The 72,089-nt window shown below is 41.3% G+C and overlaps 1 protein-coding gene across 5 annotated transcripts; it reads right to left on the bottom strand.

Moving 5' to 3' along the window:
* Positions 1-43,325: 43,325 nt before the first annotated feature.
* LOC148098087 (uncharacterized) lies at positions 43,326-49,541 on the bottom strand. Of its 5 annotated transcripts, XM_087829643.1 has the most exons (6): positions 49,433-49,541; positions 47,580-47,689; positions 46,208-46,429; positions 44,792-45,883; positions 44,372-44,540; positions 43,326-44,265 (listed from the first exon to the last, which is right to left on the bottom strand). In XM_087829643.1, exons 3-6 carry the CDS (start codon positions 46,425-46,427, stop codon positions 44,142-44,144), a joined length of 1,605 nt encoding a protein of 534 aa, XP_087685769.1. In that variant the 5' UTR covers positions 46,428-46,429; positions 47,580-47,689; positions 49,433-49,541; the 3' UTR covers positions 43,326-44,141. The 5 variants fall into 5 exon arrangements, with proteins under 5 accessions (XP_087685769.1, XP_087685771.1, XP_087685770.1 ...); XM_087829645.1 differs by lacking the exon at positions 47,580-47,689; XM_087829644.1 differs by lacking the exon at positions 49,433-49,541 and having other exon boundaries at positions 47,580-47,746.
* Positions 49,542-72,089: the final 22,548 nt, after the last annotated feature.

Below are 72,089 nucleotides of genomic sequence, written 5' to 3'. Positions count from 1 at the left end.
ACATGCAGACTGAAACAGATGAATAGAGCAGAGGACCTTTAATGTTTAACTGAGCATATGGACCATATGACTGTTCAGTCTAAAGTCTAGATTGTGGAGACCTGGCTGAGTAGTCATTCCTGTTATACTTCTTTGACAACCACTTGAAGTCTGTGCTTTAGCACATACGTAATTGGTGTATTGTAATAATAATTCTGGTCATCAAAAACAGGCAGACACTCGGACACTATCTGTCTGATGATGAAATTTATGTCACTGATACCTTAAAAGACACCTTAAAGGACTCCCTATTGACATTACTGAGCTCTGTGGACTGCAGAGATTTATAGCATCCAGGAAGCACCAGTAATCCAAAAGAAAATGAACTTTTATTTTGCAAAGCAAGCCCAAAATAAAAAAATCGAAATGAGAGAAGAAACAGTGTCTAATACCATGACACAGGAATAACACAGGACTGCATGTAGGGATGGGTATCGAAAACCGGTTCTTGTTGAGAACCAGTTCCCACTGTTTCAATTCCTTGGAATTGTTTGCCATTTTTGCAAACGATTCCCTTATCGAGTCCAGTCGCCCCGAATGACGTCATTTACCTGGCAGGAAACACGGCAGCTCAAACACTAAAAAGTTTGATTATACTTTACGAGAACGGAAGACAACAGGGCAACCTGCAATACTTGCAAAGTAGATATTTCATTTAAGGGAGGAAACACTACAAATATGCAAAAGCATTTGCTCACAAAACACGCGATAATCTTAAATGAATGTCGTGTTTTTAATTCCGCACCGGACTCGTGAATCTCAACCCAGCAGCAGCGGTAACGTTTGCACGTCCTCTCCCGTTAATGCGGCAGGTAAATAATCAACTAACAGTGCATATTATGTTAGCGCGATCTGCCTTATTACAAAACCTGCCATTACTGTGCATTTAGGTGACCATGATGAGACAGACAGAGTCTGGCTCAGATGCTGGCAGTTCTCGCTGCAGTCTACCGGTAGCGTCTCCTTTCAGGCCAGGATAGACAAATGTCACCTAGCAGTGACTAAGTTTGTGGTAAAAGGCTTGCAGCCGTTTGCCACAGCAGATGATTTTCAGTAAGTGAATGTGTTTAATTGTAGGCAGGGACATTACTGGATATTCTTGTGTAATTGCTACAGAATAATTGATGTTATACTTTGTTATTGCTACAGAAGAATATTTATTTTATTATTTTACATTTACAATTTATTTCCCCGGGGACCCTGTGACACCCCATTGAAGAGCCGTAGGCTGTGGATCTCTTAAGATCACACTGCTGGGTTTGTAAGGCCACATTACTCCTAAATTTCTATCTTGTTCAAAGAGAAGATAAAAAACAAAGTTCTAAGCTAATCGACCTTAGTGTTCTCCTTTAAAAAAAAAAAAAAAAAAAAAAAGAATTGATAAGAGAATCGATAAAGAATCGAATTGTTAAACAGAATCGAAAATGGAATCGGAATCGTGAAAATCTTATCAATACCCATCCCTAACTGCATGTAAGGACCACACACTAGAACCAGAAATACCAACAACAAAAAAGGAGACACACTGGCTGTGTCCCAATTCAGGGTCTGCACGCTTGAAGTACGCGCACTACGCGTACTACGTACGGTGCGTACTATAAGTTCGAGAAGTGAGGAAGTGAGAGGCTTGTGAAATGGGACGGTCTAGCCCTTCGTCGCGCTGCTCAGGTTGCCTAGCAACCATGATACTAACCGTGAGAAACGTTACATACAGCTTTGTGTGACAGAAATAAAGGAGAAAAATGTTTTGTTGGTCATTCATTTTTGTTCTGACATCACTTTGATTAGTTGAGTATCTGAGGCTGAGACCACAGGACTGTAAAACATGATTCAAGGGCTTCATTTCTGTACTGAACAGTTATTTCAAGATTAGTTAGTAAATAACAATTAGCTCATGTTGTTCATGAGACTAAAGTCATCTCACTGTGGTAATGTAAATATAATATGGCCAATATTATAGTTATTGTCAGATTATTATGATATATATATATATTAGGGGTGCAACGATACACAAAATTCACGGTTCGGTTCGGTTCGATACTTTGGTGTCACGGTTCGATATTTTTTCGATACAAAAAAAGATGTTCATGCCTTTTTAATTTGTCATTTATTAAATTTTCACGGCACATTCTGCACCACATCTCTGTGCGTTCATCATTTGTTTGAAGCCAGCTCACCTCCTGGGTACCTTTTCCGAGAATACAGCTTCTTTTGTGGTTTGGACTCCTGACATTTCTTTGGAGGTGGAGGAACACCAAAGTAATTGCTTAAAGAAGCTTCTTCGACATCTTTAAGAGTTCTAAACAAATGTCTGTCCTCCTCCAGAAAATCTTATGTACGCAAACACGCGTTGCAACTTCTTATCTTGTGCACGTTTTTTATTTTGACAGCGAATGCGCACCTGCGGACCACTTATGTGCAGCCCTGGTTATTTAGCTCATCATATTGCAGCCACAGAAATTCTTTTGTCCATGAAACCATAAAGCTGCACTTTCTTTTTGCCTTATAGTCTGATTTGTCATAACTTTTCCGTTTTGTGGTAAGCTTTTCTTTGGCTGTCACTTCTTCACCCTGACCTGTCTTATTTGGCTCAGCAGAACTAAAATATATATCCTGCTGCTTTTACACACGCACTCACATAAGCTCAGCGATTCTCTGCGCGATCAACCTCTCACATGTTTAAGCTGCGGGAGATTTCACTTGTCATGTTTGCATAGTAAGCTAACGATTGATAAGATGATGTCAGAGGAATTGGTGCGCAAATTATCATCACTCACCAATCAGTGCTGTCGCTCTCTATACACAGTTTGGCGATTGCAAAGTGAAAGCAAAAAACAAGCGCAAATTCAAACGCGATTTCAGTATGTCACATATTGACAGTGGCCGATGCCAATGACATAATTACCCAGCTACATTTCCGAAAGAATGCAAAAGCATTGACATATATTTTTCCTTCCTACGATAGGCCGACGGGCAGGGCAGAGATAGATTTTGGTAGCCCGAAAAATCGCTAGCCCCGGACATCGGGCTAGCGATTTTGTGAGCCCTGTATCTGATTGAGGAATCACTCATCTTTGGAAAAGAGAATTTATTACAGAGAAATGTCTCTTTCCAAAATAAAAGCTATACTATACGCTTCTTCTGGGCTATACTCTCAGCAGCATATTAAGCATATCAGGTCCCCATAAGGAGAATCATGTGCTAACGGCTGTCTAAATGACTCGGGTAACGTTTGTAGCATGTATGCTTGTTGTTTTTGTCTGCTTCCACTTGTCTTTGCACTAGAATGATGTCAGAGTAAATGTGCAGTCATATTCGTTGTGTTCCCACTAGTGCTGTCAGCGTTAATCTGAAATGACGTTAACGCCACAACACGGCAAATCTCCGTTAACAAGCTACCGCGGATCGTGCAGGGCTGGACGGCCAACACGTTAACGAGCTAACTGTGCTAACACACTAGTTCCCACCCATGTAATTGAGCATTGCTGGCACATCCGACACACTGTTTTACTTTAGTCCATGACGCGCTTACCTTCAGGGTCATACGTCACATGAAAACCAAAATAGTTCCAAACGCCAGATCTGAATGAGGGTGGGGGAGGTTCAATTTGCCATGTTGCAAGGAGAGCTTAGCTTCTGTCTCGCTAGCTTGCCCTGTGCTCAGTGAATCTGCGTTCGACTACTCCGCCTAGGCTGCACTGTCGAGCGCAGATCCACTGAGCGCTCAACACAGACAGCACCGTCAGAAGGAAAGTTGATAAAATAAATTAAAAATGTTGTATTGTTCATACATATGCGTACCGAACCGAAAGCACTGTATCGAACGGTTCAATATCGATATGAGTATCGTTGCACCCCTAATATATATATATATATATATATATATATATATATATATATATATATATATATATATATATATATATGGCTTTACAACTAAGTTAACGCTGAAAGTAGAAACATCACTAATGTCACATAACTTTGCCACATGTGGCCAACAGCAATGTTTTAATGTTCTTCGTTATTTAACATTCGCACATAAATAAGTGACGTCATATTCAGTACTTACTTTTGACAGTTCACTCTTCAGCCGCTCCCTTCTGCCGTATTTTGCGGCAAAATTATCCACACCCACCGCCGCGCTATGAATTGTGGGATATATGGGACCACGAAGCGTGCACCGGACCACGCTTGATATTTGGGGAAATCGACGGCGCATTCGGAGTATGCACTTGAAGTACACTTCAAATTGGGACAGCCGTCGTCGCGTGGCGGTGACGTAATCGCACTTAAAGTGCGTACTTCAAGCGTGCAGACCCTGAATTGGGACACAGCAATAGACAAGCTGACCAAGAGGAAAACAGGAAGTAAAACCCAAAATGAGACACTGAAAAAACTTCCAAAGTAAAACTCAAAAGCACAGTAATAAAGATAGAGGCAGAGAGAAGGGAAGACAAGCAAAGAAATGAGACAGGAATGCAGTGATCGAAATGGGACCTGAAGCTGATTAAAATGCACCATGCAATGCATGAACCAATGCAAAATTAGCCGAGTGATAATAAAACCAAAACAGGAATCACCTTAAAAATACACCCTCCAAAATAAGAGCAAAAGCAGAGCAGTGAACGCAGATCAAGATTCAGTAATAACGACACACAAGACTGGAAAAACACGCAACTCCGAGACAGAGAAAGGTCGATGTTACAACTTTATAGCTAAAAATATATTCATGCTGTTTCCTGTGAGTGGTCAGTGAAGAGACTTTGTGTTTGCAGACATGGATGGCGTGCACATACAGGGCATCATCACAAGCAATCATAGCAGGAAACGTAGCTTCCTGAAGCCGTTTCTTGGTGTTTCTGTGCAGCTTTTGGCAAACAGATTGATGTGTGTGCATTAATACTGCCGTGTGGAAAATTACTACAAAAATGTCCTCAGGTGGACTCTTTAATGGCATTCAGACAAAGTCATTCTTGCAGGTAAAGACGTGAAGGTGCAAACAGCACTTTCCCCCACCCTCAGGTTAAAGCTAATAACCTCTGGGAGACACTCCCACCAGAATGTCAGAGACCCCTAAAGAAGACCCACAGAGACAAAGAGAAACAAACAAGCGTGATAATTACAGCAAAAAAAAAAAATGAGGTGGGGGGTGGCAGACAGGGTGGGAATCAGATGGATTGAAAGAGGGTTACGAGAGGGTGGAGACAGACGGAGACAGGGTGGAGGGGTGAGGGTGGGGGAGAGTGGGGCACGGAGGGATGGATGGGAAGATGAAAGATTAAGTAGCATGGAGGAATTTTAAGTGTAGCTTAAGCGTGTGTACAGAAGTGGGGATTTATGGGTAGCGCACGCTCACGGCAAAATAGCTCCAGAATTATTAAACGACTTCAATTAAAGTAATATAAGGGCAGAGAGGGAGCGCGGGAGGGTGAGGGCGAGGGGGGACTCCTCATAGACCCCCATCAAGTTAGATTTATGAATACCCTCCATTCTTCTTCTCTTCCTCCTGCAGTGCATTCGTCACGCTCACCCTCCTCCTCCTCCTCCTGCCTGCAGTTTACATCCTCACTCTATTTTTTTTTGTTTTTCTTCCTCTCTCAGATTTTATTTTAATTCAGTGTGACGGGAACTAATTTTTCTGTGTTATATTGTTGCTTTACAGGAGTGAAATATGGATGCACTTAAACAGCGTCTTCACGGAGGCTGATAAGTGTCATGGGAGGAGAAAGTGTGCGTGCAGAGTTCATTAGTTACTGCTTTTTCACTTAATCGTTTCTGCATTCAAATTACCAGAGAGCGTGATGTCGGGACGGCTTTAATATTTCAGCACAACACTTTCACTCAACGGAAAATACAGAAAAGTTATATCAATCTTTACTGCTTCAGCTGCTTGTTTGCAGGGGTGGAGTGTTTTTAATGCAGTTATATGGACACTAATACGTGTGGAGTCGGTGTCTGCATGTGGGTGATGCACCAATACACTTATGTCCAACTACTTTTTTCTGTGGTTTGGTTCCTTTCAAACTACAAACTAATGAGTTCAGATTTTTGTTTTTGTTTTGTATTCAGTTTAGCTTCACAGACTTTCCAGGGTTGATTTTCTTGTTTCAGTTTAGTTGTTTTACCCCCTCAGAGGTAAAAAAGCTGATGGCCAGGCAGCGACGTGGACACCTAAGTTTGTAAATGAGGTCAAGGTCAACTCGAGAATGGGCCTGTGTAGGATTTTCATTTTTTATTGTGTTAAATGTTTAGTTTTAGATTCGTTTTTATTAGTTTAAGTGTTAGTTTTAGTCATTTTAATGATTATTGTAGAGAGGGTGCATGTCAGAGACCAGATTTGGGCTGTTACAATAAAAACACAAAACCTTTTGACAGCAGCTGACTTGCAGTCTTGTAGACAGAGTCTCGATAAGCATAAAAAACCCCTAAAACTGAGGATCTTTCCTCTATTTTTATTTTATTTCACGAAAGTTCACAAAATAACTTCTATTGGTTTTAATTGTTTCAAAAGTTTAGTCTTTAATTTATTTTACTAAAATGTTTTTTCACATCTAGTTTTAGTTTTCAGTTTAGTTTTGGTAACTAAAATAACTTCGGACAGCTTATTGGTCAGACGCATCTGTGGCGGGAGCAACAAAAGTAAACAGAGGAGGAAGGTGTTGTGTTCCAGCCTGGCGGACACTTGCTGACCATCTGTGCAGATCAGTGGTGAATGTAAAGCACACCTGGCTACAGGAGGGTGTTTAGCTCAGACTTGCAGCTCACACGTGGCAGTTGGATCAGGTCATGTTCACATTATTAACGAGGGTTTTGAATATTGGAATATGATTGGTGGGCTTGTCACCACTGAAGACCAACACTGTGGAAAAAAGGTGTGTCCAGTCCAATTGTATTGTTTCAGTAATAAATAAATAAAACTTAAAACCTGGCACTCTTTGCTGACTCCACTTTGGCAGTTCCTGTTCTCAACATTGTTCTCTACTCGCCCGACTGCCAAAATCCACCGTCGGTTATTACACCGCACTCAGAGCAACGAGTTGAGCAAGCAGCGACAAGCGATGTGGCGAGTGATGTGCAGACTTTGTGCCCTGGGTTATGTCTCTCAGGCTGGATACACCCCTTCTTAAAGATGTTCAAAATTCCCTCTAGGCATCATGATACAATTCAAAAGCACTCTGATCTTTTCTGATCTTTTTGACACAAATGATCTCTCAGATTAATTATCTGGTGAGTAATTCTTTAGGAAAACAAAACTGCAGCTCCTTCCTGAGAGAGAAAAAAAACTCGGCTGTATGAAGAAGCATTTACGTTTTAGCCAAATGGAAGATTTATCAGTGATAGTGACAGGTTTGTACAACGCGGGAGTTAAAAAAAATACCTGCAGAATAAGGGCACGACTGCTTCATTTTAGGCTAATTAGTCAACATAATTTGCTTTGACTGCTTGCTCTGTAATAAAACATTAAATGCTGCTTTTCTGGGACACTTTTGGAGCCAGCGGCTCATGATTGGAGGTCATTAAAAGACATCCATCCCAATTTGTGTGCAGGATTTATTCACTCAGGAGCACAGTTTGGTCATTTGTTAATTGGTCAGGAGTACAAAGTGAGTCTAATTAAGTAACTGTAGATTTTGCAAAGATGAAAGAAGCCTGAAATCTCAGAATCTTATAAAAAACACTAACCCCAACGCTTTCAATAAAACTGGCTGGATTCCTTGCAACAAGTCAAGGGTGAAGAGTCTGGTTCGAAGGCTGCTCCCCGCAGACCGCCCTCCCCTTGTTCTTCTTTTTTCCAGCCAGACATCTGTATCCTTAACGCTGTAAAAGTGTCATGAAAGGCGATATGATCATGAATACTCCCAGCGGGACTCTAAAGAGCCGCGTTTTTAGACTATGGGATTTGTACCGTGTCACCGGCTCTCCGAGCGCCTGACACAGGCCATCCTGGTCGAGTCCGTGTAATTGCAAGTTAGATCTGGATAAAGCTTTCATTTATGCACTCCCCCCCCAAGCCTCAACAACCACTGAGCAGTTTTCTTTTTATGTATGCATGTGTAATTTGTTTGCCTTTGCCAGGGTTATACCAACAGGCGACACTGCTGTGTTTATGGGCCAGTTTAAGGGCCGTCATTTGGAGGTTATGGGCAAAGGTTACGAGCGCGGGCCTCCAGCCAGCTGGGCCGAGCGTGTTTGACTGTAATCGCTGCGGACTCGTCGTAAATCCAAATGCATTTGGGAAGAATTGAGGCAGGCCCGGAGTGGACAGGAGGTAGTGACAGACAGCAGGCCAGAAATATGTAGCTGAAGGCAAAAAATAGATTGATTTTGCTCTTAGTTGGCATATTTTTTGCATGTTCGCTGGAATGTTGACAGCTATGAAAAATATGGACATTGCAGTTTCTGTGTGTTCAGCTTAATGTATTTGCATGATTAATTAATTGTTCTAATCCTCGATTCGAGCCTGTCTATATGTGAGCACGTCGCGCTCTCACTTTGTACCAACTGGCATGTGATGGACTCAGATCCTCCCAGACTTCCTGTTAGCCTGTTACTAGCCAATCGAGGCATCTGCCAATTGCTTGTCCAATCCGACCGACAGTAGCGCGGGCCAGCGCAGGAACAATGCTGGCCAGCGGATCAAAGTCCTCTTGGGGAAATGCCACCGAGGCTAATTGGTATCGTCAGAGTCGAGGTCCCAGCTGGGATCAAACGGGGCAGACGGCAGAGGCCCGATAACCGAGATAAAGCAGCCAAGTGTGGGGCAGGCGTGTGAAACATAATGATATGGCATTTAGAGATTCAATTTCTCTATATTGGCATGAATAACAGCCGTGAAAAAGTGGTATGGGCTAATCTATTGCTGATAATTTCCGATTTATATCTGCTGGGATATTACTGTCACGGCTGATTACCGCTGAATAAAGTGACTGACAAGAACACGCAGAGCAAAGGATTTGTTCGACTGGTGCTTAAGGTTCAACCCCAACTCCAAGATCTACGATCTCATGTTGTGGAATTTATTATGTGCTCATTTCTTTTCTTTTTTATTGAACATTTAAGTGGATTTTTGTTTTTCACTCCTGATATCTGGATGACCCGATTGACTGTGAAGCTAAAGAGTTCATGTTGATGGTTCCTGATGGGCAGAGACAAACGGCATTATATGACAAGAAGAAGACGCTAAACATGGATTAAACTTCATCCAAGAGAAATTGTGAGAGGTTTGAAAGTCCACGCTGAAGTCAGCACAGAGTGATTCTTCCCCGAAATGCTCAGGGCTCACGCACTGTGAATCTGGCCGTGTTACAAGAAATTCAGAAAAGCTCGAGGTAAAAAGCACTGAAGACCATTTAGAAGATATGAGCCAGGACCCAGAAACAGGTTTAAGGCTTCACTTTTCTGACCCTAAAGATAAATCCATCTTTTCTACTGTCTACACCCAGAACACGCAGGTCTTTTTTTCTGTGCCACTGAAATGGATGAACTCCTGTAACTTCAATGTCTAAAATACAAGAAAAGCTAAAAAAATCAACCCTAAATTTCCCTAAAAAGTAACACCAAAATCACATGACCAGATGGGAAAAAAGTGCATTAACCCTTTAAGACCTACCATAGAACCAAGTCCGCCAGAGCTTATATTATATGTTTACATGCTGTGGAGCCATTTTTGGGAGCATTTCAAGTTGCTATACATCAATACAACCATTATAGCCCAGATTTTAATAATATGTATGAATTAAGTGCATAGTAATTACATAAAATGCAAAAAAGTGCAATAAACTACAAAGAAAGTCGTTTTTGTTTTTTTTAACATATATTTCTAGTTATATTATGTTTTTGTTGCTGCAAGTGCTTTTTATGCAGTTTTTGCAAAGCTATATGTGGAAGGAAACTGTGACCGAGGACAAGCTGATGGCATAAGATGGAAGTACAACTCCTCCGGTTTCATATGCAAAAAAAATTATTGCGCTAGCTCACGTGGTTGCAGAGCTACAAGGATTTAAAAGTAGTTGCGCAAAACAGAGCGTGCTGCTCTGACCGGCTTTAAAGGGTTAAAGAAATAGATTTCATCTTTGAACGTCACTTTCTTATAACATTTTTTCACACATGCGACATCGCTGCTGCACAAACACAGAGCGACAGGCCGACGTTGAAGTCCTCCATGGTTCTCACCACACAAAGTCTGCTGGATTTCTGGAGGCCTCTGGATTACCACACAAACTGACGGCACTTTTAAGATTTCATAGTCCTCCTGAGGACACTAATGTGAAAACTACATTGTGATTATTTGGTTTCAAATAAACTGTGGTGGTGTCCCCGTCCAGAATGTACGGATCTAACTGTAAACTGTGAGTGTGAGCCGAGTCCTTCTGCCTCGCCTCGCTCACACTGAAGCTGCATGTTTGACTTTGTCAGCCTGCTGTTTTGTCTGTGATTAATGTTTGTTTTCTGGCTCCTAAAAAAAATCACAGTACTTCTTTTGTCTTTTGACTAAACCCTTATTTGTGCTTCTTTATGTGATGTTATAAATTATAATTCAGCCGCTGTCAGTTCAGGTTGACTTAAGATTTAAAGGTCACATGTGCAAGTTACCAATAGATTTATTAGATCCTACTAGCCCAGGGTTTTAATGCTCAGCATGTTTTATGAATGGAACATAAGCACCACAGACTGAAATATGAATGAATGTTCTGCAGTTTAAAGGCACTGACTGTGTAAGTCAGTTAGCATGTTTGCACTCCCGGATCCGAACAGATTTTTGGTTAAATTCCTGAAATCCAGTTTTGAGCTTTCGACACGTTTTCTTCTACATCACAAAATACGTCAGTGCATTTATTCTTATCTTCTTATTTAACCAGGAAGTTCCTTAAGATTAAAACCTCTTTTTCATGGGAGGCTTGGCCAAGAAGGTGCACCCTTTGTGAAAAAGTGAGATAACACAAATAAATGTAAATAACCTTCTGTTAGCAAGCTTCACGTGGGCTTGCTAACAGAAGGTCGGGGCCTAGAGACCAGTCAGCGATCCCCGGCTGAAGGTCACCGTGTGAAACTGGTAGCTGAGAGGCTGCTGCACTAAAAATGCCCAACTTGGCGTCTTTTGTGCAAACTGCAGGTGCTGCAATCTGATAGCAACCAAAACAATCATGAGGAGACACCTTACAGCTCTTTATCACCAATTTTACTTTGCATCGGCCAGCAGCCACGCACCAACAAGTTGGAAAACACACATTTTTCCTGGAAGTTGTTGAACAGTCTCTAGGTCTGTGTGAAAGACGTATCACTCATTCCTGTTCCTGTTTCTTCCGACTGTTTGTTTCAAGAATATGAGAACGTGTGAGTGTGTTTTGCTGATGCCACACCCCACGCTGCTTTCTTTCTTTGCCTTTGGCCCACATACTAATTCCCCAGGATTCCTCTACTGCCGACTGTACACACGAAGGTCTTTCCATAAATCCATCATTTGGAGAGGAGACTTTTCTTTTGTGCCACGTCTCCCCTGAGGATGTGACATCACTAGATCCCTTTGTTTCCCTGACCTGTGGCGTAAAGAGCCAAGTGAGAATTTATACGTTTACATAAAAAAGCTCATTTTTTTAAGCTGGCCTCGCCCTCCCACTGTCACGGGGCAATATATAATCATCACCTCCACATTTGAACTTCTACTTCAGAGGGAAGGACCGGCGCCAGCGAGGCCTGCTTTGTTTTATTAGTGTGTCAAAACTTGTATTGATTGAGAGTATGATTGAAAGCGCTGCATATAGCCTGAGAAAGTAAAAGACATATCTAAGCTGAATGAGTGTGTGCGTGTGTGTAGAAGTTAAAGTGCATGAGGAAGTTCTTTCCGATGCAAATAAGGAGCTCATGAACGACCGCAGAGCTCAAAAATGTGAACATCAGCGGGGAAAAAAGAAGCTAAAAATGCAGCAAAACAAACCCAAGTGAAAAATGGCCCAGCGAGTGTAAGCCATACTTCTTTATTTATAGCCCACAGAGTGACATTTTCACAACGCCGCCACCAACCATGAAATTTTCCTTCTATATTTTGCCAAGAGACGCTCGCAGCTGTGGGGACCGGAGAGGCTGATGGATTACTGAAAGTACAGGACAACAGAGATCTGCGTGTGTTTTTTTAAAAAAGATGGGCTTCTCTGGATGATTGTCGGTGGTAAGGAGGACACGAAAACATGTAGACAAAGGACACGCTACAGGTACAAGGAGACTGCAAAGAGAAGATGCCTCGGGCTGGAATAATTGAACATACTGACGTCCGGTGCACAAAGTAGGAAGGAAAACCAGCAGAATGTGTCAGAACTTTCAGTCAGAGTTATCTAGGAATAAAACAGTAATAGTACCGCAGAGAGCAGAGTGCGATGACTCTGCTTTGATACAAATATTTATAGTATCGATGTTGGTATTGGTTGTATATCAATACCAGCATGACAGGATAAATACTTTCTGTTCTCTAAGTTCAGTATGAAACCCACTGAATAAATTAAATAAATAATTTCCTTTTTGGGAAACAAAAACAAAAAACATGCACTACAAAAAATGTCTGAACCGTTCTGTGTTGACTGTCTATTTTAATTTATAGTAAGTAAAAATCACAGCGATTTAATGTCATTAAGAATTTGCAAACTGATGATGATTCATCTCATAAATCATGACAATGCTCTCCCTGCAGAAGCTGCCTTAATAGATTAAAAGCATTACCATTCCCTCTCTTCTCCCCAGCCGGCGTGCATGTGGTGTGTTTAGGTTTGGTTGTGGGTTTACTTTTCTTTCTTTGAAAGATTTAGTCTGTATGTTTCTCTTCAGTTTTATGTAATTGAATCCTTTTTGCTTGTGGTAAACACCATTATCTGTGTGGTCTGCTGGGTCAGTCTTAACTCTGAGCCGGTTCGTGAGAAGAGGACGCACGAGTCTACATTAAGACGCACAATGAAAATAAACACATTTGAAAATGCAGAAAATTAAAAGTGTAAATTATATGTTACAACAATATTTCTCTGCCTTTGAAGCTTCTGTGTTTATTAAAAGAGAAACATGAAATGTAAATGTAACCAGTTTTGCTCTGTTATTGTTTCATCTTACTATCTTTTACTTTAAAAAAAAACAACTTTTTTATTATCTGTGTAATTTTTTCTTTATTTCTGTTTTTAGGCTGAATAAATAAAAGTTGGGAGAAAAAATTAAAGCATGCGTGGATGTAAAACAGCAAAATCTTTTCTCTAAACAAACGCACATTCGTCAGATGGGAATTTGCCATTTATGAGACTGCAGCAGTGCTAGTTTAGCTCACTCGGTCACTTGTGGTTTTACCCAAAGCCAGAAACAGTTTCATCTCAGACCATCATCATAAAACAGACTTAATTAATGGCCTGAAGGACACTTCCTGTTGTAAGCATTGCAGGTTTTTAACTATTCATACTTGTAGAGCTCTTTGGTGACTAGAAAAGCCTGATTTATGTTCAACACATTATTACAGCAAATAATTTAACATCACAGGGAACTCTTTCACAACTGGATACAAGTGCCAAAGTTGGCAACAAACTCTTTAATCATTACGCCTGATAAAGACCATTTGTCATTTGTAAATAAATTCAAATGACTAATCACAGTTTCTAGATGTGAGCTGACTCTCGCAAGATGCTCTTTAGAAAATATGTTTCTGAAAATCATACGTTTGATCACGCAGAAATGGGCTTCAAACGGCTGAAATTCCTCAGAAGTGTCTTCGTATAAACTGTTTTTCCCCAAACTGATTTGACAGCAGGGGCGGCGGCTGCTTTTGTTAAGCCACACCTCCTCTGTGAAGCTGACCAACTGTCTGTTTCTGTAAGTGACAAAATTAATGTAGATAAAATAAATTATTATTATTAATTTTTTTTTTACCAATTTTATGTGTGAAATAATTTGGAAATAACTTTATTTTGTTCATTATTATATTACAGGTTTAACTGTATTAAACTCATTTATATTTATACTTATTCTTAATGTGAAAAAAATGTAAATGTACTTTCTTATAGTCAAAAACATCAAAATGAAGAGTAAAACCTGCGAAACTGATCCACTCGTTGAAAGTCTGAGGTAGTAATTTTGAAAATTGTCCACTTGAAAATTCAAGACACTGCTGTGATTTTTCAAAGAATGTCTCCACAGGGATAAACACACAAAAGTTTGTGTAAGACCAGGTGTGTCAAACATAAGGCCCGGGGGCCAGAATTGGCCCAACAAAGCCTTCTCTGGACGTTGTAAAGGAGGGCATAAATTCTGAGCTTTTAATTGTATTTAGAATAACTTTTACAGCTTTTCCCATTAATAAAGACTTCTCCCATGGGGATTCATACTACACCAAAGTAAATTAATAAGAGATAAACAATTGAATTTTCTTTTAGTTTTTAAAAAATTACTGGCTAATGTTTTAACAGTAACTCTAAACACTCCCCTCAATTTGTTGTTAGTTAATAAAAAACTTTTAGTTTTATAATTAGAGGAAAGTCTGGACCTGAGCTTCCAGCACTTTTTTCTGTAATTTGACATATGTATATGTTACAAAGGATTTCAGTGACCCAGCATAACCTCAAAGTAGGCTGCAGGTAAGGAAAAAAGTAAAAATAACTCTAGTTGAAGACAAAGAAGAGGCAGACCGGACCGATGGAGCAGATGCATTCATTCAGAAATCCCGGCCTCTTGTTCTTTTTGCTTTGTAATCTCAGCTTTAAGCCAAACTTGGAGCAGAAGACGCTGCTCCACAGAGAGCCACCACCTCCTGAAAAAGATTTTCCCTCACTGACCTCATGACAGACAACAATAATTAGAGCCAATTAAACGCTGTGAGTGGCATTTTAATCGCACCCCACACATTTGTTACACTCCTCCAGCCGCTTGAGGTGGAAAATATTGCTCTTGTCTCCCATCCCCACTGCAACTAATGCAGTTTTAATTAAAGTTTTTCTTTCCACAGAAGCTCTCTCTGCTTTGTCCTTGGAAGGTAACAAGTCCAGGCCTGTTCTGTAGGTATCGCATGAAGCTGCCAACAGCGTAACAAATAACTCTGTGGTGATTGTGACTCAATGTGCAGTTATCTCTGGTATCCACTTAACTGCAACGGCAAACAAGTAGCAAACCACAAACTATGTGCAATCTAAAAGTCGGCGTTTAGATTGCACGACACACCCAGAGCTGCTTTTAATGTAACAGGGGAGGGGAGGCGGTCTAGTGCCATCGCACAGTCTATAGAAAGTTAATTTAGTGGAAGGTTGCATGTGAAATGAGTCAGGAATGTGTTTCTATAAGCTCATAGCTGCTTCGACACGCCGATCACATCCCCGAGTGAACACAGGACGGGCTTATCTCAGCCCATCTAAGGTGTCAGGGAACAGATGTCATTCACTGCGCTTACAGTAAATCTCAGTGATTCACTTCACATGTGTCACAGCAGACAGCACTGCGGGGGGACGGCTGAATAACCCTGACACAAAGCACATTTTTAACCTGTTTGGTCTTTATGTTAAAGCTTCGGCCTGCAGTCCCCTCCTGATCCGTCGAGCTGTTACTTCATATGAGGGCCAGATAAAGTTTAAAAGGCATCTTAAAGAAGTGTTTCTTTAGATAGGACAGAGAGTGACACTACCTCCAAAGAGCAAGGCCTATATTAAAACACAATGATTTTGTTTTGCTCTATAATAACATTAGCCTGTCATGGTGCCAATGTGATGTAGTTGGGCGTTGTATTGAAAAAAGAAAGAGTGCGTTGCACACCTCTCATGGTACCCTCATTACTCAATGCGGTTTGTTTACATTATTTTTCAAGGTGAACTTTGAACTTGGGTACTAGCGATGAAGTTCAAGGTTAAATGCTTAGCCAACCTAACTACTTATGTCCTCTAGTGCCTAGTATATTGTTGTTAAGCTTAAAGATGATAACACTGTGGGCAATATGAATTTTTTTTAACATTTGTGACCTTGACCTTATTTCCCCCTAAATTAAATAAGCTCAAGCTCTTATTTGTATCTCCCATCACACATATATCTTGAAAACTGTTATTCTCCCTCCCTTCAGAGGGAGTTTGTCTTTCTCTGTTTCTCTCTGTCTCTGTCGTCTTAGCCTCACCTGCACAGACCCTCCCACCTGCTTAAGTGAGGGAAGGGGTAAGCAAAACACAAAGTTTAGCCTGGTTTTTGCCAACATGCAGCTGAAATATGTGCACATACTGTGCATCCTTATAACAAACTGAATGCCTGCAGAAAACCCCTCTCCTACTCCCTCACAGCTGAAGACTCACCAATGCAAACCTGTTTTCACTGTCCCTGATTAGCAGCCGATTAGCTTCTAAACCAAGAGGAGCATCACTGTGGGAAAGTGTTTCTGGGTTCAAACCGTACAGCAGATGCTAAAAATACAAAGACAAGGCTGTTGGCCAAGTTTCTAAAAGCAGTGGTCTTAACTACTTTTTCCATTGATTCCAAACTGACAGCAAGCACTCGATATGAGCCCTGAATTCTGGCTGCACATTCTCAAAATGCCAGTACAGCTTTGCTTGAGAGCAGCTTGTGTTTAGCTGCAAATGAAGCACGAAGGGTTACATCCACTGAAAAGAAAACGTCTGCTCATTTGTTTTGATTTGCTCACATATTTTTAGAATTTTTTTTTCAAGAAAATTACATAAATGACCATAAATAAGGATATTTTTCATAAAATAATATTTACACCCAGGTCCTACCGAACAACTCTTCAGCTAGCAGACAGCTAATTTGAGCTCTTTATGGCTCAGTTATGACAAATATATTGTGGGGCAGGTGAGGCTGAAAAGCCCCGAGCTGGACTTGACGATGAGGATTATGTTTGCTGGATGTGTTCCAGGTGTCACAACGCACTAGATGTCTGGCCCTTCTGAGGTTGAGATGACTCCCAGTTAAGGCCAAACTGTAGATGTGGGTCAAACACTTCAAATAGTTCTGCTTCCAGAGCATATACAGCAAAATGTTACCCTCATCCACAAAGATGCTCACTGCCTGCTGTCATGCTCTCTGAATGCCTCAAGTAACCAACTTTAGGTGTGCTTCTGAGAAACACATTTATTTTGCAATTTCCTTTAGTCCTCTGTCCCCTGTAGTGGACATCAGGGCTTATCAGATCACTGAATGACATTATATAGTTATTGATTTTGGCAGGATGTCCACGAAAGCATTGTTGCTTTCTGTTTAGACTTCAAAACAAAGTTTTTGATTAACTATAAATAAATAAATAAATAAATTTAAGACCAATTGACAGAGTCAGGGTTGACCTTATGTTTGTATCGTGTGCTGCAGTGTTGTGCTTGCATTCTTTAAGTGTTATTTAGACTTCATCCAACAATGCCAGGCCTCGCACGATTTATGCCTGCTTCAACAGAAAGGTCAGTGAATAATGAGATGGAAGTTTCTGCAGGATCTGTACAAACTCAAACACCAAGGTGCCCTTCAGCATAACTGCTCAAGCGTCGCTGTGCTGAGAGGAGAGGTAAAAAAAGGAACGGTTATTGGCCGTGGAAGTCCTGTTAGTTTGAGTAATGTCATATTAATAATTTATCTGCACAGTCTCTGTACCAGAGCTGGTACTCATAAACTGCTTTGCTCTTTAAGAACTGATCAAGGATCAGTTACATAACCACACAGGACGAACTTCACGGTGAGATGAATTGTCTCAGAGGAGCAGGAAATAATAGCTCGGGTTATATTAAGTAATTCAACCTTTATTTGTGCGGGGAAGTGTTTGCGGAGCGAGCGTGCTCTTTTGGAACGAGGCAGTGCTTCACATTTACACTCGGGAGCTACCAGGTACAGATACAGGAGTCTGGGCTTTGACCGAGATAGGTGCTTTTTGAAGGTTGTTACTTCTACTGTAATAAATGTTCTGGAACATCCTCCTGATGGTTTTACCACCACTTAAAAACACAATGTCTTTGTGAGATATGAATACACTCTGGCTACAAGTAGTTTGGTAGCTTCAGGTGCTAATCTACATAACCTCTTTCTTTGTTCTCACTTCTCTTTTATACTTTTATACTTCAATGATTGTCAAGGGCTGTTATAAAAGATTTAAAATAAGCAAATGTATAAATATCTGCTGCTTGAGACGGTATGCACTTGGACCACTTATAGCTGGTATTTGAATAGAACAAATGGGAAAAGTTCTCTTTACCACCAGCTTGATATATCTAGTTGGATTATAAGCCAAAGGAATGATAAGTTTTCAGTTTCCTCCTTATTTGAGAATCCACAGACATTAAAGCTTTCTCGAGACTAGCAGGCTTTATCCTGTAGGTCCATATGACTAGCCAAATTAAATCATTTTGGGTTATTGTGTTCTTAACAGTCAAATCCATGTCTTAGTTTTTAATTATGCTGTTGGTTCCTGAAAATATATAACCCACAGTTATATTAGAAGTCTCTTAGCCTTACAATGTTTAACTCAACGTTATCTTTAAGATGGCACTAGTCGTTCTCAGTAACAAAAGATGGATGTAGCTTCAGGGTCTGAAAAGCCTGTGGTTTCAAGAAGACTTCGAGTGCTAAAGCAGGGGGAAAACAATACTCTACCCTGAGCTCTGTAAACTAAAGTTTATGGGCTAAGTCACTCATTAATCAGGCTTTAAAAGAGGATTTCACAAATCAGTGGTTGATGCAACAGTGGCTACATCAATCTTTCAAACTGCCTATGGCCTAAGCCCTCCCTATATCTTGTTAGTATATATTGCTGGAGGGGTCAGTCAACTTGACAACAGTGACAGCCTTTCAGGTGTTATACAACTGGGCCAGAATTCTACTTCTGTATTTGCCAACTAAACTTGATGGATTGTATAACTGGAAGGTGCGTCCCTATAGGTGAGAAGGCACACAACAAGCTACTGCCAGACTTCATCAACTCGCACATGATCAATCTTCCTGTAGAAGGTCTTTTTGTCAAGTCGTTATGGTTCACAAACGAACCGATGGTCCTAACTAACTATGGCCTATGCGAAATCCTTTTGTTGAAGGTTCTGACCAGTTTTCACTAAATTCAAGGATGAACATCATCTTAGCATTGAAACTGCACTTAACTATCCACTAACAAAGGTCTGTTGGATTAAGAAAGGAGCTGTCATGAACCAGAGCATTATTTTCAATGTCTTAGGCACTTCTGAAAAGTTGGCAGAGGAAGCTTTGGTAAGATTTTAGCTCTCTGGTGGAGGAATTTCCTTTGACTCGGGCTTTCTGAGATACTGAGTATGTAAAAGATTAGGGATGAAAGTATAGAAATCGTTTGTTGGGTCAAGAGAAGCAAGGTTTTTACATGGTTAAATAAGTAAGGATAAAAAATGAAACAACATAAATCCATAAATGTTTGTCAAATGAAAGTTTACATTACTTCCACACTCTTCTGCTCTTGCTCTTGACGAAGGCGGTCGCACTTTTCTCCTCTCCTCCTCCTCCTCTCCCTTAGCTTCCCTGCTTAGCCTCTTAAGTCCTTGTCTAGTCTCATGTTTTTTATTACTTTTCCCTGGAACACTCTCTCACAGTTTGTTCTCTAAAACCTAAAAGAGGAATTATGGATTGGATCAACTGGTCCCTAAATGCAATTGACACCCCTTTCTCAATGAGAGGTTTGGGCTTGGGTGAGCCTGAGTGCTGAAGATATCTACCTATTCGGAACCATGGTAACAGGGTTCTGGCTGATCGGAGCTGGCTTGGCCCTGACTTATCGAAGAATTAAGGAAGCGGAACCGGCGGTTCAAACCTCCACAAGGCTGCCCGCTGGGATTGGAACGATCAGAGAGGCGTGAGTTTCTCCAAATGGGCTCATTGAGTCAATTCAATTCAATTCAATTTTATTTATATAGTGCCAAATCACAACAAAAGTCGCTTCAAGGCGCTTCATAGATACAGAGAAAAACCCAACAATCATATGACCCCCTATGATCAAGCACTTTGGCGACAGTGGGAAGGAAAAACTCTCTTTTAACAGGAAGAAACCTCCGGCAGAACCAGGCTCAGGGAGGGGCGGGGCCATCTGCTGTGATTGGTTGGGGTGAGAGAAGGAAGACAGGATAAAGACATGCTGTGGAAGAGAGACAGAGGTTAATAACAGATATGATTCAATGCAGAGAGGTCTGTTAACACATAGTGAGTGAGAAAGGTGACTGGAAAGGAAAAACTCAATGCATCATGGGAATCCCCCGGCAGCCTACATCTATTGCAGCATAACTAAGGGAGGATTCAGGGTCACCTGGTCCAGCCCTAACTATATGCTTTAGCAAAAAGGAAAGTTTGAAGCCTAAAAAAGATGTTTGCTAAAAAGTAACTTAACAGCATTAAATATGCGAAGGCTAACAAAATGTGCACACAATACATAGAAGTCGTGCATTTTCAGCAATGCTAAATAAGCCTGACCGTGGAGGAGATACAAATCTCTTTAGGGCTGTAATATATCGCTCTAATAGGATATTATGGTCAACAGTATCGAATGCTGCACTAAGGTCAAGAAGGACAAGCACAGAGATGAGTCCACTGTCAGAGGCCATAAGAAGATCATTTGTAACCTTCACTAAAGCTGTTTCTGTGCTGTGATGAACTCTGAAACCTGACTGAAACTCTTCAAATAAACCATTCCTCTGCAGATGATCTGTTAGCTGTTTGACAACTACTCTTTCAAGGATGTTTGATATAAAGGAAGGTTGGAGATTGGCCTATAATTAGCTAAGACTGCTGGGTCTAGAGATGCTTTTTGAGTAAAGGTTTAACTGCAGCCACCTTGAAGGCCTGTGGTACATAGCCGATTATTAGAGATAGGTTGATCATATATAAGATCGAAGAATTAATCAATGGCAGGACTTCTTTGAGCAGTTTTGTAGGAATGGGGTCTAAAAGACACGTTGATGGTTTGGAGGAAGTAATTATTGAAGTTAACTCAGAAAGATCGATTGGAGAAAAAGAGTCTAACTTAACATCAATGGAACTAAGAGTAGCTGTAGATAATATTACATCTGTGGGACGATTATTGGTAATTTTTTCTCTAATGATAAAAATTTTATTTGTGAAGAAGTTCATGAAGTCATCACTAGTTAACGTTAAAGGGATGGTTGGCTCAAAAGAGCTCTGACTTTTTGTCAGCCTGGCTACAGTGCTGAAGAGAAACCTGGGGTTGTTCTTATTTTCTTCAATCAGTGATGAGTAGTAAGCTGTTCTGGCTTTGCGGAGGGCTTTCTTATAAAGCAACAAACTATTTCTCCAGGCTAAATGATGATCCTCTAAATTTGTGACACGCCATTTCCTCTCCAGATTACGAGTCATCTGCTTTAGGGTACGTGTTTGAGAATTATACCACGGGGTCAGGTACTTCTGATTAGAGACCTTAGTTTTCACCGGAGCTACAGTATCCAGAGTGGTACGTAGTGAGGAGGTGAAATTATTAACAAGATAATCGACCTCTGTTGGGGTAGCGTTCAGATAGCTGCTCTGCTCTGTGTTGGTACAGGGCATTGACGATGATAACAGTGGCTGGATTATATTCTTAAACTTAATTACAGCGCTTTCAGAAAGACATCTACTTTGATAAAGTCCACTCTCCACTGCTGCGTAATCAATTATTGTAAATGTAAATGTTATCAAGAAATGATCAGACAAACTGATCTCCCTGTTGGAGCTCCGTCTGGGGGGAGTTATTTTTTTCTCCTAATCTTTCCTCATGTGGTGCATTTTCCATTGTTATACCTCTCTGACCTGTCTTCCCCATGTGATGTTTTGTGTAATGCATGTATGGTCAGAAGGGTAGGATGGCGCTGGCACGGCTGGCAGCCTTAACACAATTTCCCTCGGGATGAATAAAGTATTATCAATCAATCAATCAATTAACTAAAAATGGATAAAAAAGATAAAAATGAATGAATACTCCCCCCCCCCCCCCCCCAAATAAATAAATAAATAAATGAATAAAAATCAACAGTCCAAATAAAAACCGAAGCCATCAGCTTATAAAACCATAAGACAAGAAACAATCCTTATAGTGTAGCAGCAGGAATATGCTTTACCGAGCGGTGGACCAGGAAGCCGTGTAAGGGGTATAACTACTGATTCTAAATGTTTGTGGGCACATCGGCCTCTTCTCTGATCTCCACGACACCACCGTCCTGCACAGGTGAGAGACAGCCAATAGTAACTCAAGTTACAGTCGATCCCCGCCTATTCAAACTCCAAATTACTGTGGGAAATTTGTGGGGGTTTTTGTAGAGCATATCTGAAATATTTGCTAAATATTTTCATTAGGATGATAGATTAAGGTATATTTGGTGTTTGAACAGGCCGTTGTGGTTCCTGACCCCCGTGAATACTGGGGGTCGACTGTACTCATACTCCCAAAGATTAAAGAAAACCACAACCAGGGCTCCTGTGTCTTTCCTACCTTTGTTCCAACCTTATGTCTCCCACCAGGCCTCCTATTGGTCTTTGCCTGTTAGAAGGCTGTCGTTAATTGGCTGGAACAAGCATCCTTCCAGGAAAGTGTGATGTACATAAACGGAAGGCATAAAACAAAATACTTCCACCAGATGACAAGCTAATCACATGACTGTACTGTGGTGCCAGGGTAATGGCACATGGCTAATTAGCCTGAGCTATGACTCATCTGATATTCATAGTGCTCTTTGAAAGCCTGGTCTATAAACTCATGCTCACATCCACCTTCTGTGTTTTTATAAAGTATTTCTCCTCAGCATCCATCTGTAGGCTTGTGGTTTCTGTTCTGAGTTTTCACTGTGGGGAGTGATGACATCAGAGTCTGAAAACCAGGCATCATTTCTCTACACATTTCTACCTTCACATAATCTATTCCACATGAGCTGAGAGCCTGAACCACCTCTTCCACAGTGAGATAAGATGGATTATGGCTTTCCTGCTGTATTAAAGGACACACAACCATACAATTAAAACTGAACACAGGCTCATACACGCACACCCGCTGAGCTCCTAATGGTCGTAGGCTGGAGCTGCATCGTGCACGTTCAGGCATTTGATTTCTGATAAGGAGTTTCAAAGAGGAAGACGAGAGCTGAGAAAGGCTGTCTACGCGCAGGAAATCAAAGGCAGGTAATCTGACTTGCAGAGGAACAGCTGAGGTGAAACGAGCTACGGTGACGTTCTCTGATCTTATAAAGTGACGAATATCTGGCCACCCACAGAGTTCACGGATTTAACGTGACAGTCCGATTGCAAAAAGGATATCCCTCCTGGTGAAATGCACCACTTAAGGATTCCATACCAGGTCTTTCCTATCTGGATTTTAATAACACACATTTGTGCTCATTTGAAGATCATAACACACACTTTACACAAGCCACCTAAGACTGTTTCAGTAGCAAAGTCTGTTACCAAAGCCAGCTGACCTAATAGAGATGGACTGGTATTTATGTTGCACTCTTCTAATCTCACTGACCACTCAAACTATTTAAGACCATAACCTACATTTAACCTTTCATACAGTGTTTATTTTCTGCACACTTTTAGGACTTTATCTGCCACACAAACATGGCTAATTTAGACTCACTAGCAGTGTGGGGGTCATTACTCAACATATTTACTCATTACTTTTGTACATTACTTAATTACTCCTCAGAGAAAGGAATTTGTTACACCACTTGTTATATTTATTTCTCATTACTCAATAAAAGGACCTGAAACACACGGTCACATAATTACAAGGTAACAATATAAACCTCTTGGCCACAGCTCCACACAACACAAATCCCTATCCTGATGAGCACACGCATACCATCTTTCTTACTGTTTGAACACAAAGCAAAGATGAAAACCAGCCCAAAGAGACATCAAAGCGATCGCCACGGCGATTCTACTTCGGAAACATGAACAGAAAGCCTGACTGCCCATCACTGCTTTTGGTACCTGCTGAAGTACGGCCAGCTGGGCTGGAGTCGGCGAACACTCAGCTTTATAATCATTCTAGATTCTTGGCTAGCTTTGTGTTAGCATGCTAGCTGTGCAGAAGCTTGCAAAGAGCTGAAGTTCTGTTAGCCGCATAATGTAGTTGTTTCTGTGCTGAACACAGTGGAACCAGCAAACGCACAGAGGCCTCAGCTAGCTAGTGGATTCAAACCAGGAACCAGCTAATTTGAGTCCCTGAGCTTGACCTCTGGACTGTGTTTGTGCTAAATTTACATGTTGCTTAGTGCTGTTTAGCAGGAATCTGTTTGCATGTTGCTTGTATGGATGCAGCTTGCTAATTAAGCTAGCTAGCTTTAGCTGGTAACTCAGCACTCTGTCTGCAGCCAAAAGATTAAGGCTAAAGCTTGAAAAAGCAGATTCCAAACACTAACCTATTCGTAGGTCTTTTGAACCACATCAAATGAAAATGTAGAACTAAAAAAATAGTTTTTTTCTCAAAGTTAGCATACAACTACCTCATCTATTAAATTACCTCTGTGCACTATTGCTTAGCTTAAGTTATTAACAGGAAACCTGTGTCATCATGCTACTAATTTCCATGATTTTTAGATCCAAAACTACAGATTTTTCTTCGTTGGTCTTGTAGCTTCTGAAAAACTTTACCTTAAATTAAAGCTTTTCCCAGATTTGGAACTTATAACTTGTATAATATATTTTGTTATGGATGGAGAATCTTGCTGGACTGGCTCAGCTCCCAAACTTCATTTTGCTATGCATGAGAGCATCCTGAGTACTTCTGTAGGGGATCTACTTCAATCTGCGATAATTGGTTATATTTGTCCACTTGTGGACAGGAGAAACGCGACAGGACAGCTTCAGACTTATATGTTTTTATTTACACATCTAGCAGTTATGGACTAAATTAGCATTCATTTGGAGTCGTGTCTCTTTCTCTCTTTCAGGCTGTTTGGTGGATCTAAGTTCAATATTCACTCTCTTTTATCTCTGCTATTAGTTTCCACCTACTCCTGAGGGAAATATCTGACTCTAGCTGCTCCAATATTTTCACCAGCTAATAGCTAACTATCTGTGTCTGCTGTGCAGTGCTGGGTAGGTAATGTGCAGTGGCGTTTTAGACTTTCAGAGATCTGTAATGGCACAAAACTAAGTAGTGCAGGTGTGTTTAAACTGCAGATCTGAATGTTTGACAGGTAAACAATGAGCTGAAAACCACCATAAACATGGCTAATAGCTGTATGTATATATAGCTGTTGTGAGCTTTTGAAAGTCTCTTTTTACAAATATATTTACATCTTCTTTGAGTTTGGACTCAGCTACAGCTTTATTAATTAGACAAACACTATGATTGTGAGAGAGCCTCTGCCTGTTGCTTTAGTCCTCGATCATGGGTATGGCTGATGTTTTTAGGATGTCTTTGTTGGATCAGTCTCCAAAGAACAACCAAAAACTGAGCATATAGCATGCAGTTACATGAACTTTGTTCATGTAGAACAGGGTGATTATTCACCACAATGAATAACTTCTTCATTTGTTTGCAACCGCCTAGCCTTGTTTTTGGCCCCCTCTTACTGTAAGACAATGTCTAACTGCCAGGTTAGATGAATAACCATGTTTAGATTGGCTGGTGGCTAAAGCTTAAGTCTCTCTGATAACTAAGTGCGAGCAAAGCAAAGAAACAGAATGACAGTTTAGTCCAGCAACATGACGCCATGAAACCTGAAACACATACATGCACAAGTAGCCTTAAGCTTACATTATACTCGGCTGTGGACATGGACACAGACAGCTGTAGTCTTGAAAATAAGAGGCGACTTCTTCTTTAAGTTTGTGAAGATTTTTCATTTCTTATCCAAGAGACTTCTTTAGTTCTAAAAACAAAAGGTAGGAAGACCTTGTTTTAGAACCGAAGCCTCTTGGATGAAAGAGGAAACCATTGAAACCATGAAGGGTGAATAAAATTGATTGAAGCAACTACCAGTTGGGTCAAAGGATAGTGCTGACTAATGATGGAGGGTTAACTGCAACTACGGAGCCTCCGGCCTCTGTGCCTGCGGCTCGGTTCACTCTGGCACAGCTGGCTGCCGGCGGAGCCGGCGGGCACGCCGGTGCAGCCCCCTCTAGTTTCTGCCCGGTGGCTACTGGGTGACCCCTCGTCTGGGGATCCTCAGCCCTTCCCATGAAGGTGGCACGGATGCCCCTCCGGTGGTCCTCCTTGGGCTCTTGCACTCTGGGGCCTCTGGATGTCTGGGGCCTGGATCTCCTCCATGCCTGCTTCATGCCCTGGGGGACAGGGCTATGGCTCTCTACATCCTCTAGCAGACCATTACATGGGGAAACCATTTGAATACAAGCGCGCCGATCCACACAGGTGTGCACACAGGTGTTCACTGTTTGTAGACTTAAATCACACCTTTCTTGGCTGCTACTTCAAAGCACATTGTGCGCTGTCTGTCCTGCGTGCTGCACAACAACATTCAATATTTAGTATTTACTGCTGTTTACACTTAGCTAGATTAATGCGATGGTGTTGTGTTTAGTATGTTGCTTTGTTTTGGGTTTTTTTTGCTTGTTTTCTATTCTTTTTCTCTCAACAGGTGATCCAGGAGATATTTTTTTTCCCCCCTTTCTCACTGTCCCTCTCCCCTTCTGTTTTTCTTTTCCTTCCTCTTTCTTTCTCCCTTTCCTATCCCTCACTCATGTCTGTCCCGTCTGTAACAACTGAAAATAAAATAAAATAAATAATAAAAACAAAGGTCGATCAAATGGACCAATACGGCAATGCCATGATGATCCATTTGGCAAAATAAATCCATTGGGTCTCCTTGTTGGTCTTCAGACAACAATTCTGACGGCTAAAGAACCAAATGGGACAGGCAAAAAAAAACAAAAAAAAAAAAAAACTACGGAGCAAAATAAAATTGGATTTTAGTTACAGCATCATAAGAAAATTACACTATATAAGGAAGCTTCTGCAAAAGGTCTGCTGAACATCTAGAGAACAAAAACTACACCTACATGGTTTACACCTGAATAACCTTCATCCATACCTCTGTTATCTGCTCTCGACGTAACAGGATCAATGCCTGCTTACAGGACACTTTGGTATCAGATGGTCTCTGCAGAGGTGAGCGTTACATGTTTTCTTTCTCTAACCGAGATGTTTCCCAGCTCCCCTCAGGATTTAAAACCGCCTAACCCTCTGGTCATAACTCATTTTCCCCAAGGCTGAAGCTACCCTTTGCAAACTAAAGCTAAAGCCATTCCCCTTCAGTCTATCATCTTCTTTAAGTTTGTCCCAAACATTTAGCTGAAGTCATCGTCTGCAGGCTGCCTTGGCAGTCTGCCCGGCACTCTCCTTTTATATTTTACAGTGGAGACACGTATACACACCCCAGTGGCAATGTGAATAATGAGAACATGTACTTGGGATGAGAAGAACAAATGGAGAACCAGCAGAGATAGAAAACAGGATAAAATAAAGATGACCTCCTGATGGTTTAAAGCTATCCTCTTAGAAATAAAAAATTCAGTTTCTGTCCCTGCATGTGCAGTCTACACAGATGAACCTGCTAATACTAATTACTGGACCTCATGTAGCTTTTTGAGGGCCAAGCAGTAAAAGGTTCATATTTGCAAAGTTTCTTCTAGATTTTATGCTGTAATATCTGGAGACACATCTGTGTTTGGTCAATTATAAAAAGAAATTAGGTGAAATATAATTTCTGCTCTTAGATATTAAGTTGGTAAAGTTTCTGTCTTGCTTGTCCTTCCAATTTTTTTTTTTTACCACCATCAGGTTAGGGGTAAAATGTGGGTATGGTTAGTGTTGAATGCTTCTTATAGATTTTTCGAAAAAGCTTTTCAGGGTAAAGCTTTAATGCCAAATAAATGTTGCCATTCATCCTGGTACTTGACTTCTTCCACTTCGCCTCTACGGGTGTCTGAAGCCAATCCCAGCCATCATAGAGTGAGAGGTGGGCAGCCCCGGGGCAGGTCTCCAGTCTGAACTCTATCAGAAAACATATATTACACTTAATTTGAAATGAACATCCTCTACGTCCTGTTTATTTACCTGTGGCTAATAGAATGTGGCTAAAACAAAGTTTTCACCTACAAAATAACCAACAAAAAACAAAATAGAAAGTCCAGTTTAGAAATAACAGTTGTGAGCTTTCCAGAAATTCAATTCAGTTTTAATCATATAGCACCAAATCACAACAACAGTCGCCTCAAGGTGCTTTATATTTTAAGGTAAAGACACTACAACAATGCAGAGAGAACCCCAGCAGTCGACCTTGAATGAGCAAGCACTCGGTGAACAGCCCGTTCTCACTCCCGAGGCGTAACATGCCGACGTTTTGTCACGTCCCGCGGCGTTCCTGAGGAACGCGAAAGGAGACCTTCTGCGTTCTTATGGTACGCGGCGGGTTATGGGCGAAATCCAGTGCAATGACGCTCCCGCGGTAATCGACGTTCCAGCCCTGTATTCCAGCCCTAAACCTAACCTTATCCCTAGCCACGTTTATCCTACCATAAAACAATAAAACAATGTATGACCTCTTCCCATGCTCCCAGGATGTAGGTGTGGATTCCAGAACACTCTGGAATCCACACCAAGCCTTTGCAGCCTGCTAAAGATCACACATCCTATCACTACACAATTGATTATACACCTCTAAGCATATATGGTTAAATATTTCCTAATACAAATGACAATAATAAAATCTAAACCCATCAAAACATGTTGTTTTTTTTTTAAACAGAGAGCCAACAAATAGAAGTCAGTATGGGAGGAATATGCTCTCTCTTTGTGTTTCCTGTCAGTACTAAATGCCTTCTCAGGGAATTTGTTGATGTAATTATAGTAAAAATAATAGTTGTCTGTCTCTCCCTGTTAGATTGATGACCTGTCCAGAGTGTACCCCGCCTCTCACCCTATGGTACCTAGGATAGGCTACAGCCCCCTGGCATACCTGATAAAGATACGCAGATGGATGGATAATAATAGTGCAGACTCCAGTAACTATATTTGCTTCAAAGGCTAAAAGTCACCATCCCTGTAACTAGGATGTTGGCGACCTGGTGCATGTTAGGAATTTAGAAGTCCACCTTTTGTACCTTTACGTTAGTATACAAAACTACTACAACAGACTGGTCTCTATAAGGTACAAACCACAAAGGTACTAATAAATGCCCCCTGTGAAGTGTACAACGGCAGTACCTCAGATGGTATCACCCTGCTGACAAACCGCTGACGCCTGACAGCGTAGATACTGTGTGCTCTCACAGACGACGGAGGGTTTATATTTAGATGTTCGGCTGAACCACTTCATCCACTCTCTGAGCCATTCATCTGAGGCTCTGATGGCCCGCCGACCATGAGGGAAATTACAATCACTGTTAGAAGTGGTGTAATGAGTGTTTGTGTAGGTGGGCGGGTATTGTATCTGCTTCCATTTGTGTTCTTTTCTCCATTTTCACCATCACTCGCTGAGTAAGCACAAGGTCCTTCCAGAACCTTCAGCAGAGGCATTCCTCGGGCTGAATGACAGGCCCGCACTGCCTCACTACCATCGGACGCAGAGATAAGAACCGATTACAAACAACATGAAAAAGGCTGTTTCAGGAGTAATTAATCAGACCGCACTAGCCCACTCTCAAACGCAGAGTAACCCTAACGGAAAGACAAACCCTGTCCAAACAAGCCTTTTATGTGTACTCTTAATTGGTCAGCACTATTGGTAATATGAGCCACCCTTTGGCCACACGCTTTGTTAGCGTACCAGCGTGGACGCAGGGCTCGCAGTGACCATAATCAGCAGGCTCTTTGAGGCTCTCACTGAGCTGCAATCAGCGGTTCGGTATATGTTTATTTTTTGCAAAGACGGGACAGAACATAATACTTTGTCCCGTTTGGCGTCTCTGCTTCGAGGCCTGATTGGGAGACCCCAACCCCCCGAAGGAATTGAGCTATGAAATTGATATCCTTTGTTTAATTGGCTGGGTCGCTCGAGATGCAGAATGCCCCCCAGGACTCATCCTCAAACACCGGAATTCACTGATTCCTCAGTTTTTCCTGGAGCACCACAGCCGCCGCACGCTTTGTGCTGAGTAAACAGTAGCGGTTCCACCGTGGCCACAGGAGCGAGGCAATCCACCATTTTGTTTGTCCTCTAGGTTTGTGCTATTATGAGGAAGCGGGTGACAAACAGCACAGCTCAGCAGCTCTACTAACACCAAAGGATTCACCAGTGAGGGTTTTCTTTGTCCTACAACATGCCTCGGTATAATTCTTTTGGTTGATTTCATGTGTTTCGAATTATCGTGCAGCCCTTGTGGACATCGCCATCTGCCCAACCCCGGTCCTTTTAAACAAACCCTTGGCTGTTGTTGGCTGCAGGGGTGGAAGCTTGCAATATTCTGCCCAGTTGTTGTGTTTACACGGGGGAGGCATGGGAATTGTGTCTCTCTCTTGTGTACTTAAGGCAATGCCACCCAAACCCAGCGAAAATCATAATATCCATGGTCAGAGAAGGGCAAATACACAGAGGAAATCTGTTTGGAGTGATCGGGGCAAAGATAACAATGAAGGAGAAAACATGCAGCATGCATAAACAGTCTGATAATGATTCAAACGGTTTGTTTGATACATGTGGAGCGTGCTGTAAAAATAAAATGGAGGGAAATGTTAGGAATAGATGAAATTGTCCATGACTGTCACTCAACATGCTGCTGGAGCTGCGACGTCTTTCTTTCCCCCTCTAATCCATTACATTAACAGGCTTTTTCCATCCTCGTTTCCTTTGTGTACCTTTAATCTTCACTCCAACACCTCCACTCTCCCAACTTGTGTGTTTGCACACACTCTATCCCAGCGTTCTCCCTCTCTGACAGCAAAAGTGTTTTCGCAGTTCATGTTTTCTCGCTTTTGCCCACTCTTACTCCTTTTTTTTATGCATCCACCTCCATCCAGCTTCTCTTTCATTATACACTTTTCAGAAGGTTTTATTTCCCTCCAGCTGAGAATAGGCTCATTTGCATATTTGTGATCTTTAAATGCAGGTTTTTGTTGTGTTGAATGATGTGGCTTCTGTCTAAATGTGAATACTTCCCTAGAGTCAAAGCTCAGACAGTGCATACATTTCTGTGATGATAGCAGGTCCAATGGCAATCGGATATAAGCTTTAAACTTTATGTCTAGCTTTAAGACATCATCTATATCTGCATAACTCGTCTGGATAAAAGCAGTTGCTCTTTAATGTGGGGTGTAAATGGGATCAGGGTGTTATAGGATCAAGCAGAACGTGCAATGTTCCCTCAGACTCAAACTCTAGTGTTTTTGTCATGTATCTCCTGTTCCAGTCATCGATGTTCAACGTGGCCAGAGTTTCAAATAATGAGATCACTGTATGAAAAGTAATCCCTGTGAGCTCAAAGCTCAGGCACTCAGTTTTAGGGAGTTTTTTTTTTTTTTCTACTCTTGGATCTGTATGATGTCATGCAGAGTGGATAAGCCTACAAGCGGCCAATCAGAAGACAGCTGGCCTGAGGCAGGGCGAGTTTGTTTCAGACAGGATAATCTGAAAGTGTCAAGTTTGGGTGTGTTGGTAATTTTGTGAGGGTGAACATAGAGCGAGACTTTAATGTCAAAAAACAAAAAATTACAGTCCACAAAGCCCGAGAATAAACCAAACAAGTCAAGACAAGACAAACCAAGTCCAGTACCAAGAGACACCACGCCTTAAGGCAGGACTCAACAAAGGAAAGACTGAGACAGTATATACAAAAAAATACTGAGGCAACACAATGAATAAAACAATTACAACTTTAAATTTGTAGAAAAAATGTCCTTTAACACCTACAATCAACCTGAAGTGCCGAATACTAAAACATCCAATGCCATGAGCCCTAATAAAAAAAATAAAGGATGTAATAACTGAGTATAATCTAAGCCTAAGGAGAAACAGTGTTTTGGCATTTATTATTTCTAACTGCACAAACGCGGGCACACTTACTAAACGTGCAGCAAAATGAGATGTTAAATCATTGCTGCTTTTTAAAAGTTAACATGTAAAAGTGCGATCTATTAAAAAAATAATCTATATTCAGCCTGACATGCCTCGTCTCTTTCTGAAGTCCCCCTTTTCTAACCTTCTGCCCTTTTTCTCTCCGTATTACCCTTCTCTTCAGACCATTTTTAGCCACACTGACAGCGTAGCTCGAGGCAGTGTCGGCCCTCCACTTTGGCCCACACTGAAATATCTCAGCGACTAATAAACTGCCATCGAGTTTCATTCAGACTTCCACTGTTAAATGGTAAATGGTAAATGGCCTGTATTTGTATAGCGCTTTTACTAGCCCCCCCTAGGGACCCCAAAGCGCTTTACACACCCAGTCATCCACCCATTCACACACTGGTGGAGGCAGCTACAGTTGTTGCCACAGCTGCCCTGGGGCAGGCTGACAGAAGCGAGGCTGCCATATCGCGCCATCGGCCCTTCTGGCCATCACCAGTAGGCGGTAGGTGAAGTGTCTTGCCCAAGGACACAACGACCGAGACTGTCCGAGCCGGGGCTCGAACCGGCAACCTTCCGATTACAAGGCGAACTCCCAACTCTTGAGCCACGATCGCACCTGTTCCCAGAACACGAAATCTGCTGGCAGTTTTGTAATCTCCTGACTTTTCATTTAGCACCAACCAAAATTCAAACCACATTTATAGCCTTAAACCTTTGCACACATTTCCACTTCTACTCGACAGAATAACACCAGATGTAACAAACTGACTTTTCTTTATTTTATCTACTGCAGCAGCTTGAGGGTGAAACTTGTACTTTCAGGTCAAATGTCTCGACAGCTCAAGATAGACTGTGGGATGGAGTGAGAAGTTGTCAGCTAATACTAGTGAGCTTGTTTAGTAAACTACATCAATAGTACTTATTAGGAGATATCTGGTTGGGGTGGATGGGAGAAAGACAGGACAAAGACACGCTGTGGAAGAGCGCGAGAGATCAATAACCTGATCCAGTCACCTGATACAGCCCTTACTAGATACATATATGTTAATCAAAAAGGTGAAAGCTTAATCTTAAAAGTACAGAGGGTGGTCTACCTCCAGAATCCAAACTGCAAGCTGGGGGCCTGAAAGCTGAAGGCTTACAAGTGAGACCTCATCTGGCCATTAACCAGTTCACCACGACGCTCGGGATGGCAACTGGTCTGTAAATCTATAAGAAGGCAGGTGCTTTGACACAACGTTAGGCTCTCCTATTCAAGGAATTCAAGTTCTTACTTTTGATTCATTCCGTCAGATTAAAATTAAATTCCTAATATGATGTATAAAGTCGAAACATTCAACGAATTCAAACGACAGCCGGGGACGTGACATGATCAGGATGGAGTTGGATGTGAGTGACTGAATCAACTACCAATGAGAATGGATATTGTTGACTGACATATGACAGGATGCTTAATAGAATAGAGGGTTACCTAGGCAACCAGAGCATCGAATATCTACTAATGACCAATCTAAGATTCAAAGCAACATGATAACAGACTTTAGATGCTAAAGTCAAACCGTGCATGTTAGCATTAGGCTGAATATGCTGTGATGGTGGCTTTAGGATTCATCAGGATTCATCTAAAGTAATTACTGTGCTTCAGTATGTGCTCGCAGAGTCGCTCTCATGGCCGCGGCCTTGTTCTCTTTCTGCCCGCTTGCTTTTCTGAAGCTGGAACTTCACACTGATCATCTTTCATTTCTGTCCGGCACTCTTTCACATCTCAAACTTCTGTCCCTTTTTCATCCCTTTCAGCCTCCTCTCCTATGCAGTTTCTAGTGAAAGATTCCCTCCTGGACACACTCTCTGTACAGTTGGAGATACCGAGGCCCGTCCTCTGCAGAATACTAATGTCCATTGATCTGCTGCAGACATAACATTTCAATCACAGGGATAGCATCCTCCAAGCCTCCAAATTTATGACGATCAATGTGCAATAACCATAAAAGCTATCGAGCTGAGGGTTGGGCGGGGGGCGGGATTAACAATAATGTACATTTAAATCAAAGGTTACCACTCAGCAGCGCCATCCGTTCACAGAGCCGTCCGGCCGAACTCGCCGCGCTCAGTTCAGAGAGTCTTAGAGGAAACATATTGTGTTCATCAGTGGGAGACAAAGGCAGCAAAACATATTTCTCGCCGTCTCTGAGAGGAGAGCGGGAGTTAATTAAAGCGTGAGACACCTCTCTGAATATCTTTAGCACTGTTTCCAAGCAGGCTTTCCAACACCCAAGAGTAAAAGAAGGGATGGAGAGACCGAAACATAGAGAGAAATGAGTTGGGGGGCGGCAGACGCAGCACTATTTCAGCACGCAGATCTGACTAGACAGGCTGAAGCTGCAAATTGCTTTTAGCACTCAATTTCTCACCTTAATTAAAAGAGGAGAGAGCTCCAGTTACAGGCTACCTCACTTTAAGCATCTGCTTTTCATGACAAAAGTGGGACAATGGTGGGTGTTTTTTTTCCTCGCTTGCTTTCTTCCTGCCTGCAGTCTTCTGCTGATAAACCCCTGAGTGGTGTTGAGTCGGGTCAAACTGTGATGCTTAACCTGCGGTGTCAGAGGCTCGGATGCCAATTAATTGTGCTTTTACCGGCTCGTCCTGTGAATAACACCACGCTGCACTTCTCTCTCCCCTTCCTTTGTTTATTCAGACATACGGCGGTCCTAAAGCTGCAGCAGCCATTGGTGGCCCGGTTAATTAAACTGGCAAATCATCCATGCGTTTTTTTTCCTTTGATGTACGACTTAGTCCTTTTGTCCACACTGATTGCAGCTGGATAATGATGGCTTATAATGAATACAGCGGGAGGTACTCCTACAATACCGATTAAATAAATATATCATGTCACTCCACGGCTTTTATCTACTGCTCGATGTGACTTTAACGATGTTACACAAATGACTGTGCGCATATTTCAGGCTGTCGCTGAATCTGTGATTTATTATCTTACAAGGTTTAAAAGTAATGCCTTCACAGCAGAGGTAGAAGACGGCGTGACAGAGTCTCACAAATTTTGATGAGGCCTCAAAAATGTAGTAAAGCAGCAGAAGTTGAGCAGGTAGTCAGTGCAAACTCACATTCCTGGTATATTTGATAAGTTAAAACCGATTTCCGCCATCTGCTTGGTGACTATTAGACCCCGGACCATTTAAGAGTTCAAAAGTCCAGACTGTTTCCATCCCTAAGGAGTCAAATACTGTTGCATTTGTACACTGCTCAAAAATAGTTAAAAGAATAGTTTTTAATTAGAGTATAGCAGCAAGTCAGTTGAACTTCTGGTATATTGATCTTGTCACTTAAGTCGCAGAGGAGGTCGATAACTGGTTTCAGCTCTTTTAGTGTTTATTAAACTAACAACAGGTACCCAGGAATAGTTTTACAGGTGGAGGGCACTGACATCTTTTCCCTCCTCATCTTGTCTGACTGGTTTTTTCCCTAGTTTTGCATTTGGCTAGGGTCAGTGTCGCTGCTGATAGCATGAGGTGATACCTGGACCCCACAGAGGTTGCAAAGGTATTCCCCACTCCTCCAGGAGGGGACATCAATACGTGCCATTGCCAGAAACAGGATGATCACTGCCAGAGCCCTACAGAATGACCTCCAGCAGGCTACGGTTGTGAATGTGTCTGATCAAACTATCAAACTGAGTTCATGAGGGGGGCCTGAGGGCCTGATGTCCTCTAGTGGGGCCTGTGCTCATTCACCGGCAGCATTTCCCATATATACCAGAATTGGCAGGTCCACTGGCACTCTGTGCTTTTCACAGATGAGAGCAGATTCATCCTGAATATGCTGTGGCACATGTAAAGTGGTCTGGATAAGCAGGAAGAACATTATGCGGCCTGTGACAGCATTCAGCATGATGGTTTTTGGAAGCATATCCATGGAGGGCCACACAGACCTCCAGCTAGGCATCGGCACCCTGACTACCATTAGGTATCAGGATGAAGTCCTTGGACCCACTGTCAGATTGTACACTGTTGCAGTCGGTCCTAAGTTCATCTAGGTGCAATGCCTGCCTCATGTAGAGAGAGTATACAAGCAGTTCCTGGAGGACAGAGGAATTGATACCCTTGACTGGATCCCACTCTCAACCTCTGCTGCTCTCTTCACTGCTCCTCATTTCAGACTTAAAGTGTCCTTCCATATCATCTCCTCAAACACTGGAAAGTCTTTCAGTGATGAGAAGTAACACCAACATTTTCTGTTAAATTCAGCTACAGTTAGAGAGCTGATGTGGGGCTTAAAGCCTCAGTTTCAGATGCACACACGGACAGGAGTCTTGGACATGCAGTTGCTTATTTTATGCTTTTTTTCAAGTCCACCTGAAGAGGATACACTGCAGCGGAGTGTCTCCCAGATGAGACAACAAATTGCTCAGTGCTCAGACCCAAGTTGACCCTAAAACACTCACAGATGTGGAAACTATAAAGAGATGTAAAGAATTCCTTGGCATCACATTTACGCACAGTGGGTCAGCACATTTTTTTCCACATGCACAGTTCATGCAGTGACTGGGCGTAGCATAACTTTAGTTAATGAAGCCATCCAAAGTACACTATGAATATTTCATTGACTATATGAGTTACAGGCCCTTGAAGTACAAAGGGATGGGTCCAGATTCCACCACATCTTTTCCAGCATTTTTGAGCCTTCATAACTTCATAAATCCAGAAGAATTTCACAAAAACATATTTAAGCTGTGCAACTTCTACTCCAAGTGTTATAGGCGATATTCAACGTAGAGCATAATTATCATATTTTGAAAACTCATATAACTGTGTGGAATAGGTGGTATATAAAAAATCTCCTTTTTACCCAAGTTTTGGACTCATCCCTCTGAAATTTAAGGGCCTACAAAAGAAAATATTTAGAGCAGGAAGGTCAAATTTAGCATTTATTGAACCTCAAAGTCGGATGTTTCCTGTATAGCGGTGAGCTGTGCACCTCTGCACTCATTGGGATCTCTGCTTTCAGGCGTCGCTTCCAGTTAAAAGCCCCAGAGGAAATGTCAGAATCACCATTATTGATAGAATCATTAAGACAATCTCATAATTCCCACACAGATCAGGAGGTAATTTGACCGTACCCATAATCAGCTCTCTTAATCAATTCGTGTCTGTGCCTGACAGCCGAGTATGATGGTAGAAAAGGAAGTTTCCTTGTTGGCAGCTGAGAAACGACATGGATGAATGTCAAAGAAAAGCAGTCAATTATCCTAAGCGGGTTTACATAAGTGATTGGTCCGATGATGGGGCGGGAGCAGGGGCGGAGGGAAGCGTTGGGCTGGAGGTCCGTTTGATTTTGGATTCGTTTTGATGGGCCCAGTTGACTTTTTCCTCTTTGTGGTGATGGTTAAGGAGGGCGCAACAAATTACTCCTTGTTGGCCGAGGCCAGCATGGAAATCTGATGAGGGGAAATTACACATCACATCTGCCCTCGTTTGGGGCAAAACGTGCCTAAAACGGTAATTGTCCGGCTTAACGGCCACCCCAAAAAAAGCTGAATAAGTGCCTTTGTGAAGAAGTTAGCGTACATACTGTACGGTCTCCAGCCAGCTGTCCTGCGGCCATCACTGATCAGCCCCACTGGATTATGGGAAGAGGGGAAGCATTCCAGTCGTGCTCTCGGCTAATTAGGCTGTTTGTTCTTGCCCCATTTTCAGGATCCAAGTAAATTGGGCGATCAAACTGTTTAAACCCCTGACCTTGGGCTGATTATTTCTGGGCAGGGGGAAGACATGGGTTTAGAGGCTGACATTTGAAGGCTGTGGTTCAGCAGAAGGAGGTGAAGGAGAAAGAGGAGGCCAGAAGGCAGTTGAGCTTTTGGCAGAAAGTCACTGACATCTCAGTTTTATAGTGAGGGTCCGTGTCTTCAGGCTCACTCCAGAGCTTAAACTTAACCAAAAAAAAAAGGCTTGCTGAGCCTGACCTCCTAAGATTTGCAGCTTGATCTTGTTCCACCTCTAGAAACATGTGAAACACTGAGGTGCTCCTTTGACAGCTGCACACTGCATGCTGTACATGCTGTAAAGTGTATAGTGCTGGCTCCAAGAGCCACCGACCTTTAGCTCGATTACCATTTGAAAGGAAGGTTACACAGCTGCTTGGCACCGGTGGATATGCATCACATTCTGCAGGCAAACTGTGTTTGACCTCATGGACGACACTCTGGGTCTTGAGACATAGCTCAGTATCAATAATTTACAATCAAATACTGCATACATTTAATGTGTTTCCCTTCATAGATGTGCCACAGATCATAAAACCACACCAAGCACTGACAGTACTCGATAGGAAGACGTGACGGCCAGAACGTCTCCATAAAAATGTGCCTGTGGGTTACCTTTAAAAATCTTTATAAATGTTTATTGTCAGTTGTTGTCAACTTGTGTTTTTTTTTATTACACCCAGAAAGCCTAAAGCAGTGAGTTGGTAACCTTTACAACAAAAGAGCTTTATAAAGAAGCTGAAGGTAGTATAATAGAGTAATAATAAATAATTACCCTTACCACATGTGAGAACTGTGATGTGGGCTCTTCAGTACATTGAATCATCATTGCGATAATCCCATGTTTTTGTTGCATTTATACTAAAAATTGTCCTGCTAATATTTATTCATTGGCAACAAAAGAGCACAATTATGAAGTGGAAGATAAAAAAGTATCTTTTAGGATCTCTTGTTCATTTCCATATTCATGAGGAAAAGACAAAGACCAAGTGAAGGAAGACACACAGAGGGTTGAAGTAATGACAAGGTGAGACGAGGACAGATGATTCGCTTTAAATGAGCAGCGAAAACAAGGAGGAGAAAGAAGACATTTGTGTAATTTTCTGTGAAAGCCATTGCAAATGAGCCATGTATGGAACCACTAATATGAATGATTTGAACTCTAGCTAGCTAGCTAGCAATCTTGCTAGCTTGAGTTCTAGCTAGCTAGAGTTCTAGCTAGCTAGAGTTCTAGCTAGCTAGAGTTCTAGCTAGCTAGAGTTCTAGCTAGCTAGAGTTCTAGCTAGCTAGAGTTCTAGCTAGCTAGAGTTCTAGCTAGCTAGAGTTCTAGCTAGCTAGTCAACCATCTATTACTGTAGGCTGAATCCTGAATGAGTAAAATAGTTTTACTTGTTCACAGAAAATAAACGCCTTTCTTGGATTATTCCTTCAGTTGTTAGAGCATCCACAATTTTGCTTAGAGGCACGAAATGAGCGGCCACACATACTCTGTAGCAGCAGCCTCATTATTGCTTGACCTTCAGCCACCACAGCCAGCTGCTTGCTCTTCAGACAAGTTTCAAACCTAATGTCATTTGGAGTTATTGTTCAAATTCAATTCAAATTCAAATTTTTTTATTTGTCACATACACAGTCATACACAGTACGATATGCAGTGAAATACTTAAACAACTGCTCGTGACCTAAAGAAAAAAGAAAAGGTGAGTGAAATAAATAAGATAGGAAATAAATATGAAAATAAAAAGGGTAAATTTAACCAGGAAGGAATAAAATAAAATAAAATATAAAAATTAAGTTAAGAATGAGATAACTGTACAACACAAATTAGAATGAAGGGTAAATTTAACTGGGAAAGAATAAGATAAAATATATAAATTAAAGTTGAAAATAAAATAACTGTACAACAAAATACACAGTATAGAAATATATAAGAATGTATGAAGAAATATAAATATAAATATATATACACAATAACAGCAGTTGTACAAGTATTAACTGGAAATGAGGAATATAATGTCCAGTGTTGTGCAATCCACATTATATAGTGTCTTGTGCAGTGCAAATATGCTTAAAGTGGTTTAAGTGATGAAGTGAAAACAATGTCCAGAATGTCCAGTGTGTGTGTAAGAACTATATGTGTGGGTCAGTACTGTTTGGAAATGGGAAAATCCTAAACCGCCCAATCAGCACACATTAGCATAATGCTAGCATTTTGTAAACAGAACCCGGCTTCGTGTAAGAAAAACGAAAGAACAAATATGTTTTTCATTTCAGATATATTGTTTATGCTATATTTGTGAATACTAGAATAAAACGTGATTTAATTTTGACCGAAATATTCGTTGAGGACTATGTCAGTAGTGCCCTCCGGTGAACTGAAGCCCATTTCTGTACAGTGGGATTAAAAGGAAGTGGAATGCCTCGTCTTGATTATACAATGCAGAAACCACTTTTTTTTTCATAGTGGGCGCATTTGAGTTATTGACTGTTTCTTTTCCAGCTGTCAGTCTTTATTTTCCTCACTTGCCCTCATTTGACATTTTCATGTTGATTCTGCAGAAAAGTCAAAATGCAGGAACGGAGATGAAAACAAGGCAAAGCCACAACAAGTGAATCACAAATGAAGCCAGCAGGAGAACAGATAGATGACTGAATAGGTAGAGACACATGCAGCTGAAAGCAGGGCTTCAAAAGGTTGTGGAGAAGATAGAAGTCGAGAAACAGGCAAATAAAATGAAACAAAGATTTTGTATAACAGAGGTAGTTCAGAAAGATGTGCAAGTACTTTCTGAGAGATTAAAAAAGCAAAACACTTTATTTAGACTGAACAGATTTAAAATAGTACAAGTAGTACTAATAATACTAGAGCTGCTCTATGTGAGTCACAGTTCAAAATAATCTTTATTTAACTCATACTGGGCCGCAGCAGCCGCTCAATCGGAAACAAGCCGCTTTAGTTCCTCCTCTTTTCTGCTGATTAAAGAAAACTTTGTTCAAGAGCAGCTGTTTTTAAATGTAACTAAGAAATAAGAATGCACTGGAAAGAAAATTTTAAAGGGAAAACAACCAAAGACAAGACGGATGATGGGACTGAATACATACAGAGACACTGATTACATTTTAAGACTCAGGTGGGAACAGGTGGAACAATAACAACAGGTGAAAACAATGAAGGCAGGGATGACACATCATGAAGGCTGGAAGTAAAAACTGAAAAGACACATGAAAAAAAAACAGCTATCAAAGTAAAACAGGACAAAAGAGAAGAACGGTGCCTCAAACAGAGGGAAAGGGAAATACCATCAAAATCAAAACAAGAAATAAACTAAAAATGAGTTACCTGTACTTACACTAGTGATGTTTGTTTAATATAACAGAGGAACAGGAGATTTTTTAAACATGTTTGTCATACTTACATGGTTCAGATTATCAAAGAACTTTGGTTGTAATTTAGTCACATTGGAAGGTTTTTGAGCATGAATGGTTTGTTGAGCTTGAGCTTCAGGACATGAACTGATGGCCTGAGATTCTCCTTTAGGATTGTTCAGTAGAGAACTGAATTCATTGAATTGTTAACTACGACAAACCATTCAGGTCGTGAAGCAGCAAAGCAGCTGGTAAGATATTCTTTTTATGAAATGCTGTTTTAGTTTTTCATCAGATATAATGGGTCTCTTCCAAAATGTTGAACTTTTGTCTCATCAGTGCAGAGAAGTCATCAAGATCAGCGGCCCCCAGCTGTACCGGGTCGCGAGAGTTGAGGCTTGGGTGTGAAATTTATGGTTTTCAGGGTCTTTATCGTTTTTTAATTGTTATTTTTCATCATTTTTATCTCAGTTTCCCTGGGTCTTTTCCGGTGTGTTATGAACACATTTTCTTTTCTTTTTTTAGCACCAGTACTGGTTTTATTTATCCAATTATATTTCACACAGGTCCAGCTAGGTTTGGATAGCTTTTTCCCATTAATATTCATTAAATAAACTGGACCTGCAGCCATCATTTCAAAACTACATTGTGTATTTACTCATTATTTACTACTTGACCAATATTATTTGTTTGATGGCTAGAAGTATTTGACATATATGTCAAATACTTCAGGGCAAATACTTTCTGACAACACTGTATATGGCAGGAAGTAAGACAAAGCAGAGTAGAGTCAATTCATGATATGAAACTAAATTTCCATAGACTCAGAGGGCCTCATGGGAAAATTCCTCTGATTCTTCAACCAACTCAGGACTTTGTTGTGTAAAGCAGTCTGAAAGCACGCTCCAGTGAGAAGTTATTTATCCTTATTAATTGGTTTCATTTTGGCCTCGTGGCTCTCGTCTTACACAGTCTGATTCCTTTTCTAATTTCCTCCAGTTTTCCTCTCTCTTTGTGAAACTCTTATTCTTCCCTGTAATGCAAGCATGTGAAACCTGTGTGGGTCTGCTGGGAGCTAATAGATTCTGCCAGGTCTTTAGCCAAAAGCCTCACTCTGGTTTTGTCACTCTGCCCAGCCTGCAGCAGGGCTGGAGGGGTTGAACGGGCACACAGGGTCCTCGGAGAGGATGGAGGTCTGGCTGGAGTGCACGAGGCAGAAAGAAGAGGGAAGGTGAGGGCGGAGGTGGAGGGTGGGGGGATTGGAACTGGAACATGAGTTGGGTCGAGCAGCGTGGAGAGAAGCCAGAGTGGCAACCTGCATCAGAGGTCATCCCGCCTCCACCCTCTGCCACGGCCAACCACAACCCCAAATCATCCACCGGAGGGACCGGAGTGACCCTGCGTGGCATCAGAGGGTTCGGCTGGCGGGGAAAACGGTGGCATGCAGGCAGCTGAAATCCTGTTTTCAGTTTTATTTCCTCCAGACTTTGGAGTCTGTGTTTATCAAGCAGCTCAGAGTCACTCAAAGGAATCACTCTGAAAGGTAACCTAAGGCTAGAAACACTTGAGCAGAATTTGAGGCTTTTATGAAGTTTCCAACCGTGGCAAACAACTCGTGGCAGAGAAAGTGTTTGAACACATTCAAAACCACAGATGGCACGTTTTTTTAGCAGCTCGGTCGGTGCAACATTTTTCTGTCCAAACTCAAATACCTCCACAACTTGTTTTAAACATCACCCCTGCGGACTCTGCAGACCCTACACTGTAAAAAAAAAACTGTCGATTTTACGGTAAAACGCTGGCAGCTGTGGTTGCCAGAAATCTACCGTAAAATTACGGGTGAAACATTTTCTTCTTTAACGGTAAGAAGGTATTGTTATTGTTGATTTTACGGTTAAAAATAGTGCTAGGGTCAATATTTTACCGTAGAAGACAATGTTTTAACTTGAAGAAAAAATAATGTTTTTCCCTAGAATTAACATGAAAATAACATATAAAATAAAGTTTGTGCCAGAAAACACAACATTTTTTCCCTGTAAAATTAACTATCAAAAAATAATAAAATACCATTTTATTCTGTAACCGTTTTTAGACTAGAGTGCTTTTCAGTGTTCTACTCTGTAAGTTTTATACACAAACCATGATTTTATTCAAATTACTAAATGTAACACAAAAATGTCCACCTTAAATTTCCAAAAAAGTATTTTATTTAACATCTTTGATGTTTTGAACATCAAACATTTACATTTTTACTCAACAAATCACAAATAGTTACTAGTTATCTCCATGACAGTAACAGTGAGGAATCACAGAATTCTTACAAGTTCTATTCAAACTGTGCAAAACCAGTGCTGTAAGTTGAGCACACATTATACTTCACATTACCTTTAGCAGACAATTCAGACACCTTTAAGTGTTTTGGTGCTGTTCTCACTACATAAATGTCAGTACACATAGAATCTTGACTTTTCAAATTATCCAAATACAAATATAGAGAATTAAACATTTTTTGTATAATTGAAAGAAAGTCTGAATTGAAGAAATTACAGGAACAAGTTTACACCCACATATTTTGCACACAGAACTGAGCAGTAAAGCTGAAAATGTACATCTTAAAACTGCATCAGGTAACAAACAAAAACTTTACACTTGTTTTGAGAACTTTAACTGCAAATTTTTGGATAAGTACAAAATGCCAGCAATGTACATGCAGCATACCTTTACACTATTGGAATACAAATATCTGGGAATAAACTGGGAAAATTAAAATCCAAGAAACAAACTTGCGGGTTTACCACATTTTTACCAGATACATTTTTCAGATATAAAACAGTGAATCAAAAGTAGAACATGTACTTTTACAAATTGTGTCTAGTAAAACTTCACATTGTTAAAAACTTCCCACTCACAATCAGAAATGTAACAATGGTTTCAAAAATAGAACATCTGTAGAGTATGTAACATAGTATACCTTTATCACTTCGTCTCAAACAAGAGGGGTAGGACTAGATCCACTCATGGTCAGCAATGTCTGAGATGAGAGTGAGGACTCTGGGATTGACTGAGAGCACTTTTTTCTTCTTGGATTCAACCTTGGTGCCTCTCTCAGGATTTATGGAAAAGAAACACCTTCATGAAAAAAGGGCAAGAGAGATTGAGGAAATTAACAACCTGAGGTATCAACTGGCCAAGTTTGATAAGCACAAAAATAAATCCATAATAAAAGAAATTTTACCGTTGAAGGAACTCCAGTGTTGATCGTAGTTCCACAGGGTAGTGTATGTTAAAGCAGTAGTAACTGCCAAACATTAGGCAGATAGCAGAGGTGAAGGTTGTGATGCGGTCGTTGACAATCTTCTTGTCAATGCTCAACATGAATGTCTCAGCAGCGAAGCAGGAGGAACCTGAGAATTAAAACAACAACAAATTAAAAACTTTAATAACAAGAGCTTTAATGTCAGTCATATATACAAATACAGAGATACTTGTTACATGGATCATAGGATAAGTTATGTTACTAGTTGAACTTATATGGTTGTGTTATCCAGTGTATTAGTGTGGAAGCAACAGAACATGAAACTAAACAAGCCAAGAGTACAAGAACGTGGCAGTTACAACAGAAAAAAAAAAGTTGAATTTTGCTCTTTTGGCTTACCGCAAACAATGATGAAGGGTGTTGGTGGCACTTTCTCCATCTGAACATCTTCTGCAAGGCTTGTCATCTCAACGCAGTGGAACAGAAGCTCTCCCTTCTCGTCAAAATGAGCCAGTAAAAGAAGCATCATCTCAATGACTTCTTGCAAGCAACCACTGGACTGCCCTCTTTCAGTCTGAAGTTTGAGAACAGCATTCAGGACTTGCTTGTGCTTTTGTGCATCAACATATTTGAGGAACTTTAACAGACGTGCACCCTTTTTGTCTACATTGGCAAGGAAGGTCTCCATCAGATTCACACCAGTCAGTTCTTGGAAATGTGCGGTCATACCAACTTCATTGAAGAGAAAGGGCCATTCCTGGCATAGTTTCTGGATGCTTGCCCCTTTGTTGATGTCTTTACGCTGCGTGTAATAGGTGCACTTGACTAGTTCTTTCACAACATCTGTACTGTAGTTATTCTTTTTAAACAGCTTCTTCATTTCTTCTTTTTTTTCAAGCTGACTCTCCACAGTCTCAGAGAGTGGCAAATGCTTTGGCTCCCAGCTAATACAGCCATATGTGTCTTGAACCCTTGCTTTTTGTTCAGCTGGTATTTCATCTGTGTCGTTGTCGTCATCTGATATTGCTTTGCGTTTTTTTACCTTTGGTGTGTCAGGTCGCTTGACATTTTCAACTCTTGCCTGAAGTTGCTTTACAAGGGAATGATATCCAGGTCCAATAACATCACCATCAATCACATCTTGAAGAGACTTGGGATACTTGGCCACCATCCTTTTTGCTATCTCTGTAGTATTGTGTTTGGTTGGATTCTTACAAGTCTTCATCATTTCAGAGACCACAATCCTTACCATTTCTCGTCTTTGTCTTGCGCTTGGTCTTTTCTGTCTTTCCAAGTTCTGTACCAACTCCTCAGGGAGCCTCTGCCATGGTATCTCAAATCTCTCTACCCAGTTTGGTAGTAATGGTGTACAGATTCCTGAAAGTGATGAAGTAGTGGTAGATGACGTTGGTGAAGAAGAAATTGAGGGTGGAGAAAGAAGGACATCCACTGGAGAGGAATGTACAGCGATTGGTGTCGAAGTGCCAGAGACTTTAAAAGTACATAAAAAACAGATATGAAAGCATTAGATCATGTTTTCTGTTATGTTAAATTCTGCACTGCATAGATACATTTTGAGATATTAAGGTTACACAGCGTGGTCAAAACTTAATAATGCAATTTGTTTGATAGATTGCATTTCGAAACTCAAAGTGTATTAAATTGCCCCACAAAGCATCCAAGTTTTATTTACACAGAAAGCATGGTTAAATAATGATGGTCACATCATCAGACTCAGGAACACTCATATTCTAACTATTTCCAACTTCAACAGCCCTCTGTGCGTTTGGTGTGGTGACAATGTTTTACACTTACCATTTTGGGTCCAGGCAGCCACTAGTCTTCTAGCTTGTATGGGCTTGAGCACTGGCAGCAGGTCATTTTCTGTAATGTACTTTAAATCATCTGTGGTTTCTGCACCAAGTGTTTTCAAAGTATCTTCTACTGATTTGAGAAGTTGATCAGGAAGGTCCGGAAGCACTCCTGCAATTGCATCCCCTATGTTCTTTAAGGTAAGCACCTGCGATTCAGCCATATCTGTTAAGACACACATACAAACAGTTTGGCTCTGGCCCAATGACATCAAGGCATTCAGTCTGACAAGACGCTGTGCTTCAGTGGAACAATCTGGTGTCCGTTTTTCACGTAAGATGATAACGGCCACAAGTCAATCAGTTCACTGATGAGTCTGCACTCTAATCTCCCAGTGTCATTTTTTACAGAGTACATGTGGTAGCAAGAAAGAAATTCTGCATCATAAACTCTCATGAGAAAATGAAGAGCAGACTCATCTTTAATAAGAATGAGAAGAAGTTCACCAAACTCCATTGACTGATCAAACTTAGTGACAATAAAGTGACCCTTCCTGTAAGTAAGGCCATTATACTGAACAGCAACTGGAATCTTTGTATTGCTTTCAGTAAAGCCAAAATGTAGGACTGCGTCTTTAACTTGCTCACTGTAAAGCTCTGAGTAAAATGGTGAGCAATCTTTTATTTGCAATGCTGGAGGACTCACTGACCCAGCAGAAAGGAAGGCCTGAAACATCTGATGTCTCTCTGAAAGAGTCAAGCACAGATTTTTGAAATTTTTCAGATGCCTTGCACATCTTTTGAAGTAGCTGTGTTTGCTCTCAAAGCGCATTGTCCACAGCCTGATGAGAGGGCCAAATTTTAGGATCAGCCCTGGATAATGTCGTAAGTAATGGTGTTTAGGTCTTAAGTTGATATTAAGAAACAGCAGCTTTCTGGTTTCCAAATACTCTTGGATGAGAGCATCCAGATAAGTAACCTGAGCCTTGGAAATTTGCTGAGCACAAATTAGGTCAACAATGTCCTTAAGCTGCAACGTTAACTGCCACACATCATCTTGAGAGTTCTGCACTCTGTCTCCAATTATGAGAGGTAAAAGTCTCAAGAAGTTCCAATTTTGAACAGCTTGTCCACCAAGTTTCAATGTTTTTGGACTGACCTCACAAGGTTTGGATGAAGCATCTGTTTCTTTGTATTTAAATTGCTTGATGCGCCTGTTCAGAATTGGGTAAGTGAACCATTTATTTGTGTTGATGAAGTACTTGAGGTAAAGAGCAAGATCGTATGAGAGGACACCCTCAAAGATGTCATGACCGAGACATGGGGGCATGCCAGGTGTGCAAACATCAAAGCTTTGTAAAGAATTAAATACAGACCTGAACTTTATCCCCTGTACTTCTGACACGTCTTCTCTTTCCAGCTGTTCAGTGGCAGATCTATACGTTTCTGGGGTCCGCTGAGGTCCACACACTACTGGATCAGCACCCTGAAATTCAGTTCGAGTTAACAGACAATATCTGCATAAGTACGGTGATGAACTGAAATTTTCTGTAAAACCCCCAATACAATGAGAGCCCAGGTTGTCTCCAGCAATGCAGTAGAGCGCTCCTTTCACAACAGGTTTGTCTGCCATTGTTATCCCATTCTCCTCTAGTACCTTCAAATCAGTCAGGAGTTCTGAAAAAACATTTTCATGGCCAAATTCCTTGAAATCCTTCTCCCTACAAAGTAAGATGAGCTGCATATGATCAGCATTTGACCGGGCATGGGGGGGGATGTTGAGTAGAGAGAAGTACACTGCCAAAACCTTGTGCTTCTTTTTGGCAGAACCAAGTGGGTTCACTACTTCAAATGCATCCTGGTATAGAACCAGCTTGAGGCAATGTGGATTTTCCTGAAAAAATTTGTTTGACACAAACACGTTACCATCACAACAGTCCCTGAGAACATCTGGTCTTGAAACATTATTAGGATCCACTGATATGAGACCTTGCCAAAAACTTGATTCCAGCATACCCTTCAAAGTATTTAGCAGAGGAACATAATAGGCAAATCTCTCCATCCTGTTTTCGTCCCTGCCCAAAAACACTTTTCTGGGTTCAACATACTTGAACACATCTTTAAAGCACTGAACTCTTGAATAAGCAGTTCTCATGGGCCCTGTGTGACAAGCTGAGAACAAGTCAGATTGTTTTACTGTGTCACAGATTTTTATAATGTCTTCATCTGAAACTGGCATATCTTTTAGAAGTGACCTTAGTCTATCCAATGTATACATCTGTCCCAATTCATGTATATTTTGTATTTCTTCAACAATGGTTTGAATGGTAGATGCTGGCAGAAGATGCTGTCCCTGTAGTTTAATGTAAAACATACATACATTTCTGAGATACAGGTCACTGAAATTAGACCCATCCATACCAGGGTCTTCTATATCTGATACACTGGCACCTTCCTGTATGGTGGCACTTGTAGATGGACTCTCTGAGTATCTTTGTTTAAACCACAAATCACATTTTCCAAATGTTTGTGTTTTCTAGACATATGGGAGGTAAATGTAGATTTTACAGAGAACACACTTTGGCATCCTCTCACTGGACAAGTTACATGCCGTCCCTCTTCTATGTGTTCCTTTAAGTGAGCAATCAAAGCTTTAGTTCCCTCACATTGCCGTTCACAAAGTGAGACAGTGCAATTCAAACCCATTAATGTAGCATTCTGAGAAACAGTTGCGGTACCAGTGTGGTGGCGGTAGAAGTGAGACTTTAAAGCAGCATATCCAGAAAACACCTGCTTACAACTTACTTCAACACATTCAAAAATACACCGGGGTTCATTACGATGCAGTCTGCAATGCAAAACATAAGCTTTCACGGACTGAACCGATTCTCCACATATGCTGCAAAAATACATAGTCAATATGACACAGCTGCGAGGCTAGCAAACTTAAAGCTTCAGCCAGATGTCAAACAAGGCGGGAAAATCCAGGCCGCATTTAGACAAAGGATTCAAATATAGCTATACAAATTAGACGGTTTCCATTAATACACCCGTCTCCAAAACACGTCTCAAAACGCGCACTGCTGGTTTTGCAAGGCTCTTTTCAGCCTAATGTAGCTAACGCTAATGCTAGAAACGAGCTAAAGCTAACGTAAATTTATCATTTGCCCCTTCACTGCCTGCAACACAATGCTGTCGATAAATAAACCAAGTTGGATTATTTTCTTACCGTAGTAACTGAAGACGAGCTGTGGCAGACGTTAAATTTAAAAAAATGAGAAACAAGTCCACGAAAATGAAGATGGCGTGGTGCCAAGTAGTCCAAAGCAAAACTTGTGTGGAGCTTTACAGACGTTATCTGCGGTGGAGCCTGATGCAGTGCGCTGATTGGTCCGTTTGAAATCAGGCGCCTTGATGTGAAACAGTGCTCTAAACTTCAGGGAAAATGCCTAGTTTTGGGAGGAAGTGCTTTTAAAATCTTTTTTCTTCATATAATAATTAACTATGAATAAATAGAACAGACAACAGATTATTATTTTAACACTTTTGGGATTATATGAATTCACTCAATAATATAGTATGTCTATCATTGGCTGTAGGTCTCTCAAGTTGTTGTTAGCTTTTACATTTTAAACTCATGGTTTATTGAGTTCAACAGAATGTAGATTTAACAGCTACATCCCATATTCTTTACAAAAACTACATCCAAAAATTGCCCTAATACATTTCTAGTATAAAGATCTTGGGACATATGTACCTGTTATATTACAATTTGAGGAAGAATATGCTGTATTAAATGTGCTATGAATCAAGAATGGATTTAATGTAAAGTGCTTTGGGCTTCTTGAAAACCGCTATCTAATCCATTATTATTATTATGCAATGAAATTAATGCAAAAATCACAAAGTCATATTACAGCATGTATCCATTAGCACCACAACCATGCTTACATTCAGCAATTAAAACCTGTATTTTTTTCAATAAATAAATGTAAAAAAAATTGTGTTTGCCTGTTCTAAACTTTATTGGAATCTTCCGTTAAAAAAACTATGCAAGAGTGATTTACAGTAGGTTTATGTATTTTTTTCAGAAATTTTTTTTACATATTACGGTTTTTCCACATTTCTTTATTTACGGCAATTTCACATCAAATCAACAGTTTTAAACTGTTTTATAATTAACAGGTTTTTCCTGTCGTATTTTTACTGTCTTTCACTGTTAAATATACGGATCTTTTTTACAGTGTACGGTCGATGTGTATTTGTAAAATAAACATTATTTCCATCTGCAGTCATTTAGGCTTGGTGGCATGGCTCCGTTCTGGGACCTACTCATAAATATACTGTTTTTTTTTTAAAAGAAAAATAAACTAAATATTTCTGGCATGCCCAACTTCAAAAAACTTCAGAAAGGTTCATAGCCAACAGAAAAAGGCTCCAGTTGAACTTAAAAGTAAAAAATAAAAGTTAAGATTATAGCATCAGTAGTTTCTTGTTTGAGAACGGCTGCTGTCTTGACAGATTGCACCTTTCATGTATATGTCAAGTGTAAATATGCTGAGTGTGCAAAAAAAGAACAGCTTCGAATATCACGGCTTAAACAGAAAACGTGTTTAAGGTGGAAAATGTTACTCAGCTGTGACCCTGCAGCTTTCCAATCAGCCCGATCCAATCACCTCATTGTATAATGGCCATGATAGAGCTGCACGGTGAATTACTGCGCTGCAGCACTCAACATTGTTTCCACTGCCTCATGTTGGGAAATATAGCATAATTATATGTAAATAGTATATCCTGTGCATATCTCTTATTACTCTCCATCATTTACATTTTTAAAATGAGCGCTTTGCATGATTGCAGCTTGTTTTCCCAGAACTACACTCAAAGTGAATTAGTCTGAATTACCTCAAAAGCTGTAGGGGTGCTTAAATTATTACTGTTTAGCCGTCTCTTTTGCCAACAATGGTATCATTTAAAAGGCTTACTGCCATTACTGCATCTCTTGCCTGTCGATTATATATACAGAACAACAGTCAGTCGCTTCAGGAAGTATCCAGACCCCCTCAGACAGCACACTTAAAGGATTTATCATCGGTTCCTGTTGGGGAAAAATTTATAATGTTTTTTATGTATGTCATTTGAATGGAAAAGCTTTTAACAGAAAAACTGTAACGCCAAAATGAATGTAGGAAACTTAATTTGAAGGGTAACATCTTGCAGCGTCCAAACATTTGTCTGTTTTGCCTGGGACTCAAACAAACCCCAGTCCTACCCCTAATCCTAGATGGGCTGGTGGTGACCAGGTGGATGTTAAGGGATTAAAAACTCAAAAACCAAAATCTCAGCTTTTCATAAGTTTTCCAACAGTTTTCTGTGGCTACAGACTGTGGTCAGGTGCGTCTTGTTTGCTTTTATTCTCTTCGAGATGCGCAAAGAGCTTGTTTGAATCCCACCTGTAGCAAATTAAATGGGATAGATGGAAAGAGGAACCCATCTGTGCAGCTGAGGTCCTCCAATTCACCGTGCATTAAGTCCAAAGATCCCTTGGTGTATCCCTCGGTGATAAAACCGCTGCGATCCAGACAGGTCAGGGCAAGAGTATAAAACAAGCAGTAAAACATCTCCGAAGCTCCAAGTTCTGAGTAGCAGATATAACGTCTTAGCATCACCCATACTGCTGGACTTAGGCTGCATTTTGCTAAAAAAGCAAACTTCGACAAACTAGAAGATGTTACTTTTCAAGAAATCTTTCTTACATACATTCTCTTACGTCCAAAATCTCATATAGAGCAGTTCATGTGAACCCAACTCTGATCCCTGCATTGCTCACCAGCAACCAGGTGGACCTGAGAAGGTTGTTTTGTGTCTCCCTGGGATTTGGGAAAGTTGGATCTTTTTCACAGTGTGTTTCCTCTAAATAGGCTAAACAGTGATGTATATTTGCAAAACGTTATCAATGGAAAAAGAGATGGCTGTTCCATTTTCTGCATCAAAAAGGGGGCCTAAGGGTTTGCCTTTCACAGACTGCAGCTATTCCCCAACTCTCACGAAAATGGCTATTGGCTATTAATCAGTGGTCATGTTTTGCATATTAATAATCATGAAATTGACCTCAAAGCCGATTGTTAGTCAGTGGTGCTTGTGTTGGTCTTGATGCAAATGCACTGTTTCTAAGGTTTGGGAAACCTGCATCCAGAGACCGGATGAGTGACGAAATGTCCTCCCACTGAAAACACAACGTCAGAACAGAAAAAAGAATCAACTTTCTGTGAACAGAGTTTAAGAAGCTGTATAATTTTTTCTCTACAGGTTTCACAGTGTCCTTCCAACTACAATCCAGTGGCTGCTCCAGCTCTCACAAGTATATGATTATAATCTCACCTCAGAAAAAATGCCCTACCATTTTCTATCAGAGCACCATAACTGGTGGCGCCTAACAAGTCCGAACACCTCAAGAGTTTTTGTGCATGTCAGAAAAGATAAGAGTAGCTTTTTATTCTCGACTTAAAAGCAGACCTGAAGTACTTCACTGAGAATTTTGGACTGGGTAAGGCCGAAATCTGACTCTGATATACTTGTTTCCCTAGTCTGTTGTTTGTCTGTTAGAAATTTAAATACGACAAAATCTTTTCAGGTGATAATTCCTGTTTTTTTAAGCCGTCCGTCACTCTCTGCTGTGCCCTTTAACCTTCACCTGCCCTCCATCTAGACCAAACAGGCCAACACAGCATTTAAAAAGCTGCATCGCCCCAGGTTGCCAGTACTTAATGCGATAAAAACCATCCACCTCAGAGTCCCTGCAACCTCTGACCTGTCAAATAAGGTCAGAAGTGGCGTGTCAGTTTGCCATTGCGTCTCTGTGAACTTTCCGTGCGGCCGCACTTCCTTATAACAAACAATCCTGACTCCACATTCTCTCCTAGCCGATAGCATCTCCGGACTTTCATGTTGCTCTCGATGCTGAGACGTGCTGCAGATAGCAGAGTGTCTGACAGTAAGTGTGCTCCTCATCTATCAGCAGACCGTGATGTGCTCTGATGTACCTGATAGCGCCTTTATTTAGGAAGGCGCTGATTGTTAAACACCACAGACGTGCCACACTCAAGGATAACAGAATTTAAGGACCGGTCTTACTGCTTCTGTATGCAACGAACACGAGAACACGGACATCGGCCGGCTGCTCTTATGTTTTCAGTTGATTCAACACATTTCACCCCGCCGACAGATACGCTTATTGTTTACTTAATCTTTGTTTCCATGTTTGGGTTTCTAAACTTAGCTTTCATCTGAACTGGTACTTTATCTTTAATGTCAGACAACCACTGCATACAGTCTGATCAGATCCATTCATAGTTTTCTTTCTTTTGTTCGCAGTAGTCTATGCATACTGTTTTTGCAGTTTGTACACACACAAAAAAACTTCAACATATTAACAGGGAATTCTTTTGGCATTTATTTTGATGCAAACTGAACTGCACAAATCCACACTGACATACTTTTTCTTTGTTAAACATTTCTAACGTTTCCTCTGTAGATTGGAGAAAACTCCAAGAAGACACTCCACTCATAAAAGGGAAAAGGTCGGAGTGACATGCCAGGAGACGACTTCAGGAAAAATTTCTCGAGTGCTAAAACTATTTCGGCGTGGTTTCTATCCTGAAGGATGCAAGAATAAAAATGAACCTTTTGTTTAAGGCCAAACGCTAACAGCACCTGTTTGGAAACAAGTCATACAATAGATGTTCCACACCGTAACGGAAGTGTTTCATGTATTTTGCATCAGATTTCCAGTTGAGTAACATCATGCTCTCTCTCAGAGCTCAAATTAGATCATTTTGACCTTTTGCATTTTTTACTGAATACGTTTTAGGATTTTTGTTTCCACATCTCTGGAGATATCAAACAGCAGCCTGAGGTTTGGGGGTTAAAAGACAAACAAAATGCTTAAACTCAGTTAGATTAGAGACCTGAAAATCAAGGAGCGCTCAGCTTGTTGAGTCTCTGAAAGAGTAAAAATATTTTCTGATGTGAATTTTATTTAATTTTTTGTTTGTTTGCTATATTAGCATTTATTTTTCTCTGAAGAAGACTGGAACAGTTTGCCCACTGAGATCAGAATTATCTTTGAAATCTCTGCTTAAAACATCCTTTCATTAATGTTTGATTTTAATGTTTGTGGCTATGTTTATAATCCTTCTCCTTATTATTCCTTTTGTTCTCTTTTATTTAGGATTTTTAAATAACATATTTTTCACTTCTGTGAATCCCTTTGTAATTTTGTTAAGAAACGTTGTGTATACCTAAAGTTTATTACTTCGTAAAAAATGTGAGTCACCTTGTTTGTGTGCATTTTTTTTTTTTTTGTCGGTATTTAAGATATATAGACTGGGACAAACGCCATGGTGTTGCATGAAATTTGACCTTACTTTAAAGCGAGGGTGGATGAGAGGTTCCACAATTTACATATAAGTAACAGTTAATGTCTAAGCATGAAATATGGCAACCAGCATGCATCTATGGGCTGTGAGACACCAACATGGTGCAAACAGACTCGTTCGTTTGCATTAGGATCCAGTGTGCAGACAACGACTACGTCTGTAAATCTGATCAGCCTTCATGATGCTCTTTATCTTCTATTGATGTCATCATAACAGCATCTGTGGGAGGGAGAAGCAATCAGCTCTTATTGTCTACTTAATTAAGCTTCATTTGACGGAGATGATGGTTTGTAATCAGCGCCTCAACCTGCGACAACGTGGCAAGAGAGGAGCTGCAGTTACAAACTAAACTCCAAGCTCTGGAGAGGAGACATCCAGTGCTCCTCAGTTTAAAAAAAAATCTGATATTGATCAATTATTGCAATACATTTTAGAAAGAAATATCCTGCTTTTATCAAACCTTAATTATTCAGAGTGTTGCTGGTCACCTGGCAGATGTTAATATGTTCAAAAGCATATTCTGGTCATAGACCCCTGATATCCCTGTTCAGCCCTCTTTCTAAGTCATCTTCAAAATTTCAAGTGCCTTCTTTTCATTTATAATGTTAGTGGCCACCTGGAAGTTCTTCAGCTCTATTTTTTGAGATTTTTGCTCAGAGGAGGAAGGGATGTGTTGTCCAATATCACTATTAGGGAACGACCTAGGGACGACAGTGGCTCAGGGGGTTGGGAAGCGCATCTGTAACCGGAAGGTCCTGGTCGTTGTGTCCTTGGGCAAGACACTTTACCGCCTACTGGTGTTGGCCAGAGGGGCCGATGGCGCGATATGGCAGCCTCACTTCTGTCAGTCTGCCCCAGGGCAGCTGTGGCTACAACTGTAGCTGCCTCCACCAGTGTGTGACTGTGAGAGTGAATGAATAGTGGCATTGTAAAGCGCTTTGGGTGCCTTGAAAAGCGCTTTATAAATCCAATCCATTATTATTATTGGTAAGTCTGAAATTTTGCTGTACGGTATCTGTGCAATTAAAATAGAGTGATACAAACAAGTTAAAGTACAAAGAAATACAGACGAAATAAAAGCAGGGCGCATCCATCCATCCACGCTTTGACCTTACCATACTAACTCACCTGTAGCACATAATCACACATCTTACACCAACCAGCCACAATGTGAAATCCAATGAGAAGTCATTCAGGTAAGATTAATCATTAAAGTAAAAATCTTTGTGGGTTCTGACTGTCATGTGAGTGGTACGACAAAAGCTGCTAAGAAACAGCCCAGGGCTTTCAGCCTGAGAAATCCCCATGAAGCCTTCCAACCAAGCATCCACAGGACAGGTCACAGCTGCAAAGACCCACACAGCACTGCTGTGTTATGGCTGACTGTTGTGATAGCTCACAGAAACAGTGCTCATCAGAATAACTAACTTTAGATACTTTAAGTTTGCTGAACGTACTTTTCCATCAGCAGGACTTTGAACTCAGCTCTTTGTTGTGTCGGTGCTCGAGGAAATAATCCGAATACGCTTCTTCCGGCGCTGTAGAGAGCTTATTCTTTGACTTTTCTTTTCCTCTTCTGGCTGTCGGCTGCTTTGTTCTCACTGCCTCAGCACAACGGCGAGTCAGCGTACAAAAGCCATCTCTGGGTGAGGTATGTCAGCCAAATGGTTTAACAAAGTCTCTGTTGCTTGTTCTGTCTTCTGGGAAATGATAGCAAAGGTCCACACAAGCCAGTCAGGGGTTCATTTTCGATGCTCTGTGGTCTGCACATCTGCGTCTGCTCCTCCACAGAATGGCCTACTTGACTGTGCATGGCGCCATATGGGAGCCATGTTTGAAGCTACTAGCATAAAACCACACAATTAATTCTGAATTACGCCAGACAATCTGCTGCAGGACGGCCCTAATGATAATGATGTGGATGGGTTTCTGGGTGCACAGGCCTTTGGACACGGGGGATAGTTCTCAGTCCACCATGCACAGACAATCATGCAAACAGTCCAGCAGCCATTCAGCCTGTGCATTCAGGAAGCGTCTGCATGACTGCCCTAAATTTGCCTGACGCGGGCTTAAAATTGAATCTAATGTAGCGCACCCTGGAGACAGCGAGCAGCACACATGTAAATTATTTAAAAAAGGAGCTTTGGACTGCATAATTTAACCCAAATAAAGGAGGAAGATGAGAACAGAATAGTAACTGAAGACAAGTGTTTGTTGACTTGTAGTGTAGCTCGTTTATCACGATCACAGTGTGAAGAGAGTGTGCTGGGAGTGAGTGTGTGTGTGTGTGTGAATATTTAACTGACTGAAGCTGCAGGAAAATTAGCAGCTCCTTAGAGAACAGGGAGGTGTTATGTTCATTTATATTTTGAAGGTTATTTTTGACAACATGCTGCTATAGAAACACTAGGATATATTTCAGAAGTGTTTGATCTAGATTCTTTACATATATTAAAATAACGTAGAATTTGAGGCTTTCCCTGATCAGCTTTCTTGGTTGGCTTTAAAAGCCACCGATTTCCATGAGAAGGAATGGAAGTGCATCAACAGTGAGCAACACCAGCTAACATTAGCTTAGTTTGCATCCACTAAAGTCATCAAAGAGCTGGCTCCCAGCACAACACAAACTCCCAAACAAACTCCCTCTGAGGATAATAATGTGGCTTCACAAGATGGAGCTGAGAGTGACAGCAGTGAACTCGGAAACAGAGGACTTCTTTTGCTCCATATCAGGTAGAGCATTTCATCCATCGCTAGCAAAACAGTGCAGTGGCTGTTTTTGTGATAGACAGATAGAACCTGATCAGCTCTGTTTAATGGTTTATTTAGTGCAGGGGTCGGCAACCTTTCTGATGGTGAGTGCCATTTAAAATTTCCTCAGAGGTCAGTGTGCCATACGATTGCATTAGCAATAAATTTAATAACACTCTATATTAACAGTTACACACTATATAGAACAACTTTATAGAATTATATTTGTTCACAGATGTTGGCAGCTATAAGTGAATAGTTATCAGCTATTATGAAACAAAAAACTTTTTATCCATAACAGCAAATGAACTGAACAACAGAAAATACAAATGCTATTTATGGTCTCCTCACAACAATGATAAGAAACATAAACTGGGCCAATATGTTTGTTAATACAGAGACACACATGTTAATGTGATCTCTGGTCTCCCGCTCAGAGACACAGGTGTCCAAGTGTTATTAAAAGTGTTAATGTTAATTATGTGTGTTAATTATTTAATAACAGCCAGACATTTTAAATGAAAATAAAGTATTTCTTTGTGCCCCCCTCTCCCTGTTAATGCCCTACCTGCCCCCCTGGCAAAACTTTGCTAGACCCGCCCCTGCACAGTTATCAGCTGTCAGCTACTTAGAAAATTATATTGGTGTTATTTGTCTCTCAGAAACAGTTCATAACTTCCCTTCAACTCATTCATGTCACCTAAAAGGTAAACCTGTTTCTCCATCAGCTGTTCAGCTCTGATGATTCAGTAAGGACATCTCCTGGTTAAAACAAGGGGGGCCCAGCAAAAAAAGTTTGGGAACCACTGCATTAGCCAATGAGCTAGCGGTTTCATAGCCAAAACTTTGTCACATCCGGTCTTTTGAAACCATGGTGGTGATGGTGAAAACACTAAATGCAAAGCTTCAAATTGGGATTTAATGGTGACGTAAACCAGTGGTTGACATCATCATCATCATCTACATCCATCCTTTACACAGTATATGTTTCGGTCACTGATAATTTTATCACATCCAAGATACCTCAGTTGTCGTCATACTAATACTCAGGTACTATACTAATACTATGCTGTTCTCTCAGTCTTTGTGCAGTATGCATGACACACAGTGCATGCAACAGAGAAACATATCAGTGCAGGGTAGTCTTGTACTTCTTTCATCATGGCTTTGCCTGATTTGCAGCTCACACACTCAGTCTATACACGATGACTGAGTTCACTTAGTGGCCAATGGTGTCAGTAACACTAGTATTAAAGCAGCACTCCTTTAAACGCAGTGTTTATGCTGCCTGCACATAAACATCAGCTGACATTAACATTAAGATTAGAAGCCCTTGACAAACACTGGTATCACAGCTAACACATAGACGCCTCCTAGTTCCTCTATCTCTCTTCGTGCTACATGTCTGTGCAGCAGCACTTTGCAGTTTGATGGATCTGACAGGAATACACAGGAGCAGCGTTGTGCAAGGTGGCAGCTACTGTAGCACGCTTTAATTCCTCCTCTTCTTTCCCATGCACAAATCAGATGGGCTCCAGTGCTCTCACAGCTCCTCTTCATCTGTAGCCTGTGACTTTGGTTATTGCAGCCTCCCCTTAGAACTCGGCCCGAGCGGACCTTCAATTATTTATTAAGCTTTTTTACTTTTTTGAAAATCTGAACACAGTGGTACGGGAGAGCAGAGGACGCTGCCTCTGCTCTCCCGTGGACATTCCCTGCCCTATTAATGGAGCTCTGCTTCAGAACAACAGCAAATGACATTGAGAGGAAATAACTTTGAAGCATTAAAGGAGGTATGTTTCCATTTTGAGCGAGATTAAATTAATCTACTGTTATTGAGTGCCTTAATACATTCAGCGAGTCCCTCAACGCAACCTAATTATATCAATTGTGGGGCAAGAAAAAGAAACGAAGATGAATGTGAATCTGCCAAACGTAGGTCTGATGTGCTCTCATTTATCTCATCTGGATGGGATAAGGTTACCTGATAAGAAGGTCACAGTGGTGTGTTATCTTTATTAAAAGGTGGTTCAAAGGACGCTTGTAATGATGATCCATTCAATTCAGTGGATTACAGCCTCTTTGATGGGTTAAATGTCTAACATGTGTGCAGGCCCCTTACATGTGTTCCCACCAGCTGTGCTGCTATCACTTGCCTTGGTAGTTCACTGCTATGACCCTCTGCGTGTTTTCCTGTGGGGCACATGGAGCCGAGCTTCCTAGGACACTCATCATAAACCCCTATAGAAGGTCTGATGTTCTGTATGGGAACACGAGGCGTGGCCACTTCCAGCTCGCTGCAGTCAAACTGAATGATATCTCTGTTTTTGAGTTTAGCATGAACATCTGGCAGACACCGTGAAATTACATCTTTCAGAACCCGCCGGGGCTGAGTTATGTCCGCCAGCCAGCAGCAGGGTCAGAGTTGAGGCCAGGTAACAGCTGGCCACAGCGAAGGCTTCGAGGATAGATCAAGGTTGCGAGTGGAGATGATACATATGCAGTGACAGCAACAGTTTAAATAACTTTACTGAAAATAATGAGTGCAAAAAGACAGTCCTGTTAGGGATAAGAACGGTGCTTTTTGACCTCTTGAATGACCAGTGATCAGCCTAAAGTAGGGTTATGGCTGGGTTTTAATTTTGAAATGAAGTCTCATTACAGTTTCAAAGTTTTCTACTCGGGCAAAAAGGCTGAAATTTTCTTAATAAGAGTGTACTTTAACTGAACCCAAACACTAACTCTAACTATAGACCGGTTCAGAGTTATTATAGTTTGCTTGTTTGAGTTTAGCTCTTATTTTTAGAAAACCTTAGTTTTCAGTGTTAATTTTATTGGGGGATGTTTGTCAGGAGCAAGATTTAAGGTCAGGTTCAGGACATGTACCACAACAGAAACAAACACACATCCACACATGACACTTGCTGGGTTCACAAATTTGACCATAAAGACTAAAGTTAATAATGATCCCTGTATATTTATATATATATATATATATATATATATATATATATATATAAATGTTGCTGTAGGTGGATTTGCAAGCACAGCATATCATTTCTTGTAGTTTCTTTGTCCAAAAGTATTTGTATTTCAGTTAAAGCTAAAATGTCTTTTAACATATCCATATGCACGGTGGTTAGCACTGTTGCCGCACAGCAAGAAGGTCCTGAGTTCAATTCCAACATCAGGCCGGGGTCTTTCTGTGTGGAGTTTGCATGTTCTCCCCGTGTTTGTGTGGGTTCCCTCCGGGTACTCCAGCTTCCTCCCACCGTCCAAAGACATGCAGCTTGTGGGGATAGGTTAATTGGATAATCCAAATTGTCACTAGGTGTGAATGTGCGAATGGATGTGAGTGCGAATGGTTGTCTGTCCCTGTGTGTTGGCCCTGCGACAGACTGGCGACCTGTCCAGGGTGTACCCTGCCTCTCGCCCTATGACAGCTGGGATAGGCTCCAGCGCCCCCCGCGACCCTGAAAAGGATAAGCGGAAGCGAATGGATGGCATATCCATCCATCCACCAAATTCAATTCAACAGTCGCTCCGAGGTGCTTGAAAATGCCTTTGCAGTAACGTTGGATCGTACTTGCCAAAAGCACCATTGCAAACCACAACCACTTTGATGGCCACTTCCATTTCCACCTTCATCAAGGTCTACAACGATATTTGGCAGACTTTCTCAGTTCCACTGTAAGTCATCTAATAATATTAGGCGAGCTAAACAGTCAGCTAACCACATCCATATCTAAAACCTCTCTCCGTGGCAAGAGGAGATGCTCGTGTCTCAAGTACTAAGGCTGCCGAGCTAAGATTAGCCACCTCTTACAAAGACAACCTTCTGAGCTGTCCATCAACAGTGTCTTCCTTTCGAGTGCAAAGACATTCACTTTAAAACGAAAGATACAGTTTATATACTGTCAGCAGTAAAGGTCAATTTCATGATATTTTTATCCCTCACATCCTTCAGGGGAAACTCATTTCCACTGCTCTATATTTTAACACATAGCTTTAAAAAGATTAGATTCATAAGGTTAGATGAGTCACCAAGGATGCAGCAGTTGTTAAGAGCTGAAAAAACAAACATAAAACAACATAAAAAAGCTAGTTTGTGTGAACTCTAGCCATAAGCTAGTATTAAGGATGGTTTGAGGTTGCATTGCATTTACATTCTCATATATTCACTCATGAATTCACCAAGACAAGTCATTACAGTGAGAACACGGCAGCACCTGTGCCTGTGGTATCCAGGTCATGGGGTCAGGTCTGATACTGTCTGAAACTGGATACAGTGTCTCATTTAGCGTTTCGCTCATGTGTCATTGAAGAAAAATGTTTATTGTGGACGTGTTTGTATAAATTCAGAGATGAATGATATTTTTGTGATTTAGGTCTGCGTTTTTAACTCAGTATTTAAATTTCAATCCTTCATGTCCTGTTGCTTTTCCAACTGGTCTAAATTAACCACAGTTTCTCCACTTTCTCATGAACATTACTTGTAAGACCTCATGGGAAAACTATCAGTGATGTATGAATTAAACTGCATTAAAACAGTTTGCATAATAAATACTTTTTATAAGAATTAAAGTGGACACATTCTACTCATTTCTGGAGCTACATTTTTATTGTTTAACTCTAGTAAAGCAGCTCTGCATGATTCACAGTTCAGAATAATCTAAGGAGCTTGGAAATTAAAGCAAATCAACTTTTTTAAGAAGAACTTACAGAAGTCCAGTCACTTCTTTTCCAAGCTCCCTACACTACCATGACCTGGAAGTTTACAGGCATTCAGAAAAACACTTCTAATTAATCTTTTTCTCAAGGAACCGAGGTAATATGGGCCAAGGTGTCATGAACTGGCTGTGTGGAGGCAGATGAGGACCCAAACGCAAAACTCATGAGACAAAAAGCTGAACTCAAAATCACTGCTTTATTGCAGGCTTCACAAAGAAACAGAACTAAACTGGGAACGCTAACAGAGGACCGAGGGAACACAGAAAGGCACACAGGTTCGGGGAGGAGACATTGACGACGCAACACTGAACTGAGGGAGACATGGGTCGTGTCCAAATTCATGGGCTGCATCCTCCTGAGGTCCCGGCCTTCGCGGTCTACGTGGGCCGGGTCCTCAGAAGGTCGGGTAGGCCGGAAGTAACCGGCTGTGGAATTGGACGGTCTCGCCTTCTGATCAGCGTCACCGCTGTCTCGGTGGAGTTTAATAAACTCGGCCATCTGCTCCTTGCTATCTAAAATATAACAGGACACTGGAGGAAACTCTCGACCGTCTCACACTTCTGTTTAATCAGTTTTCTGTTTGACGTTTAGTCAGCTGTGTGAAAACCAAGGAGGAACCCACCCGGGGATTAATAAAGTTTTATTTTATCTAATCTAATAACTTTAATCTCAGCCAAACTGATTTACTCATGAACAAACAAAACACTGAAAAAAGCCCAACAATAATATTTTAGGTTGTCTAAGTGACTTATATATTACGTTTAACCCGAGCAGTGAAACTCCGCGGTGATCTGAAAATGATGTGCCGGGAGTTGTGCCGTTCTCGGCCGCATCAGTGACCCTCGAGCTCCCGGCGAGCTATCGAGCTGGTGGGTAACAGACGTCTCCGAAAACGTCGAAGCACTTTTGCAAATATGCGATATCTTGATAAACCGAGCAGATATTTGATGTTTACACAGCTACTTTCTCGCCTGAAAATATGTTAAAAGTTTATTTTGTGACCCAGAAAGATTAGTAAGAGTAATTTTAAAACTTAGTAGCGGCCGCCATTGTTGGAAACTGGAGTTTGGCTGGGCCGCGCTATGAATTCTGGGATATGGTGGGCCACGAAGGACACACCCGACCCATCCTTCGAATTCGGGGAAAAGGAGGACGCATTTGTCGGCTGCCTTCGGAGGAGTCTACGAATTTGGACAGCCTTCGGCGCGTCGCTGTGACGTAATCGGTCTACAAATGCGTCCTCAGGAGGAAGCAGCCCATGAATTTGGACACAACCATGCACATAAATACACGGAGGGTTAACGAGGGAAGTGGGAGCACACGGGGAACACAGCTGACACAGATAATCGTGATGAGACACGCAGGAGAAACACGACACTGACGGGAGACTGTCAAAGTAAAACAGGAAGTACAGAGGTGCAGACGGGAGGAGAGGGAGAGCACGGGCATAGTGGGCTGGGGAAACATGGAATGAAACACAAGGAGGGGAGACGAGGGCTCACAGATACACAGAGGGGCACACAGGGGATAAGTCCAGTGTTCATGAAACTGTTTGAGACATGGTATAAAGCAGCTGAAGAAGCCTCCACATGTGTAATTTAAATAACTTTGATTTAACTATGCGTCTGAATGCAGGAAGCTGGATGCAGATTCAGTTTTATGCAATGTCTTTGCACTCCAAGAAGAAAAATGTTAACGTGAATCCATATGAACACGTCTGCATTCATTCCCAGCGCTCCACGTGTCAGATGACGGGCAGATAGAGTGTGAATTTGATGGGCACCAGTGCAAAACACGAGAGTCTAGGAAAACAAGGCTAAACAGAACTATCGAGGGGCCGGAAATAGTGGGAGAGTGATGTCACCCCGGTGCCACGTCGTTTACCCGACACAATTAAGAGCTCTTCCAGTCACTGTTGCACTTTCTAACATAATCCATCTGTGTCACCATCCAGGTCCCAATGCACGACGTAATCTAGGCTAAATGCAACTCTAATCCAATTAATCTGTCATTGCACAGGCCCGCTGATGATATTTTTACTTTCTGCTGACACGTCCCATTTCCCTCTTGGCAAAATAATGAGGAGGGATAACTTAATTTGGATAACGGAGAGCAATAATGAAAGACAGTTAACACAGCAAAGAGGGAGCAAGACCAAGGGATGGAAAGAGCAAAGGAGGAAAGTCATCATCGTTATAATGGGCTGCATTCACTGGATCCAAACTTCTGTTTGCTCGCTGTCTTCTAAATGACGAGCGTGGTCGGCTCACACGTCCAACACGGCCACGCATCACCGTACAGATGTGTCTCATGCTGTTAATTTCATTTACACCTCAGCTGCCATAAGGACAGGTAATTGGGAAAGTGTTTTAACATCAACTCCTGATAGTCTACAGTGTGGCTCATAATGGGAAAGTGTTGATAAACTGCTGATGATTGCCACTGATTATCTTTGTTCATTCTGTGATGTACAAACATTAGATGTATCATCAGCCCAGATGGGGAGTCTCATAACCACTGAGGCAATGAAACATCATGTGGTCTGATTGAACACTCTTCTTTCTGAATTGATTTATTACAAGATGATACCTCGAACCTGCTCACTGCCCATTACAGAGCGGACAGACAGAATCTGATCGCATATGAAGGACGTTAAACCAGCCGCAGCGAAGCACCGATGGGCAGAGAAAACTGGGAGCTAAAGCTTGATATTTTGCAGGTAGATTCTAACATCAGCGCCCACCAGGTCACCAGTGGACTCCTGAACAGTAGTGTTAGGATCATATCTACCTCTTTGTGTTATTTTGACCTTTTTAACAACGATTGGCGAGATTTATCGTGCGATCTCTGATGTCATCTTTGACCTGTTTTAGCCATGTTTTCTTCGGTGCCGTTCGCTGGGCGGGTCGTTTACGCCAGAGGAGTTGGTGTGGTAGTCGGCTCATGTCCATTCGACACACATGGCCAAACCATCGCAATCGGTGTTTTTGAATGTGCTCCCCGATTGGCGGTTGGTTGTCGCATCTCCATCAGATGTCCTCATTTTGAAGGCGGTCTCGTAATGATACTTGTAATATCTGCCGAAGGCAACGCATCTGGAAAACTTCGAGTTTGTTGAGGTCCGCTTTGAGCACCGTCCAGGTAGAGTAGAATTGGCGGGATCAGCGTCCGGAAAAGGTGGATTTTGGTCGAGATGGAAATATTGGTTTGCCTCCACAAGCACCACTGTAGAAAAGCGAATGCTGCGGTTGTTTGACTATTTGACTGTGGATCTCCGCCGTGGAAGCAACTTTCTTCTGCTCTATCAGTGAGCCCAGGTATTTGAACTGCTGAATTTGCTCTAACTGGATGCCGTCAATTTTGACGTTGGCAGGCGATCCATCTGTTGTCAACACCTAATTCAAAGCTGTCCATTGGTTTCGTGCCTATTTTTCCCGGTCTAACGGTTCTGGTCACTTCGGCAGGGCGACCACCTTCCTCCTTTTGTAGTCGGGCTTAGGACCGTCCTTGGCTGAGTTAACACAACACAAAACAGAAAAACACTTTACATGCTGTACATTGTCTTAATATTTAGGTTTGTGGAATATTTTTAGACTTTTGAAGGAAAGTGTTTACCTTTATGTGTAAAAAACAGAGCCCTGTCATTTATTTGTGTGACAGCAGTGCAGTGTTATAGCAGACATATAGTGTACCAGTCCAACTAGCAGGCGTGTTTGAGTCTAATCTGAGCTACTTTGGCGCTAATGATCATTTTTCTCTTAGGACACCTGACATCTGGGCCATATCAGGTGGACCTTTGACCGACTCGTGTTGAATCAACACAGATACATATGCCAAATGTTTATTGCTATATGAGATTGGAGGGCTTCACCAAGAACAAAGGATTTCTAGGTAAAAATTTTTATTCAGTGCAATACAACGTTGTTGGCCAAGGCCTGGCACTGACCAGTAAAAAGTCCACATACACCCTTGAACAATAGTCCATTCATATTGCAGTGTTTTGATTGTTTGCCTCGTGTGATAACTTTGGATTTATCTGAGACCAGCTTTCCCATCTATGTAAACTCTTGTGGTCTTGTACTGTTGGTTCAGACATCTGATAAGCATTTAAAGCTCAAGGTTTCACTAAGAACTGAATGCCAGCTTTCTTTCCAACTCTTTGCATAAGATCACAATACTTCCTGGCACTAAACTCCGGCTCTGGATGTAAATCAGAGGGTACGAAAATCTTTCTGTATGCAAAAAACTCCAATAACACTGAGTGTGCTGAAAACTCTCAGTCACCTGTTGTAATGTAATTTTCTTCACCAATTTGAGATGGAGCTCGCAGTGCACATTCCTGGGATTTTAAAAATAGTTGTGTGAAATTGGGATTGCCGAGAGTGAATGTAATAAGGAAGCGGGAACATATCGCCCAAATGTCTGAGGAACGGCTCTTTATCACACCTGCTTATCAGCACACTGTGCAAGAACAGTGGAAGTGAACCAACGCACCGTCTCCTCGCAGCTGCTTTGTGTTTAAACTGAAATGTCAGTGCTTCAGATAATCAGGTGCTGCGCTTTGAAAAGTCAAATGGCAGAGTGGAGCCGGCAAAGATGGGTATAATCTACCTGCATCTGCACGTTTTTGGAAAATTCACGCAGAAATGAGGGTTTTTATTGAACAATTGGTGACTTTTTGAATAAGTAGTGATCATTTTAAATGCCTGTATTTCAGTGACGATGGTATTTACTGGAATCCACCAGCATTAGCAGCCGCATAGTTATGGTGCATATCCTGCTCCCCACAGTCAGAAAAATGAACATTATAAGGAGATGGATAATTAACTCCCTGGTTGCCACAATCATTTTTCAGAGTTTGTTAAATGGCCTGAAGATGAAAAAGATAAATTCTTCTCCTGCTGTAAATTCAAACCATTTTAATGGGCTAGAAAAGTGGAACTTGTAGCTGCAATAATGTAAACAGACACGTGTTAAAATGCAATAAATACTCAAAAAGATGAGCACCTTTTGCTTCCTTAGGCACACAAAACTCTGGACATGATTTCTAGCCCTGTAATGGATAATTTGGTGAGGAAGCCTCATAAAAAGTTTAGTTGTTTTTTCTTATCTCCATGCAGCTTGGCTGAAGGACCACAAGGACAACTGGAGGGGGAGGGTTGGCGCGACAGATGAGGATGATGGGGATAGGAAGTAGAAAAGACAAAAAGAAAAGCTTCTTCATCTTTCAGCTGATCCCTGAAAGATTGTTCAACTTCACCCCATCTTTGACTTCCTCAGTCCCCATCAGTGTCCTGGACCCCAGTCAGTCCTCTGTGTGTGTGTAGTCCCACCTCCCTGCTGTTTAATCCATGGATGTTTTCATGTATCAGCCTCCTGACTATGTTGACTCTGCATTTTCTTCCTTTTTGCTCCCTTCTTTGGATTTTTGTATATTTTGATGGACAATCATTAGTTTAGATTGCAACCGGTTTCTGATTTTCATGATTCATGATTTTGAGCCCAGTGCCCGTTAAAACCCGCCGAACACAAGAGATTAAAATTTTTCCTGGAGTAGCTGTTCTGAAAAAACAAGTATTTATAATCCTGTCTTTAGTTACATTCAAACATTAGCGTTAGCATATAAATAAAAAAAGTACCTAAAGTAAAAGTACTTAGTTCACTTTGATGCTGCAGATAGAGATGGGTGTTATAACCTTAATAAGACAGATGCAGTGATTGGCAGTTTCTTTTCTTTGCTTTTGGTGAGTTGCTTATGTTTCTTGTTATTCCAGTTTAGCGATGATCGGTCGGGATGTTTTTTGATCGAAGATGGTAAACTGGGAGAAAAGTACACGTTACCATGTCCGCTTCTGGTTCAAATGTCCAGTATCGTTTCCTTCATGACCCAGTCCATTTTTGCCCCAATGGTTTTAACGGTGCTGTGAAGGGAACTGTTTGACTGTTCTCAGTGTAGCTGTTGGTGAATTCAAGGCACAAGGCGTCTTGTTTGGGGTGTTTCTTCTGAGTGTGTCTATTGAGTAGGTACTGTTGGGGAAATGATTGACTATAGGAGGTATTTTAAGTTCTCCAGTATGGAAAGTGAATGTTCTGGTGGATACCATGAAAAAGCTAGTATGTAGATGTCGAGCCTCAGTGATGTACCATTACTATTGTATGGGTCCAAATGCTCCTTCAGTTGATGGAGGATTGTGGGGATTAATGAGGATGAGGAATGATGTTAAAGTTGTTCTTAGTAACAGTTCTTGTTGAGGGTTCCTGATAGGCAGAGATAAACGTCACCATACAAAAGAAAAACAGACCAAAGTTGAGCCAAGAGAACGTCGGAGATGATCCACCCGCACCACAAAGTCAACGATCGTCCCAAGCAGAAGGATAGCAGGGATTCTGGACTTACAGGCTTTCTATGTGCCTGCAGAGCTGCATTTAATATGTATTTTCATAAGCGTGTAAACAAGCCGTCCTTTGAGCTCACATCTTGTTGTGCTGGAGTGCAAACTATTAATAAAACATGCAGCAGCCGGCATCTGCATTCGCACAATATAATCAGATTATCGTGTTCACCTCAGGCTGTGTTAGAATTTAAAACCTCACCTGCTTCCTCGCTCCAGCTCCTTTAAAATGTTTGGCCTCATGTTTCATCATCTCTTCATTTTTAAGCATGCAGCTCATCCAATTAAGATTTTTTTTAAGTGGGCTGAAATGAATATTCCTCAGCCCGGAGGTCTGAAGATGATAGTTTTCCCGAGGAGTTTTGATTTAACATTCATTCTCAATTATGACTTAATTGCTTTTAATTGGTCATCAGCTATGGCCACTCTAATCCTGAGATGTTTACTCATCAAACATTTTGTAATGCCAGTTGTTAATAAAACAAACGACGGAAGAGAATCAATTCGGCCTCCTTGACGGCACATTAAGTTTTAAAAGTTAAAGCCAACAAATGCAATAAAATATGAGTGTGCAAACAGTTTGAGATGCATTTATTTTTGCTGGTGAAATGAGACAAACTTGAGCATCAGACATAATTTCCCCTATTCTGTTTGTGCATTCTCCATCGATTTTTACGGTCCAAATATCCTCTTTGTGTAAAGAAACAGGCACAAGGTAATGGTTCAATACAGGATGAGAATGCACTGAGTCTTTGGCATTCTTTCAGATAAATAATCTCAGCTTTTCTAATTTAAAATGATCCCTGCTGGGAGAACACAAATGATTTACTCATCTGTCTTCTTTTATGTTTGCCTGGTTCCACACTGAGCGTAAAAGACTGAAGACTTGTCAGGCCTGCCTATAAATGAGCCTTTTGTTTGAAGAAATAACTCGCTGTGTGCACATGTGTGTCGTGTGAGGCAAATGAATGACAAAAAGTGAGCTTTTGTAATGGTCTGCAAAAAAATGAAGTCCAGAAAGATAAAGAGGAGGAAGAGAAACACAAAGAGGGCACAGGCGGAAACAATCACAATCACAATGGGAGGAAACAAAAACAGGAAGTAAAAGTAAAGCAAAAATATGATGGGTAACACGGCAACAGAGACAGAAATGCAGGCGGCATAGCATGAAGATGAGCAAGAAAGGAGAGGCTGATAACTGAGGATGTCTGTAAAGGAAAGCACGACTACAGAGGATACATTGATATGAATTTATAATTCATATTTTGGGAGTAAAACAGACCACTCTGTCCCCCTTTGCGAATCTACACCTACACATGACTGTGTAGGAAAGAAATAACAAACCAAACCAGCCCAAGGAACAAACAGCTTTTTCTTTTATAGTTTTTGATCTTCCTTTAAGGTTTTCCAAAAGATCCGAAACAGTCCCTCGTCAACGCTAGAGATTGTACTGTGGTTGTGTTATGTGAATATTTTCCTTCACTGACAGAAACTGAAAAATCAGAAAGCTGTCCGTCATTTTGACAGATTAGAACACAGATAGTGGGATTAACACTAAATAATTCACTCGCAGCGACCGTGAAGAACAGAGCTGTCAGCAGCTGTGGGCGGTCTCTATCAACACGAGATTAAACACAAGAATAAACTCGTCTGTGACCTCTGCGCGGTCAGAGGTGCAGAGGCAGTTCATACGCTAGGGCTTCCTCGCAGGTGAAGTGAGCAACTCCCACGACTGTAAATGTAACTTCAGTGTCCCGCAGAGCGAGGGGACCAACCTCCAGAAGAATATACAAACAGACGTAAACAGGTTGGAAAAGATGTAAAAGGGAATGAAATAATCAGCTCTACAGCAGCGGCAACATCACCTGATGCATCTGATCATGTTCAAAAATCAAGTAAATTAAGTTTGCTTAGCTCGTGTTTCTCCATTTAGGCACAAAGACTCGGCTGTACCTGCAAAAAAAAAAGCAATTTTGTGATATGAAAAGTGTTTGTTTTCTCTCTGTGACCTCATAAACACTGACTCTTCTGTGCTAGTTTCTGTGATTGAGCTGCTTTTGAAAGTGTAACACTGTTAAATGTCCTAAATTTATCTGTTTGTACCATTTTTTTATTCAAATTCTGGGCAAACACCAGTGAGGATCCAGCAAACGGTGAAATTTACCCAGAGTTGTGTTTCAGTCAATTCCTGGAAAAGCAGCATTTATACTGTGACCGCAGCAAGTCACAGGCTAGCTCAGTGTAAGAAGAAGTGGGTTATGAATGCAAATCAGCACCATTAGATTTACTCAATACACTGAATGAAGTCTGATGCCGGCGGTCGTGTGAGGCCGTCCCACCCTTTGCTTGAAGATTGATACACTGCAGCACTCACATAATGGAAACAATAAATCGAGCTGGCCTGTTTATTTTTGTCAAACCGCCTGTTGCCCCGTCTAATTACTGAGATCGGTATCACACATGGACCCCACGCTCACGTCTGCGGGTCAGCCTGAAATTTAAGCACACTCAGAAAATCTCGTGTAAATATTTTATAAATAAAGATTATTATCATCCTTCAGCCTAACTCTGGGGGAGGATGTGTCGTCTTTTAAGGATTTATAAGGAAGCTGGGAGTGATCTTTGACACTAACTCTTAATAAACTCAGAAATTCTGTTATTCACTTTGTTCGGCTTTGGCTGCTTGCAAAGGTGAAGCTGCTTCTCCAAATCTGAGGCCAGGAAAAGGTGGCCAGGATGGGAATGAGCTGCTGCCTCACGTGGAGGAGTTCAAGTATCTCTGAGTCTTGTTTCAAGGATTCTCCTTTATATCCTATCCTTATGCGCCTTTGACAGCACAAAACGTCTCTGTGGCTGAGAGAGCAGCACCAGAGTTCAACAGACTCAACAGTCTGGTGGTGCTGCTCTTGATGCTGTGCAGACTCCTGCTCGAGGGGGAGAAACAGTGCACGTCCTGGCTGAGTAGGGCCCGGTTCCTGCATCTGCTGGTGTAGATGTCCCATGGTGGTGGTGGAGAAGGTGCTCTCTACATTCCCCTGTGCAGCTTTCACCACCATCAGCAGAGCCTTCGTCTCTTCCAGAGAGCAGCTGCCGTGACACACAGAGATGCAGGAGCACAGGACGCTCTCCACCACACTTCTCTAGTATAACCCCAACCCTGAGACAAAACAGAGGTGGTGGTGTGCCTTCTTACCAGGAAGGAAGTTGTGTGGCTCCAGGTAAGCTCCTCAGAGAGATGAGTAAATTTGCCTGGATAAATAAAGGATAATGAATGAGACGGAATTAACAAGAACGCCTCCTGGATCCTCCTACATGAGGTTTTTCTGGCATGCCCAACTGGGAAGAAGACCTGGGGTGAACCCAGGAAACACTAGAAAGACTTTGCTGAGATGGCTGGGGAGATGAAGTCTCTTTGCTCCAGAACCCAAACCCAATAAGTGGGAGAAAAAGATGGGTGGATGCTTCAAAAAGCTGAAAAATCTATATGAAGAGGTGGATTTCTAAACCTCTGATCAGTTGATATAAAGAGGTAAACCTCACCATCAGACGATAAATCTCTAACAGTTTTTATTTG

The sequence above is a fragment of the Neolamprologus brichardi genome, chromosome 16, assembly GCF_056152115.1.
Source record: "Neolamprologus brichardi isolate AB-2024 chromosome 16, ASM5615211v1, whole genome shotgun sequence".
NCBI lineage: Eukaryota > Metazoa > Chordata > Actinopteri > Cichliformes > Cichlidae > Neolamprologus > Neolamprologus brichardi.
This window is presented reverse-complemented; position numbering and strand designations above follow the sequence as displayed.

Excerpts from the sequence above, each read along its gene's own strand:
- LOC148098087 (XM_087829642.1), bottom strand. The coding sequence starts at position 46,475 with ATGTCATTGGGCCAGAGCCAAACTGTTTGTATGTGTGTCTTAACAGAT. Across the intron at positions 45,884-46,207 it reads GGCTGCCTGGACCCAAAATG|TCTCTGGCACTTCGACACCA; the intron begins GTAAGTGTAAAA and ends GTACTTTTAAAG. Across the intron at positions 44,266-44,371 it reads ACACTGGAGTTCCTTCAACG|GTGTTTCTTTTCCATAAATC; the intron begins GTAAAATTTCTT and ends TTTTTCATGAAG.